At 42.0% G+C, this 68064-nt stretch overlaps 3 protein-coding genes across 3 annotated transcripts; 2 read left to right on the top strand and 1 right to left on the bottom strand.

Moving 5' to 3' along the window:
• Positions 1 to 9582: 9582 nt before the first annotated feature.
• onecut3a (one cut homeobox 3a) lies at positions 9583 to 24314 on the top strand. Its single transcript, XM_085347757.1, has 2 exons — positions 9583 to 10651; positions 24022 to 24314. The coding sequence occupies exons 1-2, from the start codon at positions 9613 to 9615 to the stop codon at positions 24312 to 24314; spliced, it is 1332 nt and encodes a 443-aa protein (XP_085203883.1). The 5' UTR covers positions 9583 to 9612.
• Positions 24315 to 31431: 7117 nt separating this feature from the next.
• Positions 31432 to 47355, bottom strand: atp8b3 (ATPase phospholipid transporting 8B3). Its single transcript, XM_085348793.1, has 27 exons — positions 47331 to 47355; positions 46870 to 46961; positions 46630 to 46743; positions 46173 to 46271; positions 45543 to 45604; positions 44930 to 45002; positions 44615 to 44685; positions 44090 to 44181; positions 43839 to 43997; positions 42921 to 43009; positions 42642 to 42835; positions 42323 to 42531; positions 41236 to 41267; positions 40957 to 41113; positions 40547 to 40735; positions 40289 to 40401; positions 39736 to 39903; positions 38372 to 38483; positions 38168 to 38243; positions 37950 to 38073; positions 36683 to 36869; positions 36346 to 36569; positions 36172 to 36255; positions 35866 to 36090; positions 32901 to 33039; positions 32562 to 32692; positions 31432 to 31587 (listed from the first exon to the last, which is right to left on the bottom strand). Exons 1-27 carry the CDS (start codon positions 47353 to 47355, stop codon positions 31447 to 31449), a joined length of 3381 nt encoding a protein of 1126 aa, XP_085204919.1. The 3' UTR covers positions 31432 to 31446.
• Positions 47356 to 60437: 13082 nt separating this feature from the next.
• Positions 60438 to 61523, top strand: LOC146607633 (uncharacterized). Its single transcript, XM_085347147.1, has one exon. It carries the CDS (start codon positions 60438 to 60440, stop codon positions 61521 to 61523), a length of 1086 nt encoding a protein of 361 aa, XP_085203273.1.
• Positions 61524 to 68064: the final 6541 nt, after the last annotated feature.

Genomic DNA, 68064 nt, shown 5'->3' with positions numbered 1-68064 from the left:
AAAATGGCTGATGTCTTGACTGGCGATGTAGCAGCGTGGTCGGCAGCCGAGCGGCTGCAAAAAGATGTGACGGCGAGATTTTTCTTAAGGATTTTTAATGTGTAAAATCAGAGCAATCTGTTCTCTTATTCTTTTATTTTGTTGTCTTGCATTTCATTCATAGTCATATGCTGTTTTCTCTGTCTTTCTCTGCTCCTCACCTCTGAAAATAAATGGTTCCTCTCCGTCTTTATTACATTTAGAAGCAAAGATAACCTTTATTACTTAGAACATCTTCTTATGCAGCCTGACTCCACCTCTGAGCATGTTTGTGCTCTCTGTGGATTGCTTTATACTCAACACAGACTACACCACAGCCCCCACTTTCACTCCTGCTGCCAGTAGCTTTCTGATGGACTCCCCTCTCCCTAACCTTTTTCCGGGCTCGCTGTCAGTCAAGATCTGGCTCTCCTCTCATTGGCTAGAGATGCTCTGTTGATCAAATGGCGGGCTGTCCAATTGGCCGAAGAGCTCAGGGGGGAAGGAAGGGATTGATTTATCTGTGGTATTAGGAGATCAATTAATCCCCATTGTGTGTGCCAGCACAGATAGTCCGATGTGTCTTATTTGGTATGGCTTGTTTCTGCTCAGCCAAGATAAGAGTCTCTCCCATCACTTCCCTCTATGAGCAACAAATCAAATCAAATCGAAAGGGATGACGGCACGGAGAGGGTTCCTCCCTAGGCTGTGGCTGGCTGATCACAATAAGGAAGGGCTATCGATATGAAAAGTAGTCTGTGCAGAATAAATGCTGCTCATCTGAGATGTCTGCCCTGTTGCTATGACAATGCAAGGGGGGGGGGGGGGGGGGATAAAAACATTTTAAATAACTTGACTTGCCTCGTGACCCCAGTTATGATTGATTAATGGCATTTAATTCAAATAACACAGCGGTAACAAGTTGCATACAGCTAGTCCTGCAATTATTAGTTAGTTAAAGACCACGTGCTTATAAGGCACATTTATCAGATAAAAAAGGTTGTCTCCAAAAGCAGTCTCTGTAGTTTCTTCAGCCTCACTGACAGCAGAAGGACCGTGCATTATCTCTGCTCGCTCATACTGTAGCATCTTTATGAGGGTCAATCTTGACATCTGTGCATACACGTGCAAGCAGCTGACCTACCCTTAACTTAGTGTTCAGCTAGCACAAATGTAATAAATACAGTTTTGATGATCAATCAATAACTTTTCTACTTGATTTTTCGTAATGATCGCATTATTAACTATTCCTTAATTAAAACAAGTCACAGGCAGATGTTGGCCCCAGCTTGTGATGGACATGTTTGACGATTTTCTGACATTTTGTGGACCAAACTCTTGATCAATGAATCGACACAGGGTTCGGCAGCTTAATCAATAGCAGAAATTAGTTGCGCTACTACATGGGGCATATCTGTATATAGCACATGTAAAGAACAGTAAGAAGCCAGGAAACAAACTACTGTTTTGCACACCTCTAAGTGGGAAGGCAGTCATAGCCAGAAGAGGAAGAGAGAAGGGTCAATGGACCGATAGTTGCCGATACTCACTCCACGATGACAATGAAAAGAAAAGGTAAGAGAGACCAGGATAGAAGTGGGTGCTAATTCCTACTTTTCAGTTTAAATAAAGATTGGAGCTGGATAAAAGCCATTAAGGGAGAAATCAGACAGGGCATGCTATGTAGGACAAGAGCTGACTGCAGGGAGGTGAGTGGTGGGATCGATACTCAGTCGATGCGCTCAACACCCAGTTCTGCACACACACAGACACACAGAGGGGCATGTGGTGTTGCCGGGCGTCTGCGTGTTTGTGTGTCCATGTGTGTGCGTGCAGCAGTGACTAATGGAGAAAGAGAGGGAGCCCGGAGAGAAAGAGTGCATGCAATATACAATTAACTCTCTTTTGAGTGAGGGAATATTAAACACAGGCTGCTTGTGCAGACTGTAATTTGTAGTGATAAAAGTATTAAAGTAAAGCACTTGGACAAAGATGGAAGGGTGGACAGCTGCAGAGATGGATTTATTTTCGGAGGCATGGTACAGTTAACAAAGATAGATGTTTCAAAAGAGTGTCTTCAGACCGAACTGGAGCCTCAATACGACTGCAATCACTCTGCATCCTGTCCTCCCCTCCTCTCCTCTAGCTTTCTTCTTCTTCTTCTTCTTCTTCTTCTTCTTCTCTCTCTTTCTTTTACCTTCTCACTCCCTCCCTTCTCTCTCTCCCCCTTGCCTCCCTTCCTCTCTCACCCTCTCTCTGTAGAATTGATTGACTATGTCTCCTCAATCCATCTCTCCCTCTGTCGCTTAGCAACGGTTGCTCGATCGGGTGTGTAGGGTGGGAGTTTCACTGAGGGAGGGGTGGGTGGTTAGGTGGAAAAGAGGTGTGGGGGGGCACGTATAGTTGTGTATATGGGTAGTTGGGGGGGGGGTTAAACCAAAAGCCAGTGGTTCACATTTCCCTTTCACACTTTGCTTCTGAGGTTTTACAACTTACAGTTTACAAGAAAACAAAATGATACTGGCAGAGAAATATTTCACCATTTACACCGTCTCATAAAAGCAGACATGAGCTGCACTCGCAGTAAACCAAAAAATGTTTGATCTCGGAGCCAGAATGACTAGTAGGTCACTGGCTCTGTTTTGTGTTTGTGAATGTTACAAATCCGACCGAGCAGTCCATCACTTTCCCTGAAGCTGTGTCACTGTTTCATACAGTGAGCCGTCTCTGAGAAAATACAAAAGCACAGCGGACTGAGCCTGCACTTTAAATTTATCAACGCCTCCTCTTCCGTGTCTCCACAAAATGAGAACGGAAGAAAAAAACAAAACACTTGCAGTGTTCAGGCTCTAAATACAGCATTTATATTACTTTTTAGGTCACATGGTTGTGCTGTGTCCAGTTCCCTCACTTTGTATCATAACCAGGATTCCTATGACAAGATTTTCATGCAAATCAAAATATTTCCACTATCTTGGGCACAGTTTTTATAAAAACACGGGGAGTGTAAAACCCCTCTGTCCATGAGAGTTAATGTGCGCGTGAGTATAAATTGAAACAAAAGGCTAAAAGGTCTATGTACAATCCCCGAATTAACATGCATGTGGGAATTAGAAAAAGTGTTGTGCGAAAAGCATTGTTCTGTTTTTAAGACCTTATCCTTTTGATCTACACTTAATGTCTGATCCCCTTTGAGGAAGATGTGTAGACTATTCTTTAAGCCTAATAAATCCAGCGTGCGCAGTACTTAAGAGGGGGAAAAGCTGTGTAGTTTAAAACCACAAGGGCAGTGGGAGAAGAACAATGTATAATGCTCTTAACTAGCTTGTGAGATAATACATACACATTACAATCTATAATCATTTTAATCTACAATCTAAAAAGCTGAATAAATGTATGGACGTATTAGCTAAGGCCTATAGGTGATGTAGGATAATACACATCGGCATTGTTGTCTGTTTTGCCTCTAATCCTGGAGTTAAACCACAAAAATAAAAATGTCTGTAGATTAGGGAAATCCAAACCTATATGTATAGAAAAATTATAAACACACCGTACTATGTACTATATACCTTACATCTATTAAACAGGTAGCCTACAGTTAACATATGCACATTTATACACACAGTTCTGCAGACACACACTGACGTGTGTATTGCTCACAACAATTATTCCACCACTTATATCGTCAATCAGATACACACAGCAAAGGACTGCAAACACTAAATAAAATAAATAAATCCAAAGGCACTTGAGTTTGGTTCAAACCGAGTCACTTTACTTGTTGTTCCGTTTATCTATCTATCTATCTATCTATCTATCTATCTATCTATCTATCTATCTATCTATCTATCTATCTATCTATCTATCTATCTATCTATCTATCTATCTATCATAGAAATACATACTAAAATTATACTGCTTCATAAACACAAATATAAAGGCAGCAAGTTTAAATTTAAATTAAGGACTATGGGTTGCAATGGACACACACACACACACACACACACACACACACACACACACACACACACACACACACACACACACACACACACACAGATAGTAGTATCACTTACAATCTTAGTCCCATAGCAGTCAGTTACAGATGCGCACACCCACGCAGCCCCCCCAGGCGCTGTGAAGTTCCCCAAATGTTCTCTCAGTTTGCAGATTAATGTGAATGAGTAAGAAGTGTAATTTAAGCGTTGTGCCTTTTCCTTAATGTATTTTATATATATATATATATAAAAATAAAAGTTTTTTGAAAAACAGTAGAGTTGTGCAGTAAGTTTCATTTAATACTGCAAAATATATATTTCCCCACTTTATATAAATGACATCCTCTCAGAAACGCTGGGAAATAATTTCACGGTGAAACATGAAAGAAATTCAATAGCTTGTCTCTTTTACTCGGTTTCGATATTTTTGATAAGACCGGAAGTGCACAGACTAATATTATATGCACAGCAAATGAAACAAACGAAGCTGTTTAACAGGTTGAATTCTCTCTTGTTTCGTGTTTGCGTGTCGTGCCGTCATCACACGCAGCATCGTGGTGTTGCCAGCAGAAGTTGGATGAATCCGAGAGAAAAAGCGAGTTAATCCGTATAACATTTAGCCCGATCAGATCGATAGTGTATTGAATGTGTTTGTGATTAATAGCTCTATTGATTGCAGTGACATCACGTGAACATACCTGAGTGATGGTTATTTCGCCAGGCTAGTTGGAATTAGAATATATCTGCAGGAGTTAAATGACCTTTAGGATTTTTTTAAACTTTAGTATAAATTCTGGATTTTTTTTTCCGGGTGCCGTTATTTCAAATTGCGTTTGTTTTAATTAAATCACGTGACAAAGACGGGCGGAAACCTTTGAACGCGCTTTTCCTGTTTTGTTGCACGCCATGTAACGTAACCGAACTTTCTGAATGACAAGAGACACACAAGGAAATTTCAGGAAAGCGTGGACTATCAAAAGCTAAACTAAAAACAGCTCTAATACAAATAATCTTTTTTTTTCTTAAAAAATCAAATGCATTTTTAAGCATTTCATCTCAGAGTCTGCTTTATATGTCTCAGTATAATTTATGATAAAACCATATGAAGACGCAGCTACCGTGCTGGTTATTGATTAGTCTTTGGGGGGCATATCAGGCCTGTTTTTGGCATCTGTTGTCCTAAATATTTTTAGAGGCGAAGCGGCCTGCTGTACGCTCCGTTTCTATACAAGTTTGTTTTCATGTCTATTGAAACCGAGAGCAGAGAAGAAACGTGCGTCCAATTCTTTCTGCCAATCGATCAGACTGCGGATAGATCAATATGGCACCAGGGCTATTGATCACTATGGTCCTCTATTGCTGGACGCTTTCAAATGCAAATGTACCTAAATAATAATCTATGGCAACACACTAATTCCTTAACAAACTGCAGGCAAACGCTTTACAAACACAGCTATTCAATGTGCAAGCCATTCTTTTTTTCAGCATTTAGGTCTTTTAAACTTGGCTGCAGAGCTCTGACTGTGAAACAAACTGTTAAACAGTGGGCTGCCGTTTAAAGATTTAACAGGACAAACATGGAACATTCAAAATGCAGGGTGACATTGATTTGGCCTGTAGCTTATTGAAACTTTACAGAAAATGTTTGAAGGCGAGGCTGTAAAAGTTAAAGGTCTGTAGAAAAAAGATCACTGGCAAACAAGATACATGTGGTAAGTTTAGTCTCCAGGAAGGCCACACCGGCGCGCGCGCGTGTGTGTGTGTACTGGGATGAGTGCAGCAGAGCCCCGTCCCGCTGACTTGCTCAGAGGCCTGATCAATGCGACATTACTAAACACTGCTACTTAACTTTTGCCAATAGCCAGTTTCAAGTAAATATACTTTAGAATACATTAAGCGTGATGCATCAGCCACGGAGTCATTCAAGAAGTCATGAAAAGATTAGTCTGTCTTTATCGAGTGATTCCTGGGAAAATAGACAAGCTTACAGAAGCGCTGGGCCGATTCAAAAAACAAAAAGTCTTTGTGTTACAATTACATAAAATGAAATTTTGTCTTGGAAATTTTCTCATGTGTGGCTTTGTTTTAAAAATAAATAAATTAATAATAATAATAATAATAATAATAATAATAATAATAATAATAATAATAATAATAATAATTTTCGAAAGAGAATTTCACGCAGCGAAAAATAAATTGTGGTGTGCAGTCTGCAGTTTCCAGCACTCAGACACATGAGTAGCAGGGCTTAAACTGCTTCCTGTAATGAAAATGCCTGTTGACACAGGTCAAACACATCACTGGACAGACGTAACTTGAGCCTTTTTCACAGGTTACATTTTTTTGGCCACTATCGATCTTTCACAAATACATTGATCGAAGCTCCGGGTTGAGGGTTCACTATTGATTAGTTGATCAGCAGAGGACAGCAGTGCTTAAAGATAAAAACAAAACGCTTTGAGGCCTCATTACAGACTCCAGCGGTGACTTTACAAACTCACACATACTTTTAGAAATGTTTAACTTTTAAAAAATATAATTTGATGTTAATAACAAGGAAATCAAAACACACAAACATTGCTGCACAATCGTTGCGGTGTGTGTGTGTGTGTGTGTGTGTGTGTGTGTGTGTGTGTGTGTGTGTGTGTGTGTGTGTGTGTGTGTAAAGTCGATGCCAACGTGGTGCTGAGGCCACCGCCTCGCCCGCTATTATTAATATGAAATAAATCACCGGGTCTGCGCGGCATCGCCCCAGTCACACCGCAGGTATTGACACAGTTAATATTTCATATTGTATTTGCCATAGGATATGCTTATTTAGGTATTCGAAAAGAGTACATTAAAATACAAATTAAAACTAAGCTCTAGGCGGATGCATGGATTTTTGAGGGGGGTCTGGGGAAATGGCTGTTTTTTTTTTTTTCAATTCAAATTTTATTTTGGCTTTCTGTGAACGAGGTTTGATGAAGTAGCGCAAAACTAAAGAACTGTCTGGAATACGCGACGTGTCCTGATCACTTCACTTCCCCACGCCCTGCTGGAGTCGTAGGCCTCACCTGAGTAAAGATGACCCGCACATGTGGCCTAATAACAGACTCAGATTTGAAAGAAGACTGACAGACGAAGGGGGAGCTTTAGCTATTGAGTTTACAAGTTCTTGGTGAAAGCATAAAACTTTTCAGCGCGTTGTTTTGGGTTGTAAACCCTGGTGAATTAGGAGCAGGGAGCCAACAATGAAAGTTAACATCCATCACCACCGCGACCAATAAGCTGCTCTGGCCGGCTGGCTGAGCACAGATGACGGATTCGCTGCTGTGCGGGCTTCGGTAATTCATTTTCGATAGCAGTGGTTGCTGGGATCAATACAGGGACATTAACCCAAGCGGACACTGCTGTTCTCCTGATGGCACAAGCCAAAAGCCACCATCCCCCGTTGGCAATCAGCAAAGACACAGTTTTTAGGGTCATCCTTTGCAGGAGAGCTGTGTGCCAAGGCCACGGTGTTGTGATATCACAATTCATCGGTGAAGTAATGGATGGCCGTGACCTAACAGTTGGTAAACACTGCTCAGGGAAATTATTTTATGCAATTTGCAAATGATTAGTGATGCCACTTTCTGGAGTGTTAGACTATTTTTTCCCCAGCTTCGGGTCGAAATCCTAATGGGCTCATTTTACATAACATCGGTGTAAATGCCATGGCTCCTCACTTGATAACTGTGTTCACAGAGTGCAGCAGCAACTAACGACTTACACGGGACTGCTGGTTACTGCACACACACACACACACACACACACACACACACACACACACACACACACACACACACACACACACACACACACACACACACACACACACACACAGTTTACAGATTTCACAGAGGTGTTTATGTTGTGATTTTAGGAGATTAATGAGCAAATTTCATTCTATGTGTCCTCACACAACTGCATATATAGACTGCACACGGCAGTTTATTATATGCACCTATTTATCTATTTATTTATATAAAATAAATTAAATGTATTACTTATTCTTATTTTATTTTATTTTATTTTTATTCATTTATTTCTTTTTTTTACTGAACTTCACGTTGCCATAGACTCATTTGGTAAATTTTGGGCATTTAGTGACGTAACGGAAAATCACCACTGTAACAGGTCATCAAGTCAAAAACACTGTGCGTGCTTTAACAAATTGATTATTGAATTATTAGTTATGTATGCGACAGATTTTACCTAGTGACAAGCAGCAGTACACAACGTACTAAATGTACTTGGTGCTTATAGTAGCTGAAAAAGTATTTAACGACCTCAGTGAAGTTTTATGCTCTCCACTACCTATTATTTCTCCCATTTCACACAATCCAATCACTCGATCTCAACAAGCTGCTATATGGTATCCATACTGCGGGCCTCTGCAATAGGCACCAACCTATCGATGGATCCCCTGATCCATACATACGCTGATATTGATAGATTGCTGAACTGGATTGACACCAGCGAGCACCAAGCAAGTTTTACGCAGAAGTTTTGAAGGGATATCATGTAGGAATTTGTGTGAGAGAGTTTGATTTTCGTGGCCTGAATTCGTGGAGCAAAGAAGCGAAAGGGGTCAAAGCCTGGAGGCAATGATGAAATAAAGCTCGACAAATTTATTCAGAAACATTTGCTAGAGGAAAAAAAAACCCAAAACTTTTCTTTAAAAAAGTTATGAGTATAAGCAAAAATTTCAGATGTGTGCTTTAGGAAAGTGGCTGTAAAGTAAGTGTCAAAGGTCAGACACGGGTCTTAAGGCTGTAATTCACACGTTTTATTGCACTGTTAAATATTTTATTGTCTATATAAACACAATCCTTTGAATATGTAGCACTAAATAGCGCATGCTTAATTTACAGTTGGAAAAACCAAGACTGTTAGGCATGACTTGCACTTCCAGATGTGCTTTTTTACCTGCCCTCGTGATCTGTTGTGACATGTTTAACCTCCAACACAGCTATCACATGTGCTGCTGGCGCCTGTGAAACACTTTTATCAGACAAAACAAGGAGCGGGTCCTTCTTATCCATCTGAGTGTAAATGTTGCGCATTCTGTCTTTTATCTAACGCGTCTAACGCAATCTTTTCGAGGATTTGAGGGTCCACGCTTTACAACGCGAGCGAGCCCTGACACGGGGGCCAGTGACGTCAGATTGGCCCCAGACAGGGTTCGCGAGTGCGAGGATAGGCCACGGGGGCGCGCACTTGCGCACAGGCTCAGGCTCGGTCTCATTTTAACAGGAGCGCGGGCACGTCAATATACACACAGCGAGCCGAGCAGCGCTTTGGGTATAGTAGAAGGTGCTCAGCGGAGAGAAACCAGGCAGGCGCAGACACCTTCACGCACCGAGCAGCGGTTTGTTTGGCGGCCGGGACCCGATCCTTTAAAACCATGCTGGATTGACTGCGGAGAGGCAACTCCAATCAATGGCTTGGCTTTGAAATCGTTTCAAATTTATTGGAAAGGAGCGCGAGATAGAGCGACAGAGGGAGTGGGAGAGAGAGGGAGAGCGAGAGAGTGGCGCGAGGGGTGGAAATAAAGATCCTTTCAACGATGGAGCTGACAATGGAAAACATCGGAAATCTGCACGGTGTATCTCACTCCCATCAAACCAGCGACTTAATGAACTCCCCGCACGCGCGCCAGTCGTCGGCGTCGCATCGGAACTTGGTGTCGCACGGGCGGTCAGCCATGGTGTCCAGCATGGCCTCGATACTGGAGGGAGCGGGGGACTATCGCCCAGACCACGCTTTGTCTGGCCCCCTGCATCCGGCTATGACCATGTCGTGCGACTCCGGGATGAGCCTGAGCAGCACCTACACAACGCTGACGCCGCTACAGCACCTGCCCCCCATATCCACGGTCTCGGAGAAATTTCACCATCCACACCCGCATGCTCACCACCATCCAGCACACCAGAGACTTGCAGCTGGGAATGTCAGCGGCAGCTTCACCCTGATGAGAGACGACCGAAGCCTCGCCTCTATGAGTAACCTCTATGGCCACTACCCCAAAGATATGTCCGGGATGGGGCAGCCCTTGTCACCCCTGTCCAACGGGCTCGGGTCTTTGCACAGCTCCCAGCAGACTCTCAGCGCCTACGGTCCCGGAGCTCACCTCTCCAACGACAAGATGCTCTCCTCGGGGGGGTTCGAGTCTCACGCAGCCATGCTGTCCAGGGGTGAAGAGCACTTGGCCCGCGGTCTCGGGGGTCACGGGGGCGGGCTAATGACATCCTTGAACGGTATACACCATCACAGCCATCCGCACTCTCAGGCAAACGGATCCATGCTCTCAGACCGAGACAGGCAGACGGTGGTGGGAGGCGGGCAAGGTGCTGGGTCAGGGCAGGTGGAAGAGATAAACACCAAGGAGGTGGCACAGCGAATAACAGCAGAGCTCAAGCGCTACAGCATCCCCCAGGCCATCTTTGCTCAGAGGATCTTGTGTCGGTCCCAGGGAACTCTGTCTGACCTGCTGCGGAATCCTAAACCTTGGAGTAAACTCAAGTCGGGCCGAGAGACGTTCAGGAGGATGTGGAAGTGGCTCCAGGAGCCCGAGTTCCAGCGGATGTCAGCGCTGAGGCTTGCAGGTGAGTGAGGAGACAGCCTGAGTGATGTGGAGGGATCAATTAGAAGTCAATGTGGCGAGACTGTCAATAGCAGCTCAAATAGACATTAGTAGAAGTTATTAGTCGATTGTATCGAGTAAAAGTTCATCATGACAGTTGAGGTGTTAAATGTTTAGAGAGATCTATATTTTGATTGATGCTACAATGCACAGTAATATAAACATACATTGTGTGATAAACAAAAGAGAAGCGCTGTCTGTCATAAACAGACAGACTCCAAACCAAACCGAGTCTGCTCAGACACTTTTGGCTTTACGCACGTTTACGCACGAGTACAGTATGCATGCGTGCATCCATCTTCCTCTGTCTCACTCTCCCCCCCCCTCTCTCTCTCTCTCTCTCTCTCTCACACACACACACACACACACACACACACACACACACACACACACACACACACACACACACACACACACACACACACATGCACGCAGAAAGAGGCGAAACAAAGGAACTCAGAGCGAGAAGTGAAATTGATTAGATCTTACTTGAAAGGTAAACGCTATACTTTGATATCATTGTGCCCCGAACACCCAGTTTTATTTATTTAACAAACCTCATCTAATTCTTTGGCTCTCTCCTTGTCAAATATGCGCGTGGTCACAAACAAGGATCGTCTGAGGCCTGGCCAAAGAGCCTGGGGAGCATGACCTCCTATGGATCAATATTCCAGGTCCAGGCGTCCCCTTTCAGAGTAGCGCAGTGATAAATGATCGATCTGGATCTGTAAGACACAAACAGATGCGTCTTTCTCTGGTCTGTGTTGTCCCCTCTTCTCTCTGGGATCTCTGTCTACTAATTTGATTTAAGGCCTATTTAGTCATTGTGCTGAGAAATTGTTTATTGCTGTTTGTGAAGTTATATGAGATCTCAGCTTAACAGGACAAATACTAAATGTGGCACAAACCCTCTCTGCCTCAGCATTTCGGTTTTCTGAATGGTTCGCCACTTTGATCCATCGTTTCGATTTTTATCGCGCAAAGATTGTCACATTAAAGGCTGTGATTTGAACCCAAATCTCTGCCTACTTTAAAGTCTTTAACACTTGCAACCTGATTAATAGGATATAAATGAAAACAAGCTCTACGGTGGAGTTAATACAAAGATGTGAGTGAAAGGTCCCCCATCATTGATGTTTCTGTAAAGGCCTTGTTTAGACGCGCTGCTCTTCCAAACGTCAATCAGCGCTTCTGCGTCGTATTTCAGTGAACAGTTCAATTAAGCAGATATAGTGGCATATTTTAGTTCCAGTCAATGCCCTATTGAAAAGCACTTAATGGCATGTAAATTGTTCCTTTGCGTATTTAGTGGGGTTCTGGTAAATAAAGATTTAAACACTCCACAATTGTCTCTTTAAGTGCCACTGCTGTTAAAGCTAATTGGGCAGTGGGGTTTTATATCTTCCACACCCGGCACCAGGATAAAACCCTCAATTCAACTAGCGTGCTGGAGTGGCACAGTCCTGTGCAGCACACGGCTGCCGCATATTTGAATGTGCTCAGGTCCAGGACAGACTAGAGGTGCTCAGTGGTGAACGAAAATAAGAGCTGCACTGTTTTACCACATTTTAGTTTACCAGAAAGTGCAAATGTTATCAACATTAAATGAATAAATGAAGTTTATTCGAAATTCCCACCACACAATTAATAAATACTTCTTTTTGGAAAAAGCTGATTCTTAAGCCTTCACTGTGCATCAACCTGCTGCCACAGCAGAAGCAAGGACACTCTAGGTGGGTTAAAATGACAAATGACTCGTATGTAAATGCAGGGAGCAACATTTTACTCATTGCATTTAAAATCACAATTATCCTCGGCTTTCATGTGGGTTGGGAGTGGGAGTTGGGGGAGGCGGGTGGGGGTTTGGATGCTGAAAGTGAGGCTGGGCCATACTCGCTCGGCCACATCAATCAATAAATTCAAATTACTATTCCAAATTCATCACAGTCACACGAATCAATGCAGCTGCCCTGCTTAGCTAATGCGAAAATACCAGTGTCCGCGCGCACACACATGACAATTCACTGCCGACAGGAAAAGCAGAGCAAAGGTGGGCACGTTTGGAGGGGGGATGTGTGTCCTTCACGCTTAACATCTCCTAATGCTTTCTCCACTTACCGTGTTCTTCATATGCAGACCTGTAACACACTGGCCACGTAAACAAAAGGCATTTCCACACTCTGAACATATATTATGCAGACGGCTGTTGTGTAAGCGGGCAGCTTTAAGAGAGACGCGGGCAGAGTGAGGTTTGGGGGGCATTTAAAGATCGCATTAACGATGAAAACAATTCGTCTTTGCATCTGTGTTGAATTCCACACTCCATCTCAATGTATTTGGTCGAGTCAATACAGCCCTGATCGATAAGGATAGCCAGTGCATCTATCAATTATCCCGCCTCAGCACTCTCTCCCATTGGTTTCTCCCCTGGAGCAGAAGGGAGGGGGGGGGGAAGGCGGGAGCCGGAAAAGGTTGGGAAAGGGGACAGCTGGTTTAAAAAAACGCCCCTGCACATATTTTTCTTTCCTGTTATCATGTTCTGTTTGTTTATGCGGTGTATAATCCCTTGTTTGTTCTTTGGGGGTTCGTGCACCCGGGTAATGTTCACGTTTTTCCAACAGATGTTGGACAACACGGAAAATATCATCAGAAAAAATACATTCCTACCTTCCAGGAATACCCGCTTCGTTTCCTTCCATTTACCAGTGATAATGTGCCATGGCATGCCAGGGTCCCCCCTTTCTCTCTCTCCCTCTCTGTCAAAAAGAAGCGGTTCATTTCCATCTAAATGGCCGGAGCACGTGCCAGGGTGTGGAGGTCAAGACCCACAGGACACAGAGGAAAAACATTGTCGAGAATGACGGTGGGAGGCCTCTATTCATGTTTCAATGGACTACATGCAGTTTACACAGGCCTAATCCTGGAGCTATACTCCAGCTCATCCACCACCATCCCCCCCATCAGCGTCACTCTGCGCCCTTTCCTCTCTGCACTAATCCATTCATTTTCCTGGGTAAATATATGTATTTATTAAGATCCCCAGCCCATTTCCATTCCTTACAACGCACGGTCTTAATTTTGGTTAGGGGTTCATCATTTTGAGATAAACTCGGGCTTTTATATCAAACTGATGAATTCTGGGTGTTTTGTATATTTTAATTAAATTGTTGCTTTTCTTTAAATTAAATCGATGTGTGTTGGTTTGTGTGTGGCACACAGAAGGTGGTTAAAGCTTTGTGTTTATGTCCACAAAGCGTTTTCCTGCTGGTCAGTTTCTGGCGCTGTCCAGAGTGCTGAAATATCCACCGCAGGTTTGAGGACAGTCGAAGGTGGTGATCTGGAGTTTTCCAAATACATACTTGATACCGTTCTTGTGGCCTCTAAACACCATTATTTCATCCAACAGCTTCCACCCAACGATCAATATTACAATCCACAATCGCGTCAATCACACCACCACGCATCCTACTTTCCAGTCCAGCACGGAGCCCATCGGGGTTTCCATTTAAATCACATCTCCAGCTTCTTTTAGCAGCTGCAGATACAAAGTGGAGGTCATCTTTATTTTGGGATTTTCACGGAAATATCCTGACGTAATAAAAATGCCTAAAAGGTGTGATGTTTTTTTTTTTAAATCTAGTATAACGGGTTTCACTGGTAGAAACATTAAGAAGTGATTGATGAGGGATAATCTCAAACAGCATTTTTTTTTACATGAAAAGATGGCTTGATGCTGGCCTGCGAAATAATCGATTGGTACGTTAATAATTGATGTATGAGGGGAAGATAGGGGAGTAAACAGTGCAGCTGTGGTTTCAGAGCTTCGTTGTTCGTTAAGCACAGCATCATGTGCTGTAAGTACTGAGACACGCGTGTACAAGCATCGCCTTTTCAATCCCCTGGTGGGAGGGCAACAGTCATTTTCTTGAGGTTATACCTCGAGGCTATTTTGTTTAAATCCCGAGTTCAGTGAAGCTCACTCCAAATGAAATGACATTATCTGTAGCCTCGTGTGGAGAGGCTGGCTGGACTCCTAAACAAACACATTTAGAGGAATCCTGATGTTCGAGTGTGAAATGAGGACTCATAATAATGCACTGCTGGAGTCATGCTGGAACTGCAAAACAGCACAAAGCAAAACCATATACGTTAATTCCCACAGGATAGTGTTTTACCACCAGCACCTCGCAATTGTCGCCTCCTCCATTTCTTCTCTCCAGTATGTGTGTGATCGGGATGCAGAGTGCGTCTGCGCCAATTGTTAAGGCCGATCTGGTGAGCCCTGAATCTGTATCGATTTCCATTCCCCGGCATCTCCTTCCCATCTCTGGAGCTGCGCCATGCGGCCATGCAACCCCCTCCATCTCCGCCATGCAACACCCTCCCTCCCATTAACAGCTCACCTTTCATAACACATAACAGGACGAATCTTACGGAGCTGTCAAGTGAAAGTCTGAGAGTTTGGCTTCCCTTTAAGGCTGTGCTATAGTGGGATTAGCAGCGAGAGACGACTCACAGTTCACAGTCGTTTAACCTCTTTTTGCTCATCACACATCCCACCCACACTGGCCGTCCCGCATAGCCGGCTCTGACCACGTCGACCTTATTATTCAAAATAATGTCATTTTAATAGAAATCAGATTAGCCTGACTGAAGCCGGAGCCCGCGTCGTCTCTCCCACGTCTTCACCCGTTCCTCTCACAGCGCGCGCACGTTCCAATTCACACGGGGTGCGTGGTTAGCAATTATAAATGCAGCAGCGCTCCGTACAGTCTCCAATACCGTCTCTTCTATTTTAGATGATCAATTCCTACGCTGCTCAGTCGCCCCCTCTCCAAACCGGATCGATAGGAGAGAATGACCTTTAAATCAAATTGCTGGCAGAGTCAACGGCATGCACGCGGCTCGCATCAGAGGGTTAATGGCACCGCGCGCGTCCCCTACTTCCAAGTAAAAACACAAAAGGTCCAAAGCAAAGACAATCCTAATTTAATCTCGCTGTTCGTGCACGCGCTTTGGAGTTCAATAGGTGCACAAAAGGATTTTAAATGTGAAATGAGCTAATTGTCAGTGGAGCTGAGGCATGATAACGGACAATATCGCCGTTATAATGTCGTTATAACAGGTGTTATTATAACAACACCTTTTATAATGACACCGCGGGCCTTTGTCTGCAGGCTGTGGTGGTTTGCATAAGAGCATCAGTAAGTGAGGACTCCAAAGAGCAGCTGGTGAGCAATTAAAATGTTGACCGGAGTTATGTAACGCCGGGGTGCCCCCGAAAAAAAACCACATGCTCTGCTAGCTCCTGTGCTCGTGCACAGTGCCGACATTTCTGCCAGGCGTCTTTTCACTCGCTCCAAATTGTTAATTTTATCGTGATCTGTTCAAGTTCGTCATCAGCCCTGATTTATTCCAGACAGTGATTCGCTGTGCTATTTTCCAAATGTCTCTGATACTTCAGGAAATAAGTAACAGATTACTTTTTTAGGGGTGATTGGGGATTTGAGTAACCAAAACCACCGCTAGTTATAAATCAGTGTCCAGCGGCGTCGAAGCAGCAGCGATTCCGCACACTCCCCTCTTATCTGGCGCTCTGACAGGCCATCGGTTATTAAAGGCCCGATAATGGCTCGTTTAATGCGCAGGATAAGAACAGAAGGCAAGGACACTGTCCGAGCAATTAAAGACGAAAAGGGCGGATATCCATTTGATCATTGTAAGACTTTAAATAATAATAATAAAATAAAAAGTAATATAGCATCGCATTAAAGGAGATCCATAAGGTAGAAAGACAGATTATGAATTTGAGTGAAAAACTCAAATAAGAAATAATCGCAAAAATTCATCTTTTGTAAATTTGTTTCTCTCGCCAAAGGGGAAAATATTTGACAGACACAAAAGAAGATTAAATGATTTAACTGACATTTAGCTCACACTGTAAAACAGTTTGTAAACAATGTTTTGGATGTAAAAATAAAAATAAAATAAAATAAAAAATAGGTAAAAATCATATCTGGGAAGAAAGAAAGAAGCCTGCAGATGGTTCGTATGTACGGAGCCTTAAGTCTTCCTAGGGTCGATCACAACCAAACCGCAACACACACACACACACACACACACACACACACACACACACACACACACACACACACACACACACACACACACACACACACACACCGCTTATCGTACCCACAGATGCAACCCGAAACTCCGGTTGGGCAACCCCACACAGATCAACAAAGGAACAAAACGACTGTGAAATCAATTGATGAATGAATCGATGTCAGCCTTTGCAGCCTTTGTGTTACATGTTATTAAATATAACGAACTGCCTTCGGGTTTAAGCTAAAATTAATAATTTGGTTAATTTGTTGCTTTGGTGAGGGACGTGAATGCGCTGACGCTGCATTTCCGTTTTTCAGGATTTCTGACTTTGAGGCGTGTGTGAGAGATTATTATAGAATATCCTTGTGTATCAAAACAAAATTATTATTATCATCATTATTATTTTTTTATTAATATTATTACTATAAATTTTATTACTGCTACTGGTATTATTATTGAACTACCGTTCAATAATAATCGCTGCTGTTTGCTGATCAAAAACTTTGCACACAAAAATAGAAAACCAGTTAAATAAAATATATTTTATATCTTACTGTACAAAAATAAAAACCTAAACATAATTGACACACTTTTTAAAGTAAAACTCAAGCGATACATCAGTGTTAAAAGGACTACATAATATAAAATTAAACATTACATTCAAAATGTGCATTTTGTAACAGATAAAGACACATCGCCTTATTTTATTATATAATATATTTTCTCCATTTTAATATCCTTTGTCTTGCATTGGAGAGAATAAATCAGATAAATGCAATTACATGGGTGCAATAACGGGCTGGGAAATAAGGGCTGGAAATATTTGTGTTGACTCTCTCTTCGCATGATTGAGTGAGGACGGTATTGAACTGAATCTGGAAAATCCTGCATATTGAAAACCTGTCTGCGTCCCCGTGGAGAGTAAACAGTATCATCCGACTGCAGATCAGTGTGATGATTCTCCTGCGACAAATAAAAAATTAGCAGAGAAGTGACAGCTCGGCGGCCAGCTGACATTTGAAGATATTTTGTTTCTGAGAAATCAAGTATATGAAACCCTCAAATGGCGCACAAATGTGCACACATCCACTCAGGAGTGCAAATATAAAAATAAGGTAATTAAAGTCCGCAGATCCTGCCAGTCCCGCGAGATTTAAAAGTTGAAAACAATGGTGTGGGATTCGAACAGAAAACAAAGTCGGTAAATATTCTTTTATAATTTTCACCCCACATCTGATTTACAGTAAATGATCGTGATGGTTCAATATTAAACTACATGGTTATTTAATTAATTAAATGCTGATTCGTTTTATGAGAATAATTTGCTGCTGGGGTGAAATTATATAAAAAAAATTAAAGAAATTAAATAGTTTATCATTTCGACTACTTAACAAGATTTAACATAAATATGAAAGTTAATTTAACAGAATTCAGTAAAAGCAAAATTTAACCAAAAAACCTCCAAAAATATTATTTTTTTTAAAGAAAAAAAAAATAAACTCCCACCTGTTGTTTGTGGGAAAGCATCCCTATGGCCACCTGTCTGTACATTCACAGTAATAATAAAAAAAGAATCATGATTACAGCTATCACACATAACTCAAGCAATTATCACTGAAATCGATGATAATCACAGATAAGATTATCACTCTAACAATGGACCCACTCATAACAATAAATGGCGCGTGCAGAACAGGGCTGCTATTAAACAAAAAAAAAGTAATGCGGGGTAAATTTCAGCTCCGTGCTCTCGGTCCAGCGCTTAAATGGCTGAGTGCTTTTAATTATCCAAAACCTCATAAGAAGCGTGATGATGATCACAGTCATCAGCCTCGGCTCATTATTGAATGTTCTTAGCGCTGCGCAGTTTCTTGGGTTCACTATAGCGAGCTGGGATGAAAACAGCACCGAAAGAGCTTTTCGAGCATCTCAGGCTGACACGGATCTTTAAAAAATGTATTTTTAAAAAATCCTCTAATTAACACGAAAATCCAAATTCCAGTGCATGCATGAGAGTGTTGTGAGAGCTAATACAGCAAATCTAAAGGTAAAGGCTAGCTTCAAACGTTTCAGGCAGCAGAGAGTCTCGCGGACTTGAAGGTGGAATGTGGGCGAAGGTGTAACTGAGTTCAGGTTGAGTGTTATTGAAGGGCTAGAACAGAAATGCCTCGCAGCTGAGTCGCAGGAGAAGGCAAACAAACAAATTGTGCCGCTTTATCAGTATATTAACACCAATTCTCACTCATTACATTAAGGAGTATTGAGCAGGAAGTGTTTTGGCCTGGCGAGAGAGAAAGAGAGAGAGAGAGAGAGTGAGAGCTTGGCACTTCCCTGCAACCGAATGCCACAGTCTGCAGAGAGGGCCGTGTGGATATATATGCACACTGCTATCAATCTTTAGAGCAATAGCCCATGCAAAGCAGCAGAGACGTCACTTAATAAACAGGCCGAAGCTTTAACGCCAAACTGCCCAATCACGCATGCTCCATGTGAAGAAGAGTACAGCTACAAGCAGCCTGCATAGATTATTAGTGAGGACAGCACTGCATTCCAACAATAAAGGGGAGGCACTGTATGTGTGTGTGTGTGTGTGTGTGTGTGTGTGTGTGTGTGTGTGTGTGTGTGTGTGTGTGTGTGTGTGTGTGTGTGCATACATATAAAGGCACCCAACCGTAACCCGTAAACATGTTTATTGGTAAATTAATTAAATCAGCATACGCTGTTGACCTCGTCTCCTTTCCAGGGATCACAAACAGGGCCAACCAGAGAAGTTTAGAAAACAAGCAGGGCTGTTTCTTTATGCAGATGTGTAATCGTGGTTTCATACAGGCACAATATTAGGCGGTTTGACTTTCTCATTATGAGCAGGAAGGGCAGCGATGATCGATAAATGATTAATGCTCCAGATGAGCTCACATCTGCAGGGATCGAGGAGGCCTCGTGAAGACAGCTGTGAGTATTCAGCCGGGCGCAGAAATCACAGCTGAAGCGGGTGATGATAATTTACTCCTTTTCCTGCTCGGGTTTCAGCAGCACAGAAAGCTGGATCATCACTCCGCTTCCTGCCCGGTGCGCTCTCACGTCTCCAGCCCCTTTCATGAATCTCCTCTCCAGGCCCACTCCCCCCTCCGAGGCATAATTAATTGGACGAAGTGAATTTCACACACGAATTATTCACGAATCTATCGATCGATATTGGACACCCAGGGCCTTTCTCTTAACCTCGCTTGGTTTGTCGTGAAGCAAAGAATATTAATGTCATCAGTGGAAAAGAAATGAGTCTAACTTATACCGTTTTCATCCGCGCATAAAGGCATTATTAAAGAATTCCATATGTCTGGAGGCACGGGTCAGTCTGCGGGGACATTCGCTGACATTCATGAGGATTAACTGGACTTCCACTGCGTGCGCATATTCATGGTCAATGATATTACACCTGTGTAGCCTGTATATGATGTACGTGCGTAAAATAGCGGCACGCGGGACAAACGTGGCTGTGAGAATCAATCTTTCTATGTTAGCGAGGAGCTCGAGGGATTCTTCCAAAGTAGGTCAGCTCCTGCTCTCAGCTCCAAAGCGAGAAATAGAAATCTCATTTCTCTTTTTATCAGCATCACGCGCACCTCGGAAAACACCCAGCGGCAAATCAGGATTTCTGCTCCTGTCCGGCTGCTCTTTGTGCATGAGTTTATGTCCGTCTCTCTGCTCGGTGCCTACTGTAGCTCTAAAAGCTGCAATGATCGATTTTTTTCTTTTCTACGCCGAGCTTGGTTCAGTAATCAGGGCCCCCTTCCTCACCGATCGATCGATATCGATTACTAAATCCAGCGCCTGTAGCAAAGGCAGCGCGCTATGGCGCCCCGTGCAGCCGGGCCACGACGAGAGCGACACCTACCGACAGAAACGGAACAAAGCAAGCGGTCGATGAGGTGGCAGAACGTGACTATCCGGTGGAGAAGATGTGGAGAGAGTCCGGGACTGTGTCAGCTTGCTGTGGAGGCACATTAAGAGAGAAACACTCGTCCTGCTGACTCTGCATCTTCCCCACGCACAGGTGCACTCACGGCGAAAACGTTTGGATGTGTGTTTCTTACCTTTTAGGCATTGGAGAGAACATTTAACCATTAGGAACTCTTTGAGATATGATGCGGTTTGATAAATCGTAATACAAATAAATGAGAAAACATTTTTGAAAGCGTTTAAAACATTAAAGCTGTTGTATTTGGCTGGATGGGATTTTTACAGGGGTCCTATTTTTGGTGTGAGGTTGTGTGTGTGTGTCTGGACAAACCACACAGGAAGAAAAAAGTTAGACAGGAGGAAGTAAAGCTGCTCATACCAGCTGGAAGCTGCATAAGATGAATGGAGAACTGAGTGTTGTAATATATATTAAATATCATCATCATTATTATTATTATTATTAACCTAAAGACAGTAATCAATCTATATTGATAAAAATGGAAGAAGCTGTACTAAAAGCAGCAAAACCCATAACAAAAATACTCCTGTATGAGATGCAGTCCATGCTCATGTGTAACGAGGAGCTACATTAATAAACACAGGTATCTTGGGAAGCGTATTTAAAAATCCAGCTTGAAAAAACTATTTTAAATGAAGCTGAATGTTATTTAGTATTTTTAGCTTTTATAAGAAAAAATGATTAACTCAGCACTCTTCACGACCATTCCAGAGGTTCTGTGTTTCGAATAGGAGCAGACATGTCACACATGTCAGCACTGCTCTGCTGCTCCTCCTCGGACTTCAAAAAAGCCCGGTGGAGCTTAGATACATGTTAGGCTCATTGTCCTGCTGGGAAACGAATCCTCTTGCACACACGTTTAATCCATACTGTCTGGCATGTCTCTGATGGGCTGTACGCTTCTCCCCGATGGCCGTGATGATCCAGTACAAGTTGTCGAGTATAGAATAAATAGAGATTTCATCACACCTGGAAATGTTTGAGCACTTAAGCTTTATCACTGGAACCTTGATGTTCAAACTCTGACGTGACTGAAAGAGTAATTCTCAGCAGAGTTTCTTTATAAAGGAAGACACAAATGATGAACTGTTCATATACATTAAAATGAAGTAAGCAGCTCCATTTATTGGGAAAAAGAAAACATCTTAAATATGAACTTTTATCGGTTTAGGAGACAAAGAAATCCGGGATATAAGCTAGCCTGTCAATATTTATCCCTGGAACTACCAGGTAGGATTTACTTTGGCATTTTTAGAGTATCTTCAAGAAAGAGAAATACAATAAATACATGATGATGTAGTAAGAATATGCTTTCTCGTTGTAGTCTTTCTGATTCTTTAGTGTCCTACTTTTTTCTTATTGTGAATCATTTCAGACACTAAAGAAATGGCATCCTCCTCCTCCCTTTTCTCACCATCATTACTACTCTTAAACCTTTAATAAATCAAAGTATTATACATGATGATACGCTCGCTGTTCGTACAAGCATGGACAAATTTGTATGTGGCATATTAGCATGTTTGCCTGATATATATAGCAGCAGTGTTGATGTGAAATATGAATATGATGGATGCGCAAGTGTGCAGGTTAGACATCTGTAGTAAACAGATTGGACTGCAATGGCTGATCAATGGGCTCTGCTCCACTGTAATTAGACACACAGCGCCACTGCTTGGCTCCAGCCACTTCAGCATAATCACAGCCTCCTCACACACACACACACACACACACACACACACACACACACACACACACACACACACACACACACACACACACACACACACACACAAGGAGAATATAAAAAAAGAAATCTGTCCTTAAATGCATCAAGACACACACACACACACACACAGCGTGAGAGTGAGACATTGCTGAAGGCGAGTATGAAAGTATCAGACAATACCAGCAGCAGCAGGTGGAGACCCCATAGGGATGGCATCTTTCCCGCTCGCTTTCTCTCTCCAATTTGCTCCCGTTTTATTGAGACAGTAAGGAAGCTGAGAGGGACACACAGTGCGTTCTGGCAGGATTCGATCCTCAGTCAGCAGGGGAACATGTGGCTGCAGAGGTGGTGCCTTAACCTCACACACACATACACACACTCCTCCTACACCATCTCTGGGCGCCATTTCTCCCTTTTACCTTCCACCTGTCTGCTGCTTTCCACCCGTGTCCTACAAATACTTACAACACACTTACCTACATCCCATTAACTATTAATTTCTGCATTTGCAGCACGCAACCCCATCACCCCCTCGGACACCCTCCCAAACGTAGAAGAGTACACTCAGCGTGTTTTCTTTTGAAAATTGCTCTGTGTATGGGAAGGGGCTCATAGCAGCCAGTGCAAGCACCTCTCCAGTGTTTGTGTTTGGGAGGGGTGGGGGTGTGCGGGGGGGGGGGGGGGTTTATAAATACCCTCTCAGAGCTCAATAGAGTGGGCTCCAGTGGGCTCTGTTTGAAGTAGCAGACTGTAGACCTGCTGGGGGGGGGGGATTCTGACCTCAGTCCCTACAGAGAACCCCCCAATTCCTACAGCAAAGTCGGTCAATATCTCGCTTTCTCCTTCACTCGCAACCCCTCCCTCTTCATCTCAGCTACTCTCTTTAGTTCTTGCACACACTCGCGCATGCACGCACATACACACACACACAAACACATACACACACACACACACGCTTTGTCTTACTCCTGCTTCTTTTCTGTTTTTCTCTCTCCAACCTATTCTTTCCCTGCATTTGCCCCTCCTCTATCTTTCATTTCCACACACGCACACTCAAACACAAAATGCTTACTTTTGTGCAACAGTCACTCAGTCCCCCATTGCGACTCAAACTGCATTAATATTGAATCAAACAGCAGTGTCTCCAGCTAGCAGGCAACAGCCAGTGCGCCCCCCACCCCCCCAATCTCTCTCTCTCTCACCGCAGGCTGGGTCCCTGTCTGCACTCTGCAGGATGGAAGGAATAGTCCCACTGGGCAGGAGGCATGGATTAGCTTTAAATCAACTTTAATATGGCAATAGAGATGGAGCCATAGCATCTCCACTGGTGTATGAACCAGTTTTATGTGTTTAAGTACAGGGTAATTATAGTTTACGCACTTTACTTCCCTCCACCTCCAGCTCTCACTTCATGAAAATGATCACTTTTGTATATTTACCTTGCGTTGTGTTTTCTTTCTCCTCTTTGCCTCCCACTCCCATTCCCATCCCTCCCACCTCTACCATCCACACCAAGCCTGCAAGCGCAAAGAACAGGAGCAACACAAGGACCGCAACACGGCGCCCAAGAAACAGCGTCTAGTCTTCACTGACCTGCAGCGCCGCACACTCATCGCCATCTTCAAGGAGAACAAGCGTCCATCCAAGGAAATGCAGATCACCATCTCCCAGCAGCTCGGCTTGGAGCTCAGCACCGTCAGCAACTTCTTCATGAATGCTCGCCGCCGCTGTGTGGACCGCTGGCACGATGACCACGGTACCAGCCCCGGGCAGCCAGGCACCTCTGCCACCACCTTCTCCAAGGCCTGAGAGAAGCAGGAGAGGGCCTTCGGCGGGCCGAGGGACCAGGCCGGAACAACAGGCGACGCTGGAAATTCCCTGCGAAGCCTGTCTGTAACAGCCCTGCCAGGCCCGGAGCGCCTGAAGGTGTCCTCTACACGATATAAAAATCCTTTGTGCCATGCAATCATCTTTTACATCAGTTAAAATTTCAAGCTCTCACCTGAAACAAGCATAATCTAAAAAGGTGAAGTGTGAAGTCAGGTCCACTCTGCATTTCTCACACACAAGGACAATCATTGATTTTGTCTTTTTTTTCCCTTTTTTTTTGAGAGAAAATAATTTTTATGGCATCTGACAAAGCAAAGCGACACCAAAGATTTGACGTTTCTGTTGGGCGGTATCTACATGATGCAGGCCTCCTCCTTCACCACCCAAGTAGCCACTGATTCTGCTTTTTCCTCTCAACTCACCTCCTTTGTGTCTGCCTCCTCGCTGTCCCCCCCCCCCCCCCCACACACACACACACACACACAGCGGCACACGGAAGCATCAAGGGCAAAAGAACGGCAATAAATCTGAAAACAGAACAGCACATAGCCTTATTATCAGAGCCCCATCCTGCACACACACAAGGCCGTCATGAAGAAAACAACGCAGCCCATGAAAAAAACAACAAGGCTTTCCAGTTCTCTGCCTCTACCTCCCCCCTCCTCCTCCTCCTCCCGCAGTCTCCTTCATTCCTCAGCCAAAGGTATTCCCTGATGGCCAGCCATTTCAGAGAGCAGCTCGGCCTGATCATACGGCAAACTAATGAATTGAAAAATGAATCGATGCAGACAGAGAGGGAGCGAGGCCTTGACCCCCTCATGAAGGTGAAACTCAAGACACTCGCCAGTAGATACTCAGGTCTTCCAGGCCCAGGTCTCGTATATTTTTTGCACAGATGTTGGGAGGCCTGCAGGGAGACGTGTCGTTGTTACTCTTAGCCTGAGCCCAGAGTCTGCGTTTCTCTGACCAACAGGAGAGGCGGGTGAGATGTCTGGACATGCTCTTTGTTCTGCTGGGAGCTTTTCCTCTAATCAATAACTGAGAACCGAACGATGACAACAACACGCTCGGGCATCCAGCCAACTACATTACAGCTGCATAGGAAAAGCAGAATGTAAGAGGAGCACATGAGACCCAGTGGAAATGGGGACACAAAGGCCTCACTACAGCAGCAGCAGCAGCAGCATTAGCAGCATCAGCAGCAAGCACACCTCGTCAGCCTTGCCTGCGCTGGCAGAGCAACAGTGCCCCCTGCTGTTGAAAGCAGAGACCGGCATCCAGCAGAGCAAGGGGGGTTCAGAGTGGAGAAGAGGGAGGGAAGAGCCACTAGATGCTGAGGAGAAGTCATGGCACAACACATTCAGGCCTCGCAGCTCTTTGAAGGCAGATCAATAGCTAACCATTATCCTATTGTTGTTCCTCATCCAACCAGCACTGGTGAAGCCGGAGGAGGGGGATGGTTAGCCTGAATGCTGAAAATGCAGGGATTTTGCAAAGGCAGGGATTTATTTGGGCAATCCAAACGGAATACAAGAAAATTACACAAAGAGAGGAAGGGGAAAGTACAACAGAGTAAAATGTAACAGAAAGGCATCCTAAGTAAGACACATCAGTGGTGCAGTGGAGGTTTCATTTAGATTAGTTTTCAGAGGTTTTATGAAATCATTGATTTTCCATTCATTCATTTCATCTGCTTGCAGAAAAAAAAAATTCAACAGATGTGATTTCTGTCAAACCTGGTTATTCCCACACAAGGGTTATCAGTAGCTAGCCCAAAGCTAAACACCACACTCAGCTGTTAAAATGCTACAACAATTAGTGCCAATGCTTACTGCCTTAATGCGAGTCAGAGAAAACGGTGCGATGGTTAACACACGGTTACAGTGCGCCCTGCAGATGATGGGCGGTGTGTGCCATAGTGCCCAACAATCAGCTTTTAACTGAATGAAATTATACTTTTTTAGTAAAAGAAAAGAAAAAAACAAGAATCTGATTTTAAAGGCAAACAATAACCAAACCTCAAATGAGAAAGACACCAAACATACAGTGCAACACAAAATGTTTCCAACGCATAACTGGACACATTTTGAAGCAGAAGAAAATCTCTCATTCTATCTTTGGTTCTCTACCTCCTCTGTCCCTCTAACCCCATTTCCCCCTCCAACCCCTCGCCCCCTTCCTCTCTATATTGATGCGGGTATTTAATTAGTACCATAGACACAAAGTTTCTATTTCTTGTTACTATTGTGCTCTGTTGTGCATAAGTATGGCACCTTGTTGATAAATCAGAAACAAAAAAAGGAAGGACTTTTTAAAAGGGAAAAAAGAAGGATGCAAGGACTGAGGCCAACGAAGGACGTGGTTTTGTTTCTTTTTCTTTTTTGCATTCTGTGTGAATATAGACCTGCAGGACATTTACCACAAGAAAGAGAAAAGACAAGAGAAACAGGGAGCTGCTGAAGAGAAGAATAAATGACAGACACTTTCTCTCCTTTGGCATTTCGTGTCGGAACTGTGGTACTCTCAGCCCCCCCGCCCCTTTAAAGCTGAGCCCTGAGGATGGGGTAAAATTAAGAGGGACAAAACATGACCTCCAAATGTCCTGGCTGACTCGCTATGTTTTATTGGAGGGTGGGGTGGTGGTGGCGCGGGGCGTTTACGCTTGGGACTCCGTAGTTATCTGTGTGGTCTTAAGATGCAACTGTAGCATTTCCAACAATGTAGTCAGATTAGCAGTGCAGATTAGATAAGAGGTGGTCATTGTAGAGGAGCTGATCAGGAGGTACTGACTAACTTCACGTTGCTGTAAGCAGTGAGTTAACGTCGCCAAAGGATGATGAGCTTAAATTGACTTGTGGTATACAGTTCAGTGAGCATAGATAAATAGCTAGATTCAGCTTTAGGAATGACACTGACAAAATGACGTTTGTAGTAGTGAGAACCAATGTGGCTACCTCACTAAGCTGAGTGGTTTGTGAAACCGCCACTAATACCAAAGATACTGCAGCCTACCAGTCACAAACTGCCTAGGGGGACACAAACCAAAAAAACGAGAGCCCCCCCTCTTTGCCCCAAACTGTTACAAACACACTTATGATATTATGCACACACGCACACACACACACATGTTCCTACTAACAGCGCAGTCAGACTGCATTGTGCCACATAGGAGGAGGTGGCTGCCTTGCAGACAGAGTTGAGTGCCTTTTCCCTTCAACCACGGGTGGGACTGCACTGGACACACACCCACACACCAACACACACACACAGATGCATGCATATAGCGGCATACCCACTTACAAGCGTGTGCTCACACAGACAATGCACCCATAATTGGATGGACAGAAAGGGGGGCCAAAGAGAGGGACACAGAGTGGGGGCTGTGTCAGCATTTTCTCCCATATTGACTTTCCATCTTGATACACTAGAATACAAGCACTTTATCATGTAGAAAGTCTATAAAACATTTTCTATACGCTATTTATTTGAAACAAAATTATATGTTACTCCTTAATCTGTCGGAGTCTTCGTTGCCGTATCGTCGATCTTCTGCTAGCTCTCAGCCTTCGTGTTTCTCTTTTGCTTTCCGCCCGGCCTGCTTACGCTCTCGGCCGCTTTACCTTCCTCACATCAGAGATATTTTTGTGTAACAGAGAAAGAGAAGGGTAAAGAGGCGGCGGCTGTAAGCACCCAGAGGGCTGTTGTTATAAAATCTTAAATGCCAAATGGCTTTCTTTCTCCCCACTGCGTGCAAGCACAGAGGCTGCACTGGAAAAGTGTGGAAGACTCGCTGACAGTTTATAGACACACACTCTCTCCTCCCTCCACCTTGTCTGTCCAGTCAACTTTCCCCCTGGCTAGTGCTAGGACTTGGTAGGCGTGTGTTGACAATTAATTCTGAAATACCTCAAAAACCTTTCATGTAAACTTTATGTAATTTAAACTGAAAATAATACTGCTAATGATAACAATGATTATGAAAGTATGATACTATGATAGTTAGTTTTGGAACTTGTGACTTGAAGCTTTATACTGTTAAATTCCTTTTATTCGTTTGCTTATTTTTCTCGTACGTTCTCTCGTTTGTTTTTTGCTACGGCATGTACTTACTGTTTTCATAAAGGAAAAGACATTGTGAATGTTTCTGTGGAGGGTCACGCGAGAAAAAGAAGAGACAGAAGAGAAGGCGAGAATAGAGGGAGATGAGCGAGAGCTGCTCGCTTCAGATGTTTAGTTCAAAGCTCTCTCACAGACGCCTACATTCAAAGAAACAACAAAAAAAAAGAAAGAAAGAGAGAAAGAAATGACAAAAATGTGATTTGGGTTGAATTATAAACCAAAAATTTGATGTTAAACCAAAGGAGGAATAACCTTATATCCATTGTTAGCTTTCTTCTGCCTTTCAGTTGTCTTTTCTCTGAAAAAACAAAAAGAAAAAAAAAACAGTTTCACAGTTACTTCTGAAGGTTCCTGGGTGTGTTCAAGTGCTCCTGATGTTCTTAGAATATTAAAGACCAGCACCTCCTGTTGAAAAGAAGGTGCACTTTTTTTTCTTTTGTGCATGGATATTGTATAACTGTATAGAAACCAACAGGAATGACCTGTGATTTTGTGGGGAGAGGAGGAGGATGGAAAGACTTGGGTGTGGGGGGAGAAGGGTGGGGGTAATAGTTTGGTTATCAAAAATAAACAAAACAGGGTGGGAGGATTTGGGTTTTAGGCGTTGGAGGGGTCTTTGTTTTAGAATTTCTGTCACTGTTGGATTCACTGGTTGTGTGCATGTGTTGTTGCAACCCTTCCCCTTTCCCCAATGTTTCTTTGATGTATATAAATCCAAACAGTAGGGGGCAGTGTGTGCTGGGGGAGGTCAAACTCCTCTCCTCCCAATCAATCGCATTCAATCTTCATTCCTCAGCTTGCGGTCCTCACTCGGGTCCTGAAACGTGTGTCTTGCTTTTCCAAAGACAGGCTGTTTACTTGGAGTTAATCACAGGGACACACTCAGACCTGAGCGGCCTTCCGATACCTGTACGTCTGTCTACATGCTTTCCTTCGGTCTGTGTACAATGTATATGTGTTCATTTCTACCTATGTGGAAGACTATTTCTATTTTCTGTTCCTTTGCTATGGGTTGCAATATTTGTCATGCAAAAATCTGAAACCATTTCTTACTGACCGACCAACCGCAGTACCATGTGGCAACCGATCATCCCGCCTGAAGTGTCGTCCGCATCTACTGTCAAACAGCATATTCGTGTCATTTCTCTGTGGGATTGAATAGGTTGCCGGTGGGACTGATGTAGACACCCCCAGTCACACTGTGCTCTCCCTCTTCTGTTACCTGTTAATCAATCAGAACCAAGTGTCTTTGTGATGGTAGAAGACAATCAGTTTCAAAACAAGAAAAAAGGTAGAGAGAGGGCAGGCCAGAGGAAGGGAAGGACGGAAGAACAAAATCACGCGGAAAAGAGGCTCTCTGAATCGTGACATGCTGTAGTGCCCGACTGCCAAACGACTGCCCCACTCACTCGTTCATCCTTCGTCCCATCTCGACCAGATCTCACAGCTCAAACCCCTCGAACCGACGATCGCATGACCAGTTCCCCGCCACCATTGTAGTCCGACGCAGCAGTGCAAAAAAGAGCTGTGGTGCAAAGACCATGTTTCCCATCACCCACCACAATGTCCTGCTAATGTAATGACGATGTAACCAGCCGCGAGGAATTAAAAAATGGCTCCGGTTGGTGGCTTTTGCACAGAGAACTATGCAAACACCTGACCCCCCCAATCCTAATTGTTGCTGCTGGGTCAGAGTGTAACCCTCAACCCCCTCTCCCTTCCATCCGCGACATTTAAACGCTCCCACTCATTTCGACCTTCACAGCCATTTACTCGGCCAATTAACCAATCCCATGAGCCCAGTGTGGGCGGAGTAACCCCAGTCACTCAGGTTATGGTGAGAGTGGCTGGGGACACAAGAGCACTACAGCATCCCATGTTTCACCACACTGAGATCACTTAACTTTACACGAACGCCCCAAACTGCCACTGACATCAAAATGGAGTCCATGCTGATGTTTGCAAGCCGATCCACCACACTCATGGCTCCATCGTTCTACAATGTTCGACTGTCTTTGTCCCCAGCGCCAAGGAAGGGCCACAATCAATGCAAAGACACTTTCATTGTACCTACTTAAGTTTACAAAGTCGTCTGGAGATGGTGGCTTATATTGCACTCGGACAGACAGACAGACACACAAACAGACACAGGCACATGCTGGAGAGGGTGAGTCTGCCTTTTGAGAGTGTTTGCTGAAACCAAAGATGAAATCAGAGGTATGACAATCTGGCTGCCAAACCTAGAAGACAATGTTCAGCTCTACGGGTCCTGTGATTTCCCGGCCGTGTGGACATTCCACTTATTGCACTTAAACACACACACGAACACACGTGTACATGCACATACCCCAGCGTAAACCCGTCACACATCTCCGCACCCACATAAACGAGGGAAAAACCCACTCGCGTCTATTCAGAAAGCCTTTTTTCCCCTCCTCCCACTGCAGAAGCCGGAGAGCCTGTGGAGGACTTTTAGTTTCATTCTAGTTGAGACTTTTGAGAAGGAGAATAATCTGAGTAATAACTGTTACAGAAAAATAAAAACTTAAAAGGATAATATGGGTAAATTGCGTGTTTTGAAATAAATTAACAAATAAAACAATTGTAAAACAAGGCTATGCTGTCAGTTTATTGTGTTTGGTTCGATCCTCAAAGGAAATCCGCTGTAACCTCAGCAGATGGAGATTTGATTTTTACCTCTGTTTGAACAGATCCAAAGTGCCAATGCGAAGATAATAAACAAGATTTATGATGCATAATATATTTTGTACATTATATCATTAACTTTATTTCGAAATAGCATCTGTACAATAGTGTAACAGAACTGCCCACAGAACCATACGCAAAACACTGAAAGACACAGAAAAGTTTGCTGCAGGAGCAGACGATAGATGTTATCTGTTACAAAAACTTTTAATGCAGCTCTCCATTACGTATGTTTCACACAGGCAGTCGCTTTTCGCCTTTGAGACAGCGCAGTTATGACTTGCAGTCACTTTCTCATGTGTGTCGCTGAGGTGATGTGGCGTCCGGACCCAGCTCCCTGAGAGACAGCATAAGAGGAACGGCGGAGAGGCGTCCCCCTTCTGAAACGAGACCTCAGTTCCACTGACTGATGGGATACACTGTGGACCTGGGTCACAGAAGGGGAGAAACATATCAGCGACTGTTTACTTTATATAAGGTTTTTGGGGGTGTTTTTTGTTTCTTTTAACCCAAGAGTAACAAGAAACTCAGTAAACTGAACCGGAGATGATGGCTGGGCATGTCAGCAGCAGCTACAACTGCAAGCATGATCTCCTTTCTGTCTCCAGTGTCTTCTTATTAAAGCTCCTTTTCTCTGGTCCTCTTTTCCCTCCTCTGTCTCTCACGCTCTCTCACCTCTGCTTTGGACTTGGGCACCAGCACAGCACCTGTAGGTAAGGTGTATCTGTGTCTCTGTGTTGTCCGGTTCCTGTCTTTTTCCTCAGGCGGCACACCTTGGGTGCATCGGCTAATCAGCATGCTGTGCTCACAACCCCTTTGCCAACCCACTTCTCAACAGACTCTCTGTCAACCTCTGTGGTCTGAGGATCCCCTCGTGCTCCATGCAGCCTTTGTTGAATCCCGTCTCTGATGATTTTCTGATCATCGCTGCAACTGCTGCATTATTCAGTAATTCTTTGAACTTCGCTCTCTGGTCTAGTGTACTGCATCTGAGTCTGCCGGTTCTTTGAAAATAAGCTCACAATAAACTGCAGCACATGACTAGAAAACGATCAGATAATAACAGAGTTTTTACGAGCTGCTGCAGGTTGTTTGGCGTGGTATGCGCTGTGATTGTTGACTGTGAGGACAAAGTTTCTGTGTGTTTCCTGTCAAGAGCTGCAGTTTATGAGTCTACAGTTTTTCTCAGTTTTTATGGCCCTTTTTACACCTTCTCTCTTTTGACAGAGAGATGGCATAAACTGAGCAAACTGTGAGATATGGAGCATGACATTCAGTGACTCGAAACCTAAATGGACATACAATTTACATTTTTAGCTTTTCCTTTTGAGAAGTATTCCTTTTCAAAAAGATACACAAGTAGATCTTCCGTTCATACTCTCCCATGCACAAAAAGATCACCTTGTGTTTGTCGTGGGCGTTGAGGATGACACTGAGGGCGTGAGCAGTCACTGAGGGCAAAACAGCTGTCCAGGCAACAAGCAGAGCTGTGAGCCACACAACTGGATCAGTGAAGGCGTAATCAGACGCACCTGATAAAAGGACAAAGATAGAGCAACTATATCTTTAGACAGAAATGGATAGAGAGCCACAATTTTCTAAAGACAAATTGAAATCAGCTCCTTGTTATTGCATGTTTTCTTTTTTGATTTTTAGTCCAACAATGGGATGTTATGTGACATCTTAAAGCAAAATCTCACAAGAGTGACAAACAAATAATAATAGGCCTGTGCTGAATACCAAGAAATATATATTCCTTGGGTGATTGCTCAAAAAGGAAGCGGTTGTGGGTGATCCTGGTACAGATGAAGAACAGCCCCACGGAGACAATTACAGCTGCTATGTTGAACTTGGTCCAGTATCTGGTCAGCAGAATAATCTGAGACGTGGAAACACATTAAAGGATAAAAGTCCAACTGGATATGCAGTACAGTGTTCATGTCAGAAAGGAGACCGAATAGTAAACATTTATATAATCATATAGTAAGTCTATACGAAATAACGGACCAGCAGATAGTTCAATTACTGTAAATAAAAATTAAATTATATAATTACGTTTTCTAAGGTCAGATCATTCCTATTTAGATCAGTGTTAGAAAAAAAGAAGAAAAAAATAATTACATTCAGATCACCAGTGTTGGGCAAGTTACTTTGAAAAAGTAATTAATTATAGTTACTAGTTAATTCTTCAAAAAAGTAACCGAGTTAGTAACTGATTTACAAGATTCTAAAAGTTATTAATTACTTGAAAAGTAACTATTGCATTACTTTAAATAAAGGTTTCACTCTCTGGGGTCCAGGGTATAATTGGCCATTTTAAACACTTTTGATTTTCCCTCTACATTTCACCTTTAGAAACTATTTACTTTCCCTTGTTTGGTATCATCCTTTTCAGCACAACCTCACGTGTCTGAATTTACAGTCATGTTTTCATTTTGACATACTGTATTAACACAATTGATCTAAAATCAGAGAAAAAAAAACATAAAATCCTAGTAGAAAATGTTACCTTTTACCCTTTTTTTCAAACCATTTCAAACTATTTACAGAACAATCAGCTGTTCTGGATTCAATAAGATGCCACACAAATTATTTGTGCCGCTCCAAAAAAATAATTTCTGTCCACTATAAAGGAGAACATCTCAGCCTGATACCTGCAGGTCTGACAGCAGGTGTATCACTCCTCCTGTTTTCTACCTGGAGACGGCAGTCGCCTCATTGTTCTGACACTCAACACAAAACTATTCACAACACTACACACTAACTACACAACACAACGTCTTGATGCATGCTCAATCATCCAGGTAAGTAATAGGGGTGCAACGATACACAAAATTCACAGTTCGGTTTGGTTAGATACTTTGGTGTCACGGTTTGATATTTTTTCAATACAAAAAAATGTTCATGCCTTTTTAATTTGTCATTTATTAAAATTATAAATATATATTTTTACTCAAAAGTACAGTTTTTAAATTTAATGTTGCTGAAACAACAAAATAATAATAAAAATAAATCTATCTGATCGAGAAATCACTCATATTTGGAAAAGAGAGTTTATTACAGAGAAATGGCTCTTTCCAAAATAAAAGCTATGCTTCTTCTGGGCTATATTCTCAGCAGCATATTAAACATATCAGGTCCCCATAAGGAGAATCATGTGCTAACGGCTGTCTAAATGACTCGGGTAAAGTTTGTAGCATGCGTGCTTGTTGTTTTTGTCTGCTTCCACTTGTCTTTGCACTAGGATGATGTCGGTGTAAATGTGCAGTCATATTCGTTGTGTTCCCACTAGTGCTGTCAGCGTTAATCTCATTAAAGTGACATTAACGCCATAACGCGGCAAATCTCCGTTAACGAGCTACCGCGGCACTCGACAGTGCAGCCTAGGCGGAGTAGTTGAGCGCAGATCCACTAAGCGCTCAACACAGATAGCATCTTCAGAAGAAAAGTTGATAAAGTAAATAAAAAAATTCGTATTGTTCGATACATATGCGTACCAAACCGAAAGCACTGTATCAAACGGTTCAATATCAATACGAGTACTGTTGCACCCCTAGTAAGTAAATCTCCAAAAGTTGATTCTGTTCATCTGAACTTAGCGTTTTCAGTGGGAGAAACGTTTTGTCACTCATCCAAGTGACTTCTTCAGTCTCAGCTGACTGCAGGTTTCCCCAATCTTATAAACAGTACATTTGCATAATTACTGAAACCAGCCCACTGAAGGAACAATGGGCTGGGAGGTCAGTCCCTTCATCATAATTATGCAATGCTCATGAGAATTTGCAGAATTCAGAATAAGAAGCCTGCAGTCAGCTGAGACTGAAGACGTCACTTGGATGAGTGACGAAACGTTTCTTCCACTGAAAATGCTACGTCCAGATGAACAGAATCAACTTTTGGAGATACACAAGACAACACATTAACTACACACTCCAAACACGCTAAACATCACAAATCTCTCACATTTTAAAACTCGCGCTCTCTCTCTCTCTTTCCCCCTCTTCCTAAACAACCAAATGTCATGGTGCCATATCATTTTTTGATTGGTCGACATGGTGCATTTTTCCACCAACACAAACGGGCTGTTTTTTGTTTTGTTTTTTTATTTTTTGGTCATAAGCAGAGAGTGCTTTCTAACGCTCTCCTTAGACAGTAAACGTGGCGAAACTATATATGTGTGTATATATGTCTGTGTATATATTGTTTATTATGACTCTGGTTTTACGTGGTATATATCACCTTGTTGCTTTGTCATCTTAAAGTGGTCGTGTGATTGTCTTACCACGACTATTTTATTCTGCCTCAACCAAACAGCAGCATTAATGTGATTGTTTTGCCCCCTTATCTCCAGGTGTTGTGCCAAAAAGTGATCGTCTGCCAGAAAGTGATTGCCTTCAGCGGGAAGGCCTTCACTTTTAATGATCGCTTTCAAATGATTAAATATGTATTCCAACAGTGGCTATAGATGAGTAGGTAATTAATTATAAAACATTTTGTAAACATTATGAAGTTTTCATAACATAACATTCACAAAAAACTTAATTAACTATCTACAAAACATTTAACCGTGGTTATTATAAATATAAATCAGTTAAAAATGTTACACTTTCTGTTTCACTGTGACAACTGCATCTATGAAAAAAAGAATAGAATAGCCCTTTATTGGCATTGCCCATGTACACACAAAACCATAAGACATCCTGACCTCAATCATGGCAGTGAACGTAACTGCCATGGAAACCGTGATCGCCATCGTCTGGTAGTCAAAGACCGTGTTGTCGAAAACGCAGAGCGGGATGAAGGCGAAAACGAGCGATGCATACACAGCATGCAGGAGTGACAAGGACAACTTGAGAGGGCTCACGAGCTCATGTCTCTGTCCACACTTGTACAACTCGGGAAAATTTAAGCTTTTTTCTGCGCTGACATCCTAAAAAAGAAAGAGGCGATTTTTATTGTTTAGACATTCACACTTATCTTCTTTTAGTTTAAAATAAACTCTCCAGCTCACCTGTTCAAAAAAGGCCAGGCAAAGAATTGGGTATGCACTGTAGAAAACCGTGTATAAAGCGATGAACCATGATTCATACAGAGACTGTGAGAGAAACGTAATTTTTTGAACCTCACTTCATGCCGTGACTATAAGGCTTTAACTGGCATAATTTAATATCTGTTTTTGTCTAACCTGAGCACTGAAGCCATTGAAGAAACCAAACCATAGATGCACAAGGGCAAAACTGCAGGTCTTAAACAGGAAATAGCGCAAGAAGAGGGAAATGCGCCAGTAGGACCAGCGGCCATGGACGAGAAGCAGCCGCTGCAGAAACCTGAACTGGGCCAATGCAAAGTCTGCATTCTGCACCGCCTGACCTCCCTCCACTCCTGCCAGACCCACACCAACATGAGCCGCTGGTGTTGAGGAAAGAGGAAGGAGGCAAATGTTAAAACATGAACACAAATGATCAGAGCACACTGATTTATTTTTACTTTTTTATATTGTAGAACTACAAATAAACCCTTACTCTTGATCATATTGACATCATTGGCACCATCACCAATGCTCATGGTCACTGAGCTGGTATGTTTTCTCACCAACGTGACGATTTCGGCCTTCTGTGCAGGTGTTACGCGGCAGCACAGCACAGACTGACAATGTTCTGCCAGGCTCATGAATGTGGCCCCCCACTCTGGCCTCTGGTCAAACTCTGTCTGGGGAAAACAACACAAATGCGTAGATGCGAGGGAGACTTAAATAACAAAGTCATTTATTATGGCTGATGCAAAGTCCAAGATACAAAATCCAAAAGGCAATAGACTCAAAGAGGACGTTAACAGATGCTCAGACAAAGAGTGAGGGGAAGGACTGGACTATTTATACACAAGAGGGTAATCAAGGAAGCAGGAACAGGAGGGTAATGAGACAAAACTGAGCTTAATTTAGACAGAGACAGAGGGGGGAGTAAAACTAAAGGTATGAAACAGGAGAGAAGTCAAAAGTAAAGCAAAACATGATTAAAAACAAGGAAACACAGAAATTTGAACTTTACAGAGGAGATAATGCAGGAAGAAAACAGAGGAACTAAGAAACTCTTTAAATACAAGCAGTAACTAACGCAAACTGAAGGCACAAGTACTAGTGAATAAATGAAGATCAACGCTAAATGATCAACAAAACTAAGAACCGAGAAACTATGAAGGAACCAATCAGAATTCTCAAAAACAACAAATCCAGGCTTAATAAAAAACAAGAACTGAAATAAAGAAATAAAGGCCTGATAGTAACAAACAGAAGACTTTCTAGAGTTTAAAAAATTACTTTAACCACCTCACTGTACATAACCCTACAACAAAACCCTCGAAGGGGACTGGCGGCAGCTCCCGGGCCTTGCAGATCCTCATGTACTAAATAGAAGTGAATGAGTTAAAGAATTGAAAAGTTGAGAGAGGGTGAGGCACGAAAACGAGAACGAACAGTTTGTAGAAGTGGGGGAACAAACATAGATGAGACCTGGAAGCAGCATGTTTGGAGTTGTGGTCCCGCTCCTGAAATTCAGATAATTTATCTCCAATTAATGTAAAACTAATGATTTCTTGTTTGATCATTCCACTGGGCGCAAGAAATTAGTCCTAAAAGAAGAAGAAACAGAAGAATCTACTGCTCAACACCTTTTAATATCGCCTCTCCATGTCTCTGCAGAATACAACTTCTCATGAAACCAAATCGTCCGCAAATCATAAGATTTACAAAACTTTACATTGTCTATGTATAGCACAGGTTGGTGTGTTTACCAGCTCAGGTCCGGTGAGGACCACGGAAGTCTTTGCTACAGCCATCTCCTTGTCTACAGCCCACAGCTCTGTCTGTCTGGGCTTAAAGAAACTGACCCGTGGATCTGGGGACTGGAGTATCTGTCTGCAGGGGCAAACAAACAAAGATCAATGGGATGGTGTGAGCGTGTGTATGTGCATGTGGTTGGATGTGTCTGTGTATTTCTAACACTGCTAACCTCAGCTCGTCCCATTCTACTATTCTGCTATCAGGATCCAGTAGTTTGCAAGAATATCCAATATTCACTGCAGTCTCTACAAACACAAGGAAAGAAGTCACAGATGGAATCAGAATAACACAGAAACCACTGTGAAACTTTATTTTTATGACACGTTCAGAATTTATGCCATGCTCCTTGTTGTGTCACAGCTTATCATAATACCTTTTTTGTCTCCAGTCAGTACCCATACTTTAATCCCGGCCTCTTGAAGTAGAGCAATGGTTTCAGGCACTCCATCCTGAAGTCGGTCCTCAATTGCCGTCACCCCCAGCAGCTAAAGCAAGACTTAATTTCAGCATCCATACAGCATATTCACATTTTTAAATATTACATACATATTTCATACCACAAAGTTCTATGACTATGCCCATAAAAATATGAAATCAGCCCTTTAAATTAGACTAAAGACTTCTTCCGGGGAAGAGTGCCTACCTGTGCATTTGTGCGTGCCCTAAAACTCCTGCAATGTGTTGGAACAGACATCCTTCAAATTGATTATCATTTTAGAGAAGCAACCAAAGTCACAGTGAGAAAGACTGTATTGCTGCAGGCAATAATGTTATCAATGTGTTGTGTGCTTGTTGCATGCACTGCAGTTCATGCAGTTTCCACAAAATAGTGATGCAGCAGAGAGCAGACTGAGAATAAACGACGCCATCACAAACTACCAGACTTTCAAACATCCCCAGTGTTTGTTATCTTAATTAACTGTCTACAAATATCTCTCAAAGGTATGTTTAAAAATGCAGTTTATTGAACAGTTTCTGATGCATAAAGTGCAAGAACACTGCAGTGTTTTGCCTCAAATCCTCATGCAGTTAACCTCTCAGCTATAGGGGAAAATACACAAAAAGCTTACGGGTCTGACCTGCGACTTTTGCCCCCTTTACTGATGCAGGCAAATTTTCTGTTTTTAGCTTGTGGTGATAATGCTGAGTGGACTGTGGTCAATCAACAGTTTCTTGCAAACCCAGTGCAGTTTGGTTAGACGTTTAATCACTTACAAACATGCTTCAAATCAGTAATCTATTTGCTGTTACTAAACCAAACAATGGGCAATAAAAATAATAAACAAATATAGATAAAAAGAAACACATTTGCATTTTAATATAGAATATTTTAAATATTATGAAACGTAAAAAGTAAATTAAAATTTTGGACGTCACAGTGGAACTCTGTTTTGATGTGCCGAGCGTGGTAGGACAACTCATGACTGACCTCAAGCTTTGCATGAGATTCATTCACTGAAAATGGTGTATGGTGAAACCAGATCTTTGTGATTGTAGTCTAAAGTTGTATGACTGCATCAGAGTCAAAAATAATGTGAGAAACTTGGTCAAGTTTAACCTTATAAAACAGGTTTTAACGAAGAAATTTTTTTTTTAAATCAGTCTGCGCTCAGCTCCACAAATGCGAAAATAAATTTTGGGGAAAATAAAGGGCTGAAATCTTTAAGCATTAACATTATTAGAACCCTTTAAATGAAGAACTGACAATATATAAAACCACACTGAGCACGAGCCCACCTGCAGGTCCATTTCCATCTCGTCATATAATTTTTCCAGCAGCGCGTCACGGTCGCAGGTGACCATGGTGGCAGACTGAGCCAGAGTTTTGTTCCACTGCTCCCATGATGCTTCAGGAACAGATCGAACCGCAACGCACAGTGTCCGCAGACAGGCCTCGGCAAACAGCTGACAGAAGATAAGTTAGATTGGTTTTTGATAGGCTGACGTTATTTACTGAGTAATCCTTCAGGCAGAACTGGAAGAAAAAAAACAAGCGATAATCAGGGATGCCTCAGCTATCTCATTAGCTAGTAACGACTGGTTGGATCCGTTCTTGAAAACCTACTAATCATTGATTAAGAGCCTTCAGTATAGTGTGTAGATGGTTTGATGATGTGACAAATGATAACTGTAGTGGAAGATAATGTAGTTTTAGTCTGTGTAGACTTGCACACATCGCAGTCACAGAAATTTGAGAGCAAATGCAGAGTACGTGATAACTGTTAACAGGACGGAAAAAACATTACGTTAATTTAGCTTAGCATAGTGATTCAAAACAGGAATGCTTTACCTCTAGAGCTCTTTCAGTCCTTTCCTGATGTGGAGAGTCCTTCTGCAGTCTCTCCAGGATCACTATATCTGCCCCTTTACAGTACAACTTTATTCCACCTTCTGGCTCCCGCACTAAAGGCAAAAACCCCCTCTTAGTATGGACTAAACAAAAGGATGTCTAAGAAATAACAAAAGGCTGTTTGACTTAGAATCAAACCTGTGTGAGCCAAATGAAAAAAGCTATTATATGCGTGTGTTTAACAAGAGCTGCTCTCACCCAATACAGACATGCGTCTCCTCTGACTGGTGAAGTCCAGCAGTGCAAGGAGCTGATACCTGCGAGTGACGCCCAGCTCTGAGACAACAATAAAATCTCTCGCCCTAGAAAGAAAGACCCAGCCCAGCTCTCTGGCAGCACCAACAAGTGCTTCCTCATCTGGGGACGCAGCCTGGTAAACTGGAGTCTCTGTGGGAACGCGGTTAGTGCACAAAGGAGGAAAACATGTTGTCTTCCAGAAAAGGACCACAGTTATTCTGCCATGCACATTCAGATTAGTGATTTACAGGTTTTCTTAGATAATAGCAGAGAAAAAAAACCTTTAATCTTTATTTAACTTTAGTTAAGTTGACAAAATTCACAACTTAGGTAAAAAACATTACGGACTCACGACATGTGCAAAGCCTTACGTTTCTTCCACTCTGTCATGACAGTATGGCATAAAGCCAGCGCTGTAAGGAACTGTCTGCTGAGCGGACACTGGTTCCCTCTAAGTCTGTCCACGAGGGCTGGGGCTGACATAAACAGGCCACCACAGGAGAAAGGATTCCAGCTTAAATCCATGGGCTGCCCAAAGGCGGGGAAAGAGGTAGAATATAAGATGATATCATTTCAAACATATACTGAAGGATCTTTAGGGAATACCTTAGAATAAGGTTAAGTACATATAAAAAAGTGTAATTGTTTACCTCTACATCCTCTGCCCCGACTGAGGCATCACCTGTAAATGTATAAAATAAGACATTTATTTATTAATATATATGTTTTAAAGAAAGAAAAAAGAAAGTGTCATCTGTGGTGAAGGTTGGTATTAATATTCTCCTGTGGTGGTGAATGTTGGGGTTACTGTTGCACTGAGCATGTTAGGAGTCTCCGCTGGCTTTTCTCGAGGGATGAGGTTTATGATGTAAGCATCTTTCTCCAGAGTCGTCTTTGTTCAACTGTAAATCTTTGCTGTCTAATTTGAACTTACCTTTACCTTGTACGAGTTTTTAATGAAGGAAATTGCTGCAAATAATAACTCAGCATGTAACCTCACACATTACTGGGCACAGGCTGTACTGTTGGACCATTAGTTGCTAACAAAGTATTCTTAGGGGAACAAACTGGGTCATTGCTGCTAAAGTTGTGTCACGCTGATGAGAAAAACTGATTTAAAGCTTTCGTGTGTGACTTTGTATCAGCGGCTGAGCAACAAAGACACGCAGTTCTTTCTGTGCTACTTCTGTGCTACTTTAAGCTGACTCCAAAAGTGAGTCGATCCCATGTTTAAATGCCAATTTTATTAATATAGCACATTTCACTACACCTAAACTCATTGTGCTTAACACAGAAGATAACAACATAAAAACCTTTGTGGGTTTACAAAGCCTTGAGGAAGTGCAAACAGCAAAAATAAAATAACAATTGCCACACTTTATGACATTAACCAAAATTGCTAATCTTAACTGACAACTTCTATCTCTCAACCAATCCAGACATGGTGGCTTCATCCAAATAAAAACTGCATAACTGGGCACTTTGCAATTACATTTTAAAACACAGATTCTAAACATCTGTGCAAAATCATCTGATGTATTCTCTGTTAATGAGTTTTGCTTTTGTAAAGCAGAGTATTTGGCTTGTCCAAACATCCACCTGCCCATGTGGCATGACCAGAACATGGTCTGGCCTGCTTTAAGCTGAAAAATTAAAATATCACATTAAATATAGTGTTTTGTTTAGTCACGACACACTTTCAGGTCAGTAATCTGTAAAAGAAGGAGCTCTTGTTACCATAGATTTCCCCAGCTATGCAGCATTGTCTGACGAGCAGGCGATTCTGGGTTAGTGTTCCAGTTTTGTCACTCAGCAGGTATCCCACTTGGCCGAGCTCCTCGTTCAGTGAGGTATGCCTAGCCTGAGCCGGTTTGTCTGCCTGCTGCCAATACATCTCCAAATCCCAGCCAATAAACAGGCTGTGGACCGTGTGGACCAGCTCAAACCTGCAGGCACACACACATGCATGCATAATAACCCAACACACGCACGCAGATGTGCATACCCACTTTTCTCCCCACCCACAAATGATTGCAGTATTGTAGATGGAACTAACGAGATGTAGAGGGCTATAGGCATGGCTGGGCTGAGAAGGATGATGTAGCTCCAGTAGATGAGGAATCCGGTGTAGACAGCATTGCTGTTAAACACCAGAGCGGACAGAACGCTATTCTGTCTCATGAGCTGAGCAGAAAACACGCCACTGCCAATGGCAAGGAACAGAGCTGCCAGCAGCACACACAGGACTATCTAGACAGAGCACAGACACACAGGGTATATAAAAACTGCAGAAAATGTCTCGTGGTTGTTATTCTCATGCCCTCCATGCACTCACCCCCATCACCACTTTGTTAAAAACTTTTTCCATCTGAGTCCTCTTCAGTTTCACTTTCCCGCTGTTCCTCAGGATCTTCGTGTCTGCGCCTGCCGTTAAAAACACCACTATTAGATGCTATTGCTGACCGGGCTGATTGAGTAGACGGTCAAGCAGCCAGAGGGTGAGAGTTCAAGCCCGCATGTCAACAAGCTTCTGCTGATGTGCCCTTGAGCGAGACGCTGAATTCCTAGCAGATCCGGGGGTTTCTGACCCCGGTGCAGGGAGGTCAGGGGAAGAGAGAGTTTTTCTTTGCAGGGATCAATAAAGTATCACATTATGTTTTCCGACGATGCTGTCTCAATCTCGCAGACTGTGGAAAGTCGCTGAACTTTGTGTGCAGAAATGACAAAACCATTCTAGGGCAGAAAACTGATTTGAACTCAGCCCTACAACAGCAACAACATGCAAGCTTTGATGGAAGCAGGTTATGTCGAATGCGAGTTTGCTTAGAGTTATTGTCAGGCTTAACTGGGGTTACACCAGTGGGCAGCTTCAGATTAATAGTATGAAACTCATCTCTGGATAAATTTGATGTACTGATCTGCTTAACCAGAACGGGAAGGGTCAAAGCTATGGAATCCGTGACACTTCTGCCTCGTCCAATAATGTCAAATCAATGATGACTCAAAAGACAGGAAGAGCCTATAATCTGCCAGACGCCCACAGCTATAAGAGTGAGGTAATCAGGACCATTATTAGCAGCAGATTGTATTCCTCATAATAACATTTGTCATTGAAGTGAGTGGAGGCAAGAGTGCAAGGTGAACATAGCAGATCTGGGAACATTGTGTAAAAGTGATATCGCTGTGCACTAAAGTAACAGTTTTCTGAACACAGATGACATAGTTCCACTCCTCTTTCCCATCTAAAGAGTACCGGTGTAGATAGCCAAGCCGTACGCAAAGGTTGTGTTGCGTAGGACTGTTCCCCTCAGCAGGATGTGCTCGCTGTCCAACAGGAGACCCTCTCCCCGCCACTGCAGCTGACCTCTGAAGGTGTACAAGCGGTTGTTGGGTTCCTCACAGCGTACAACACCTGGGGGAAAAAAAATCACATTAGATCTCACTCTTACTATTTGGTTTTTATAAATGCACATCTGTATTTTTAATAAAAATAGGTTTATTCACCATCAAAGGAACTGAGGGCCTCCTCTGAGGGATTAGAGGTCAGATCTTCATGTGTAGCGCTGAGCGCCTGTCGGTACTTGAGGTTGGTTTCTCTAAATGAAGAAAAAAACGGAAGTGTTCATTACAAAGTCAAACAAAAGAGCATCAATACACTGAAAATACTGAAAACACAAATTAATGTTTTGGTTATATGGATGAGGGCAGTCGTACGGTCTTAATTCTGTAGTTTATGAGTTCAATAAAAGACGATTTGTATGCACTGACACATACAGTCACACCTCTGCCTCCTCTATTAATAAAGATGTTACATTTATGTCATGTTTTCAAATTTTCTCCTTCACAAACATTTTTTGACGCCCATATTTGAAGCATTTTTATTGTCCTGTTCAAAGACTTAGAAAATGTATCATTACTGTTACTGTCTACTTTAAGCATCATAAACGTTTCTGCATTTACATCAGTGTGTGCGGTGCCAATACATTTTAAGAGAATTATTCAGGGACCGGACTGATTGTGTCTCTTTACCCATCTATATCAGCCGTCTCCACGTAACACAGACTGTGAGGCTCTGAGCTACATAAAAGAAGAAGATCGGCCTGGGTGGGAAAACAGAAAACATTAAAACAAAGCAGAGAGGGTGATGAGGGCGAAGGTGTGGAAACACAAACTGACACAAAGCACGCACTAAATCCAGTTGGATCCAGCTATCCTAAGAATATACTGGGGTTTTTTTTTACCGTGTACTGTATTTTCTAACAATATTATTGTTATTATATTCTCGAAACAAGGACAAATAAAAATTGCTGCACATTTCTACGTTTTATGAATCAAGAAGCTCACTGGGAAGACTTGGTCTTTGTGGATCCGCAGCACATCCCCCACACACACGTCTTTCCACTTCTTCATTTGAAAACTGAGACAGAGAACAGACGAGAACTGAACGATTGAGAAGAAAAAACCCTTTTGAATGGTTTTCTAGACAAACTCAAGCAAAATGTTTTAAAAAGCAACACATAAAAACATAATTAGTAACCAACATTCAAATTAAAGTTTTGTTCAGGGCAGGAATTTACAGATTCATACTGTTTAATTACAAAAACAATGAATCATCTTTACACTGGTTGTGTTTTTTTGTGCATTTAGTTTGTTAGTTCTTTGCAGGACAGCGATGATTACATGAAATAGTACAATTCTTCTGTAATATGTGTAATATTTGCAACATAATATTCTCAGAAACAGTAGAAGTTAAAAAACATGTGTCATTAAGAGGCTGGTCATAGTTCTTATCTTTCAATAAGTGGGGAAACTGCTCAGTGCATTTGCCCTGCTCTAATGCGAAAACGGGACTATCCAGGGATTCACTCATTCACACTTCATTAGAGGTTCATTAGAGGTCTGTTTCAAAGTGGAGATGTGTTGGCTCCTGAGAGAATAACCCCGCCTTTGTCCTCACCTTTGGGAAATGAGAATGTCACAGGGTCTGGAGTTAATCTCAGAGTCACTGCGTCTTCTTGCCTGTATCGGATGTAGGGAGAGAAGGACGGAGACAGATGGAAGGAGAGTAAAAGAGAATGAGCAATTGCTGGGAAGCATGACAAGGGTGGAGGGTAAGAGTGATGGACAAGGAGCAAGCGAGAGGGAGTGAGGGTGGCCATGAAAGGTTGAGAAGAAAAGAGGAGAAAGGAGAAATGCCATTACGAGGCTCTACAGTGACACCAGCTGGGAGATTTACACCCTCCACTAAATGATTAGTCAATAGAGAGGGGTCAAGCAAGCATTTCACCCAGAGCTGTTAACGACCGTAACTCAGCGATGCACTTAACCAGGGAATTCTCCATGCAAAACATCACACCTGCATTTAAAAGGAAAGGCTTTAATGATGGGAGAGATAAATTAATGCTACTGGGATGACTGGTTCCGTCAATGAGGAGAGGACAAGGAGTCAATGAGGACAGTGAAGGAGAGAAACAAGTAAGTGGCATGGGCATAAAAGCATGCGTGAGCCCGGTCACATACTTATATTCAAACTCCTTTATCTGTGTGAGCGGAAACATGCAGCTCAGAGAGGGACGGGAAGCCTCACCATGTCGTTGCTGAGGTCTTTCAGCCCTCTCAGTGAGAGAATGGAGATCAGCGGGATCATGGTGATGTACCATGGTACTGATGAGATGGCAGGGACACACTTGAAACCACATGCAAACACAAGCACGCGTCAGCCACATCATCCAGATAAAGTTCCTCCACCATTAATATAAACTATGCAAAATGCTTGCAAATGTCTGCTGAGTTAAGTTCATTTTGACAAGCTACATTAACCAAATACGAGCTGGTTTGTGATCACGCTCACTAGTAAAAAAAAAAAGAAAAAGTGAAATATAGAAAATTAGCAGCATGCTATATCAGGTGTAAAATGTAAAAATGTCAGCATATTAAATTATGCATTTGTTAAAGCTGAGCTGACAGAAGCACACAAAGCAGGATTTTTGGATTCATAGCATGTAAAAACAAAGCGAGACGCCACAGCAGAGCCTTCATCTGACCTGCAACACCAAGATGAGGAGATAATAGACATTGGCTGCTCGCTGGAACTGTTCAAATAGCGTCAGGGGCAGGAACGTCAAGGGGGTGTACTTGTAGCTGCGCACCACATTGTCCTGGCAACCGATGCGGAGAGCCATGGAGAGGGGCAGGTAGAAGACACACATGCAAACATCAGCGCATCAGCCTGACTCTGAATGTATCAGCAGGTGTAAGGTTTTCGTGTGGGATGGCTGACTCACAGCGGATCTCCCCCAACGGAAGCACAGAAAGGATTTCTTCTGTTTTGGTTTGTGGTAGTGGCGGCTGTTTGCTCTCACCTCCCATGTGAAGCCTGTCAGAAAAACTCTGTGATCTTAGACAACATTTACATAAAGTGATTTTTATGAGTCATTTTTAACAGTGATTACAGATGCAAAGAATTTCCTGCACTGTGCGTTTTCATGCAGGTGGATGCTGTATAGTACCTCTGTCAGTCCTCTCCTCATATCCCCCACTTAGAGTCTTAAGAAAGTTAAAAAAAAATACTCAAACAACATCTGCTAAAGAAACTTTATCTACTATAAGAAAAAAAAAATCAGCGTGGATGTGAAGGTTGCAAATCAAAACTGACATCCAACTGCATTTCTTTCTGGACAGATCTTATGAACACAGATATGAATACGGTGTCTGAAATAAAGTACAAAGATCAAAAGAGACGTACCAGATTCAGCACTTTCATTGACCATGATGTTGATGAAGACTTGGACGCTTGCAGACTCCTGTTTGCTGCTACACAAAGTAGAAATATGTTTTATCAGCAGACATGCAAACTCATCGCAGTTCAGTGACCACACAGGCAGCAATTTGATCTGAATAGGGCTGAGCTCATCAAAATAACCTATTGGAAAAGTAGATTTCACCTTCTTTCACCTTCTTTCACCATGTTTTAGTGGAAAAAACACAAAAACAGAAACATATTTACACTTGAAAAAACACCCAGTTAGAGAGGAGATGATAAATGGTACGGAATGGCCACAGCAGGAATTATGATTTATTTCATTTAATCATTTGAATATTATTGCGTATCCAATGGATACAGGAGATGTGCTGTGGAACATTCAATCCCTTCGGTAGTACATTCTTGGTTTATCAGTCGTGTACTTACACTTTGTTACTGCTGATGTGCTGATTTAAAAAGACTACCCAGTTCTCTGTAAAGCGTACTCATACTTGATTAACTACACCGTGGCATAAACAACAGGTTACTGAGGCAACCTGAGGGCAACAGCAGGCTGACACATGTATGATAAAATACTGAGACGAGTACCTGATCTTCCTGCTGAATCTGGAAGCTAACGAGCAGTCCTGGTGAAAGAGGCGCGAGGATGTTCGGATCCAACCAGCTGCATTAAATCTGCAAAGTTTTACTAAAACAAAGAAAAAACAGACTCATCAACAGAAGATTTGTATGCTAAATTTTACCTGTTTCTAAGTAACAACCATCTGGGCCATTTAAAAAATTGGAAAGCCATAAAGTTTAACTCGTTTAACTGCTCCTCACTCACAGAGTTACAGGTAACATGTCTACAAATTAAGGAGTACTTTACTGTACGTTCCATTTAGAGTATTGCTCTAATATCTTTCACAGTACTTCTACTGTAATCTCATTTATAGTATTTTTACTCTGTTTTTACTGCACTTTTATTGTATTTTCCACTGACACTGATTATAGTATTTTAACTGTGAACTCATCTATAGCATTATTACTGCAGTTTATTTTATGGTACTTTTTTCTGTATTTGTGCTAAAAAACGCTTGTGTTGTGTATTCATTTACAGTACTATATTTTCATTTACATCATTGTTGATTATTGTGAAATATTCTAAAACTCTCATTTTTAACCTGTAAAAAACATTTGAATTGCAGTCCAGCGCTTTAAACTCAAAATTGAACCCTAAAAGTGAGGTTTTCATATAGATTTGGACGTAAAATATGCTTTTAATTGTAAAATATCACTTTGAAATTATGAACAGTACTTGCTTATTTAAAAGGAACACCGACTATTTCCACTTGTGGGCCTCAGTAGTGTCTCATATTAAAGCATATCATTAAAAATCTATTAAAGCACTTTTATTGCTTATAAAAAATACTCAATTTAATAAACAGGAACCCTTTTTCAATAAACACTGTTATGCAGGGGGGGGAAAAAACACATAACAAAAAACATTAATAACTAAATTTAGTAGAATTTGCCATCTCATGACCATGATTCTTTAGCAATATTGACTTAATTTGGAGAAGATAAGAAACAACTTGTCTTTTTCATCTTTTGTGAACTCTGAAATCCTGGAAACAAACTATGAGCAGATAATTTTGTCTTTTTTTTGGACATTTGGTGGCCGCTAACCAGCTCATGTGTTCCTTACCAGCTTGCTAGGTCGTTTATGTAGCAAGATTCAGCCATCACCTGTTATTCAGGTGTTTGCGTCTCTCATCCTGCTAGAAGACAGACTCATCTTGGGCTGGATTTCATGATTATAATCTTTGTTATTCTCTGGAGGGTCACTCTAACAGAACTAACAGCAGGAACTGGTTCATTTGCCACTATCTCAGGCCGGAAAGCACAACAAGAGCAACCAATAACAGTTGGAGTTCATCCACAGGACGGAAGACTCACTGGAAATGTTATTTGTCACAACACTGCCAATCCCACAAATAAAATCGAAATCTGTGAGAAAAAAGCATAATATATGCACAACACCTGACACCATTCCACTACACTGTGTGAAAACATGTTTAATGAACCACCTTGTTACAAAACAGATGATAAACATTGTGGGATGTCTCAAGAAAAATAAGGCAAATTTTAACTCTACACCTCAGTTTTTAAGAGTAAGTCTACCTGCCCTTATTACACATAAATGACATGTTATAGAACCCAGTGAATCTCCTAAGGCAAAACATTCACACTGAGTATTTTACCACATTATTCAAGCAACTTGTCAAGATCTATGAATACTTCAGCCTTTGCTTACTTTTCTATTCTTGCGCAATGGTGCTGGAATGGCCACAGTAGGAATAGCGGTTTATTTTATGTAAAATCATTTGAATTATTAATTAAATCTCTGCAATTTCTACTGTTTACAAAGATACCAATGGGCTGGATTGGATATGGGAGATGTGCTGGACGTTCACACCCTTCGGTAGTACGTTCTTGGTTTATCAGTTGTGTACTTACACTGTGTTATGTTACTTATAAATCCCTGCTGCTGATTTAAAAAGACAGTTCTCTGTAAAACGTACTCATACTTGATTAACTACCCTCTGACATAAGCAAAACGTTACTGAGGCAACCTGAGGGCAACAGCAGGCTGACACGTGTATGATAAAATACTGAGACGAGTACCTGATCTTCCTGCTGAATCTGGAAGCTAACGAGCAGTCCTGGTGAGAGAGGCGCGAGGATGTTCGGATCCAACCAGCTGCATTAAATCTGCAAAGTTTTACTAAAACAAAGAAAAAACAGACTCATCAACAGAAGATTTGTATGCTAAATTTTACCTGTTGCTAAGAAACAACCGTCTGAGCCTTTTAAAAAATAAGAATAACAGAAAGCCTGGGAGAATATTAAACTCTTTTCACTAATCATTAATCCTGTTTGTACTGCTGTGAACAGTAACTCTGTCATTCTTAAGTAATAACATATAAACATACAGTTTTCTTTAAGTCACAAATTTACCTCCATTGTCTGCTGCACAGTCCACGAGCCTGTGTAAAAAACATTACAAACATCTGTTTAGCTTAGTCATTAATACTGACTCCACAGACCACAACCAGACATTAACACGAGTGTTTTCACAACCATTCTTCAGCTGCTTTACATAGCTCAAATCTGCGCTACCTGTCTCCCTCCTTTATCCCTGTGCAACATGACTCCACCTTTCTCGTTCTCCCATGTGAAGACTCCAGTAACAGACTGTACTCCCCGAGCACTGTACCTGAGGAAAAAGAAGGTAACGTAGGAGGGGCATCAAACCCTCACATGCATAACAGATCACTGTTTAAATCTCAAATGTGAATAAAGCACAATTAGTGATTTTAAAAGAATCTAAGCCAAATAACTTGAATGAGCCAGAACGTCCTCATGAGGATATGACAGCACGGCCATTGTGTCAGCAGTGGGAGTATCAGTTTACAGGAATGTGAACGCTGTGAAACTTTCAGATAAGGCAGGCACAGCCGACACACAGTCTTTCTTTCTATCTGCAAAATACTTTTAAATGTGCACACAAATTAAACAGGTGTCAGTCTCCGAGTGCTGAGTTTAAACAGCGGCTGAATTAACGATTTTTTGGTGAATCCTGGCCTTGAGTATTTGCTCAATGCTCTATAAGCAGATTTTCTTTTTCTTTTTTTTTTAAAGCTTTATTGCCTTTGCTGATATTTGCATATGTATGTATTTGGATCTTAAGCAATCCAGCTCAAGTATGAGCTCATCCATTTTTCTTTGATAGTTTAGAAAACCTAATGTATGTAAGTAAAGGAACGTTTTAAATTATTTGATATACACCAGTCTTCTCCTGTCTCCTCCTCTTATTTAGGGGCTTTCTAACAAGTGTTTTGAACTTCCTCATGAATCTAATGCCACCTGGTGGAGGTGAGCACCCACTGCAGATCAAGCATCAATTGAAGGTCAAAAAGGGTGAATTTATAAACAGTGGCAACCCCGAACAAAAGTCAGTTTGCTGAATTGATGCTCACTCAATGTCAGTTAAATGCACTTTTTGTGGTTTCATATCTCTTTGTCTCCATTGCTCTTTCCTAAGTGAGGTCCCCCCCACAAACGCCACACATCTACACCTGAAGGTGTGTGTGTATCTTATTTCTTATATGTGTCTCTATGTGAGTGCGTGTGCATATCTAGGGCAATCTTTCCTATCTATTTTTACAGCTGGGCTGCAACGCAGAGTGGTTAAGGTGATGTGCCAGTGGTGTGGAATGGGTGCTTCAAGGCCTCCACAAACAAATGACAATCGATAGGCCAGACTGTTCCCACCAACAGTTTAACCGTTGGCCAACACGGCTGCAAACCTCAGAGCCATTAACGAAAAGTGGATTTGTCTCTTCGAGCCTGCGGGTTTGGTCAAGGTTCAAGGCAATATGTCAAAATACGCAAATATTAGAAATTACAGCGTTTCAAAGTCATGCAACACAAAAGCTTATGTTACAAAAATCATCAAAGTAAATAATGAAACGTGGACATTTTAAGCAGAAACGTGCTCTCCTAAACTTCACATTGGTAAAAACACTGCCAGTTACGCAAAGATGAGGCCTTGATACCAGACTGGAGGTCACTTAGTGGTCACTGATAGAGCTGGACTGCTAAAAATAAAAAATAAACAAAAAGCACATTATGGGGTATTGCTCATGTATGTATGCATGCTAGCTGCCAACAAGAACCAGCCTCTGTAAACATTAGTGATCCCTTTATTTGTTTTAACACCTTTTAAATACCCAGAAGTGACCAATAGATAAAGACATCACTTAATATTAAAAAAAAAACCCTATTTAGATTGCATCTTGTTAGATTCACAGTCTTACTGCGGTAGTTAGTGAGAAAAACAGATGACAAGTTTAACTTCCTCATATCTTGCTCAATACAAAATGGAAACATGCAAACTGCTAAACCCGAAGGGGGCTAAACACTGCAATAACGACCGCAGCAATCAACACACAACTCGTTTCAGGAGATTATAATGGTTGATGTGCTGAGCTCTAAAAATGGCAGATTATGACTGAAATACTTTTAAATAAGTTAGTTACTTTGCTGCTACTTGACAAAGCAAGGGTGCAAAGTGATAGGTTGTTTTAGGCTGACTTTTATTTTAAACACATCACAGTTACAACTTTATACAAATCTTACACTGACAGTAAAAACCACAGGTGGCAAAACAGACACATTCATTATCACTGCGCTATTTATCAAATAGTCGGGGGGGGGGGGGAACGCCCAGAGCTTTTATTACATGCCTAATGAGCTTATGTGTGTTCTCATCTTCTACTGTATCTCACAGGATCTCAGCAGTGCATGATCTTCAGGCCACTCATGTATCAACAGCACAGTAAGTGTGAGAAAGCCCCATGTTGTGGGAAGCTACACAATGCCCTTATTTCTCAGGGGCCTACATTACTACTGTAAAGTTGTCATGTGACGCTGTACAAAAGTCACACTGCAGTCGAGTATGAGGAGGCGATATCCTCTTCATACTCGCTGAGGCTCAACTTCCTGTAAAAAGTGGTTAACAGCTGAGCTGTGAATTAAGGAGTAGGAATCAGGCCAGCAAACATCAACCTCAACAATCACACAAATTACCTCCTTGGAGGGGTTTGCAGAAGACATGGGGTCTGATATGACATACAAACTCACCTTAAATAGGTCAGGTTAGAACCAGAGCAAAGCAAAGGGGACAGGAGCTTGTTAAAAGCAAAACATCTGTGTGTGTCTGCGTGTGTGTGAGTGTGTGAGGGGAATGGGGGTGTGCGGGGAGTAGGGCTGACATAACAACAACAACAACATCAAAGTTTACAGGAACAAACTGATTAAACTAACCGCCCCAGTGATGACTCACCTGGTGGTATCACAGTGAAGTGAACTGTGTGGGTGCACTGAAACACGTTAGTAATGGTAAAACTGTGGTTTGGAGGGTGCTGCTTAAAGTAGGGGTACCTGGGCGAGAGCTGATTTGAAAAACAACCAAATAATATAACAAGTTTGTACTGTGACTCCCTCAAAGTAAAAACACTGTAAAAAAATCTTTCCATTCTCTCTCGCAGTACTTTTGAGACAATGGCCCACGTGTCCAACGATTTACTCAATTCATCATTATGACAAAGTTATTACAGTAGTATTGTCTAAACGAATCAGTAGTGGTAAACAGTTCCACTAGCCATATGTTTTTTCTACATCTTATCTATCTGGGCACTAGCTCTGAGTGACGTTTGAGTGACTTTGATGATAAAGATGACCATTTATTGAAATTTCCACCATTTATGCTCATTTCCACACATCATCGCTTGTGTGCCCTGGAATCCTCGAGTGTTTCAGCATTAATCACAAGTCACCCTCGATTAGCTTAGCCCCTGCCATGGAATAACAGATACAACTCGTTTTTTCTTAGGACTGCACATAAAGGGATCTCCTTGACCTCTGCATTGGCTAAAGTCTGCTGCCTGCATATTCAGACAGCCGTCCTGACAGACACTAACGAAGGAATATGAGTTGTGCCTGAGTTAAAGTGGAATTATTATACTCATATCAATCTCCATATTATTATTCCTGTACAATAATAACAACAACAACAACAACAACAACAAGAGAAAAACCCCACTTAGCTTACTTTAACCTAGCTGATAAACACCCTCACAAGCAGATGAAAAAACCCAGCATTACATCACAGGTCACTTTCCTTTTTTCTAGCTTCTGCCTGTCTATTGCAAACCACCAATAAACACATCGATATATAAGCGAGACCATTTATGCTCATTTCCAACACCAAATTTTACTCGCTGGCCACACAAAACTAGCCTTCCACGAGTTACAGTTAAAAACACTCCTCATGTCATCCTGGACACATGTATTTGATATCTTATCACACGTTATCACACGCATATCACACATGTCCAAAAGCACCCGAGAGACTCAGAGTGGTGATCTGAAAAGTAATGATGTCAGTTTCACTGGAAGACGCTTTGAGTTCAAACTAAGAGACACAATGCTGAAACAATACTTTTAAACAAGCGTGACTTCAATAGATATTTATTTATATACACTGTACAAATTTCTATAATTAATTCAATATCAGAAGCAGTATGCTTTAAGTAATTACAAATATTAAAAATAGCTTGACTAAATTCTCCTTATCTTTCATGCTAATTTACCCATGAGGTAACTGAGCTCCTAATATTAATGCACAAAAAACACACACACACACATACACACTGGTGAAGACTACAGTCTACAACAAACTTGCAGTTCTGGTAAAGTTTTCTTTTCAACACAGGAAGGATGGCCACTCCGTCTCTGATTCCTCACCTCCTACAGGTATCGCTTGAATAATGCTTAAAAATATTAACTAAACTCAATCGCAAACAATAAATGTGTAGATTTTTCTTTAGCTTATGCTATGAATCGTATTGGGAACGGACTGATTTCTACAACCCTCACGCACCCGGTCACCTCCATCCACACAAGAACCTTTTCCGATCTTTAAGTGTTTCTTTGTAACATGGGGCTCTTGCCCAACCCAGCCAACCTTTTGATTAGTGGTTGACCTGCTCTACTCCTGAGCCACTGCATTTATATAGATATAGGAGTAGGGTAATGGAACCCCTAACCTCCATTATAGAAAACAATACAGAAGTGCTTTAAACTGGCATTCTTTCTAGCCGGTAAACTGTGTAAGTCTACAGAAAAACAGCGCCAGACTCAGTAAATCTTTTTCCTGATGGGTTAATGACCTCAGTGAACCAGCTTACAGATTTGGTAACTACAGCACAATGTTCATTTCTGTAAATAGTGTAAAAAACAAAGGACAATGAGGCAGAGTATGCTTTCAGATGAGGCAACGCTGTGATTAAGGAGCTGGTTCTGTAGGAGTGAGGATTTTGACGCAAGTTTAAAGTGCCCTGAGTGCTTAGGTCAAGTAGAAAAGTGCTATATAAGAGTCAGTTCATTTACCATGAAGATGAAAACACAACTCAAGCTCTCCCAACAAAACTAATGTCTATGTACAACTGTCTGAGGCATTTAGAAAGGTCATGGTAACACTTAAAGTGGGTATGAGGAAGAAAGAATATATACATATATACACTTTTAATGCACAAGGTAAAGACAAAGACAAAAACAAGCAGAATAACTTTCTCTTTGTGGCGTAATGTGCCAAAAACAACAAAAGAGACATCAGTTATCACACTTCCTTTTTTGCTGTGCGCATGGCCAGTGTAGTAAAGCTCAAATTCACTGATTCTTTTATTTAGACAGTAGGTCACTTGTCTTTGTGTTTTTCACAACCTCATTTAGACATATGACGAGGAGAGTGATGGGGAGGCACGTATGTGCAAAACACTTGTTGCACTTGTGGAAAGATGCATTTGGCACCTGGTGAACACTAGCAAAGTGTAAACACACTTTTAGAACATTTACTTCTCTTTCTTTCTTAGTCACTAAGATCATAATCTCTATCTGTCCACAGTGCATTTGTGATTTACAGGGCTTTGTAGTGAGTGGTACCCCAAAATTCTAATCTACAAGGCATTAAAAACAGATTTGGTAAGACTGGAATTCTCTAGTGAGCTGAACAACTCACAAAGTTGAACGCAGACTGGGCTGTCATATTCTTGTGCATGCATATTAACATTAGCGCATGTGTTCAGATTTGTGCCATGATGAAAACGAAACATATGCGTGCAGATAGCACTTTGAGGAGCTGATAGATGGAGAACATGAGAAAGTAGGATGGATGAATAGAGGACAGTTAGTGAATCAAGAAGTGCAGAGGATTAGTAGTGAGGAAGTGAGGACAGCTATGAGGAGATGGAAGAGTGGAAAGGCAGTTGGTGCAGATGACATACCTCTGCAGGTATGGTGGTGTTTTGGAGAGAGGGCAGTGGACATTTTAACCAGACTGCTTAACACAATCTTAGAGAGTGAGCACAGATTTTCGAGAACAAAGGTGATGTGCAGAGCTGGACAGATGGATAAAGCTGATGCGTCACACCATGTTATAGGAAAGAAGGAGCCCTACAGATTCTTGTTTTGGGAATGTTGGCGGAGGTCAACCATCCAAAGCAACAGAGAGAGTATGAGAGAGATCAAGAAAGGAGTGCCGGCAGGGTTGAATAGGAAAGGGAAGGTTTAGGAGATAGTAGTGAGACCTGCAGTGATGTATGGTTTGGAGATGGTGACGGTGACACAAAGACAGGAGGCTGAGCTGGAGGTGGCAGAGCTGAAGATTTTTGTTGGAAGCGATCAGGAGAGATAGCTCAGGCTGAGCAGTTTGGAGACAAAATAAGAAAAGCTGAGCAAGGCTGAGATGTTTTGTACATGTGCAGAAGAGGGAGAGTGGATATATTGGACAAAGGATGATAAAGATTGAGCTGCCACGCAGGAGGAAAAAAGAAAGACCTCAGAGAAGATTCATGGATGTAGTAAAGGAGGACGTGCAGAGGGTGGGTGTGATTGAGGAGGATGCTGGGACAGGAGGAAATGGAGGCAGATGATCTGCTTTGGTAAACCCTAAAGCGAGCAGCTGAAAGAAGAAGAATAAGGAATAGAGGTCAACTGGTGTTCTTTGTCACAATCATCGGATGTGATCAACATCTGTTTGAGAATCCTTCTTTCTTAGCCTGCAGCCAGCTGTCTAAACAATTCATGAATCCTTTACGAAATTAATTAGAAATCCTGTCTGTGAGGATAAATGTACTAGTGGTGCACAGGCTGGGTAATTAAAACCTGGAAATGACTAAATCATTAGCTTTTTCAAAAGATTTATTGGTAAAAGGAATACAGCCTTTAACAAATGTTTGAAGGCCCTCCGCATCCATATTTTCAATAAAAATCAAAGCTGCCGGCAGCATGATGTCAGTCGAGCAATCACTGGTACGAAAGAAATACAGATAATGGTCAAACGTTCAGAAGTGTTCTCTCAATTAGACACTGAAGCATTATAAAGCCAACAGGACTTATACTGCTGGCGCTGAGTAATCCACATAAAAGAATCATCTGCAACATGCAGTCAGGATGTGGGTGTTGCCACACACAAACGTGGGAGTGCAACAAATTATGCAGGCCCTTCATATCACAATGTTTTCTAAGCATGCATTTTTTTTTTAACAGTGATAATAAACTATCCTCGAAAAGGTCCAGATTCACACAGTGCTGAGAGACACAGTCGAGTAAATTGGATCGCTGTCTGTCTAAAAAGAAATCAGCCCTGTATTTATTAATAATTTGGATGCTATCATATTTATAACACCTGCTTCCTGTTACTGCTACAAGTTGAGGCTACACTGTAGTCTTCACCTGCATATATGTATATGTGTGTGCGCATGTTTGTTTCTGTGTTTTCTGTGCATGATAGTTTGTCTCTTTTCAAAGCCATCAAACTAATATCCGGGAACCAATACAACCTGACAGGTACTATGTCTTTAAAAATCTGGAGACAACGTTCTTACTAAAAGAAGACTGTTGGAACATGAGCGACTGTGGCTGATGCGGTTATGATGAGTCAGACAGAAAACTCTACTGGAGTTTTTAACAAACACACATCTGATAGGACACCCCCTGTGATATGGACAGCCCCCTCACTCTGCACGCTACAAAGAAGTCTTCAGCACCAACTGCAGAAGAGTGATGTTGTACAGTGTGGTTTTCCATTCTGGTTGCTGTTCGGCTTCTGTGTCTTCTCGCGAGAAGCTGCTCTTTTGCAGCCTTTCAAAAGAATACCCAGACTACAATTAGAATGTGAACAGAAAAGGAGAGGTGGATCATTAGGTTTCACCTGTGCTTCTCAAACTTTTTAATGCTTAGGCAGCTGCCAGGCTGGAGATTTCAGTGCTCTCCGCAGACAACCTAATGTACCCTGGTGCACTTTGCCCCTGTCCCCTGCAGACAGTGATTCATCTCTGGCAGCTCGGGTGAGGCAGGATTCAAACAACAGCCTTCTTGGTTGTGTTATGAAACATTTTGTTTTTTTCACCAATAGACGGACAGGTGGATTTGCCACTCTTAAATGGAAAAATACAACACAAACGAACAACTGGAGAAGAATGAGAGATGTGGGGAATCACGTCTGTCTGCACCAGTGAAGATTAGTGACATTGAAAAAGCTAGAATAAAAATCAGGCGCATAACTAAATGGAATTCCACACCATGTGACTAAATTAAATATGGATAGATGAATACTGGGGAGAGACTCGCCAAAGGCACAAAAAAGGGTTTAACGAATCACATTTATTAAAGTAGATTTGTATGTGTAAAATACTCACTGTACAGCTACCTATTTTTGTAGACACGTGTGGAAGTGAACAAGAGTTGTGTGTGTATTGTGGTCATGTTAACATGACCACAACGTCCTGACATTTTAGAATAAAACATTAACACTGCAAGGCACAGATGGTGCTTACAGATTCTAAAGTCCTGCTTTATCAGATGGCTGGAATGAGCAAATCCAGCAATGGGAAAAGAAATTCCCACAATCTGAAGCATTCAGCAGGAATTGCCTCTTGAAATTTTCCTTTTAATATAGCAAAAAGGAATTTAAACTGACCGGCAATTTATCCTTCAATGTGATTTGTCTAATTAAAAAAAAAAAAATACAGGGAACGCTAAATTACAAATCTGGACTTTAGTGATTCCCTGCATCCTTCCTGAGGCTGGACTAGTGGATGACTGGACCCATTCAAAGTCCGTCCTGAAATTTAACTGTGAGCACGTGATTAGCAGTTATGTGCGCCATAACCTTCATTTAAGGAGGAGTTACAGGTGCAAAATCCATGAGAAGTTAAAGCTTTTGTTACAGTTCCCGCAGTCTCCATTTGAGAAGATGCGCCACATGCTGAGCAACACCGTGATGTGGAGCGAACTTTTTAATGGAAAAAAAAAAAAAAGAAAAAAAAATCTCTAAATCTCTCTAAATATAGCTCGTGCTTTCTGGGATTTGTTTCAGTGTTTTATTTCATTTCATCACGTCATTCAAAACAAATAGATAAATACATGTCAAACAAATCTCAAAGTCAAACATAATCATGTCGTAAACCAAACCATGTTTTCTACTAATAAGTAAAGCTTACTGAACAGTGGTGTCACAGTGCGACTGTTCTAGACACGTCGACCGATGTGCTGTAATTTTACAAAAGTAATAAGTAGGACGGTTGATCCAAATCGACTCATTTCAGTAACACCTGTTGGTTAGATCGTGGCCACACACAGCTCTCTTGGACTTCCGCACTCCAAGTTAAAGTTGCCAGATCGGTTTCCACAGAATGAAACAGACAGCACAGTGTGATTGGCTATCCGTGTGGCCTATATGTGCGCACCGCCCAGCAGCTCTGCTCTCCACATCACCGCTGATTGTGAGTGAATGGTAAGTTCAGCCCTTTCTCTGTTTCACCCCATGTAACACCCACAAACTTAAAAAAGATTAAGTCACTTTTCCAAGTGCTGCGCGTAAAACTGTATGTCGCTCTTCTTGTGTGTGTGTGTTTGCAGAGCTGCAAGAGACGCTCAAAGTCCCGGCTTCTAACAGTCCCACAGGTGTCATCCTTCCAATCAGGTCAGTGTCAGTTCAACTTTACGACGCTGTCTAATTCTAAGGCTTTAAAACGTGAACGCTCACATTCAGTATGCTCGCGTAAAGTTCCCTCGAGGCTAACTTTTAATGTATCTGTCTTAATCTTAAGAAGGTTAGAAACTGTTTTAAATGAAAAGGCACCGACACTGTCGTATGTGCCGACATCATTTAACGTTGTGGTGGAGTAAGGCTGTTTAGATTAATGCACATTGAATTTACAGATTATTAACTCGCTTTTCAACGTCAGTAAACTACGCGTTTCGTCAAATGTCTGAAGTACATTCAACTCAAAAATGCTCAAAATAAACGTAAACGAGTTTCATTCACGCAGATTTTTCTCAGCATTAGTTATGAATCGAAACTTGTGCAGCAATCATTGCTTTAGGTGATTCAGGTGCAGCTAACGGGGTCAGATTTATGCTTGATGCATGGATGTATGCATGCTGCTTGACTGACACTTGTTTCCCTCCACTAGTGTCATGAGCTCCCCGAAAAGCCCTGACGGTGCCGGGACAGATGCTCCTTGCCAGCCCTCCTCCTCAGTTGAGAGCAGTGGGTACACGGACACGGAGCCTCGGCTCCTGGCTGGGACTCGGTCCTCCCTCCTGGCTCGACGTCTCATGCGCTTACAGGCCTACAGTAGCCACTTCACCCCCGTTACGCGCCGGAAGAGGGAGATGATCCCAGACGATAAGAAAGATGCCAGCTACTGGGACAAGCGACGCAGGAACAATGAGGCGGCCAAGCGGTCCAGGGAGAAGAGGAGGCTGAATGACCTGATGATAGAGGGCCAGCTACTGGCTCTGAGCGAGGAGAACGCCCAGCTGCGGGCTCAAGTCCTTAACCTGCAGTACATCAGTACCCTGAGCATAGAAAAAACCAAAGCACCCTCTCCCTCTGCGACATCAACTGCGCCTGTCCTAGCGCCCACTCTGCCCTTGTCGCCCATACCTCCCCACACCCCTTCTCTCTTCCAGGCAGGGATCAGGGCTGTGCGACAACAGGAAACTGCACTGAACCAGTATGAGTCCAAGCTCCCTTGTTTTGGCTCAACTAGAGGTCTTTTTAATCCACTAAGCCATCGCAATTGTGGGACACAGCCAGGCATCCTTCCTCTCACCGGCTCCGGTGTCCTTTCGCTCCGAGATAGTTTAGGGAGCGGAAGGTCAGGGGAGGTAGGAGTGGATGCCCAGCGCCAGGTCTCCTCCGTCGATGTAATCCCCATCTCTCCCAGTGTATCTTCCCCACCCGTCTCTTCCTTCTCAGCAATCATGTCCTCTCCTGACACTCTCCACCATGCCTCTGCGCTCTCGTACCCACCCCAAAACTGGCTGGTGCCCCAGCTGAACCACTCGGCTGTGTGTAATAATCTTCTTCTGCCCTGGAGGTCCTCCTACCTGGCTCCGTCGGCCGTCTACTCCGGCCTGCCTCTCCACTTACAAGAAAGGCAAAGCCAGGGTGTCGGTGTGGAGGCGCACATTCAGAGGGGGCTGAAGAGTCGGTTCAGCAGTGCAACGCCTGGTTTGTCTCAGCTCGGGATGCATCTCAGTTCTGGGGGACGCTGACTGGACAGTTTAACTGTTAAGGTGTAACTTACAAGAAGTTTTTAAAAAATCCCCAAACTTAACGTGATTCCATATGCGTCCAAATGAGATGTGAGGTGAAGGCTTTTTCAGCTGTTTTTTTTTTTTTTGTTTGCCAGTAAATATGCAGTCCAAAAAGAATGAAACGTGTGCAGTGGGTCATAATGAAAATACGAACAATTAAAAAACGAAATAAACAGCCTTCACGTGGCCTATGTTCCCCGAAAGATCAGCCATGAACAATGTATTTTACCACGAGCTACACGGCACGATTTTCTGTGGTTTTATTCTGTTTGAATGAAGCTTTTGCGCTCCCGCTCTTTGTCTGAATTTGTTTCATACAATGAAATATTAATGTATAATGTAATAAACACACAAGCTGTTTTTTCGTTTTTGTTTTTTAATGTTATTCCGGACTTTTCTTTTTCATTCAGATTATTTAATTTCATTGCAGTACAGGTATTTCTTGTACATTTTTACCCTTTGCCAGTGATGAAAAACAAACAAACAAAAAGAAAAACACAGCGACTGCACCAGTGAAACTGTGCGTGCTGACTCGGTATTCCCCTTTATCCCCACTGCGTGATTTCCCAGCACAATTCGACTCGATGGAAAACTGAACGTTGAACCGTTTATTTGTGGGTCAGCAGCTCAGTGAGACACAATCCACCACATTTCAGTGAGACACCACATCTGGGTAATGTTTAAATCTTTAAATGCTATGCTTTTGTTAGAATAGGGTCTTTAATATATGAATGTATATCCATGCATTCGAATAGTCCTGTTAGTCATTTTACAATCAAGTATAAAAGTAATGCTTTAAGTCGAAAAGTAAGTATAAAACTCTAAGAATATACTTAGAATATACTCTAAGTATAAAAAGTATTACTTTTATACTTGTCTAAGTATAAAGTACAAAATATACTTAGTGTGTATATATATATATATATATATATATATATATATATATATATATATTCTTATTTTTTAATCCCTTTTTATGCCCTTCTTGATGTAATCCCCCCCCACCAAAAAAAAAAGAAAGATCCGGGTATCCTCTCGCAACAGGATCTTTCACTTGTTAGGCGAATGGAGCATCATGTCATCTCTGACCTGCTACGCAGTGCCATCGCAATCGGCTCTTAAATACCCATGCACGATCCCGAAGCCTCCAGCAGAGGGCGCTACAACACAAACGGTGTGGCAGATGGATTTCGTTTTGTGGAATAATTTCTGCCTCTCCAGTAGTATGTATGCATTTTTCACACATACACCGGTTTTAGAGTAAATAACTAAATAAAGTAAACGTAAACTAATATTAATGCTACCAATATATTCACATCGCATATTTTTATTCAGACTTCAAAGAAAGAATATTATTTTAAATTAAGGAGACCGGATGTTCTATTTTACGTGAGCTTATGTGACATTTGTATGCCTTCTCCTGAAACTCAACACACTCAGACACTGTTCCACATTTTGAGTGGTTTTAGTTTACAAAAGTCAGTACACATAAGTCTTTGAAGAAACTTGTGGTTAAAAAAGAGACGTGCCGATGCATCCCTATTAAAACCCAAAGATTAGTATCAGGCACAGCAGCAGCTGAAATAGCAATAAGGTTTTTTATTGTTAGTCACATCTAAAAAAAAATGTAAGAAGACAAGCTCATCATTAAAACAAACTTTTAACCTTCCTGTGACCAGTGCCCAAACTGTGACCTGTATAGTTTGTGCGTTTGTGTGTCATGGGTTAAATTCTTTTCATGGGATATGTCATAAATGACAAACTGGTGACATGACCTATATTGTCAGACAAAATCATATCCTTTGACCCAGATTTAATTTGTTTGGATCTGGTCAACCCAATTCAATCATGGATTTGAACTTTACTCTCCTCTGAATAAATGCTTGACCTCCTTTCTTGAAAAAGGACGGCCTAAATTAAGGCATCCCAGGTGTTAAAGTTAAAAACAGAAAAAAAACGATGACTGAATGTCCTGTTTAACGTACTGGAACTCGTCCGTCATGGCTCGTGATGTCAAATTCATGTCTTTGTGTAAGACACGTTCCAGCTTTGACAAACTGAGTGCGTCTCAGTGTTCGTCCATCCGACACAGAGAGATGGACTGAAAATAAGTTTACGTGCGAGTTTAGAAAATAACATTTTAGCATAAAAGGAACTCTCTTTCAGCCCTTTGAAAAAGAAAGCATTTTTGCCTCCACGTGGACCTCTCGTGCTTATTTTTCTAACATTAAGGACTTACACGCATCACAACAGGAAGCCAAAAATCTGTCTACATGTGACACTGGCTATACATAGAAATGGGCGTTGAAGTAAAATTTCCAGTCACGACAAAAGCATGCATTTTAATTCCTGTGTCAAAGTCATTTTGACACAGGAATTATTATATTATAACAAAAGATTCTAAATTTGGACAAGAAGAAGATTAACTGAGCAGAGGCTTGAAATACACTCTCATAAGTCACAAACACTTCTGCATTTTCTGCGAATCTGAGGTGCCAAAGATTTATTTAAAAGTCACACATAAAGTTTTAGTCACGTCTCCTCACACTTATGCTTTACGCTAAATATCTGAACAACACAGAACTGATGGTCATATCATTACCTGGCTGTTGTGGCTTTTATCTCTAAAACGTCTCATATTACTAAGACTGCCGCAACTACTGCTGCGCCCAAGCTTTTCTGGAACGAGACATCAGGTATGTGACTGAATTTTAACATGTGGTTAAAACATTTCACTGAGCAAAGTATCATAGTACAGCTGCAGTACGAACAAAATGCTGTAAAGACGCTAACAATGCATTTACTCTAGAGATTTAAAAAAAAAAAATCATATAGCTTTACTAAACTCTAGGGCATTAGATGCATGTTTTCATTTAGTTTTGGCATGCTATCGACCAAATATGCCTAAAATTGAAAGCAGCATCATACAGGGGAGACCCCTGTGTGGGCAAGCCACTACCACCACAATATGATCGACATCAAGGAAAGCAGTCAGACACTTTTCATGCGACAACAGAGGTGGACAGCCAGAGTTAAAGACAGGAAAACAGCGCGTTAAAAAAGGCTGAGAGCAAAGCAAAAAAGAGAGAGGTGAGTGGGTAGGACTGAAAGCAACAAAGTATTATGATCCCCACTCGACTCATCTGTGCATTAATTGCTTGACAGTGTCTAACAGAAGAGTTCGGCACTCTAAGTTGTACATTAGGGCAAGAGCGAGACCTCTCTGAAACAGTTCACTGGCAGCTCGACGGCAGCAGATCTTGTGGATACGCTTGCAGAAGGTAAGGCCTGAAGCACATTTTCTCACATATACTGGCACTGACCATGTATGTTAAAAGTAAAAAGACCGAATGAAGGAAATGGTTGAGGTGTTAGTGACTAAGGGACGGACATTTATCAACGCGTGCACAACTGGTCTTGCTGTGATCACAGCAAAACATAACTGTGTATTCTGTGAAATTGTCAGCTCAGCAAACCTTTGAATCGTTTCACTTCACTCGCGACCAAAAGCAGAATTAAGCAGCCAGACTTGTAAAGTGTCATTTTCTTAATTCAAAATGAAATCAGGTATTTATTCTATATTCTATTATCTGGTGACAGTTGTTTGAGGAAGAGGAAGTGTTTGCACTGTGTAACTATGCGCAAGAGGAGCACAGTTGTGTACATGGAGCTTCTCTACAGCAAACGACGTATTTCTGTTAGCTGTATTTTTTTAAATAATCTACCAAGGTTAGGAATAAAAAATACTTTTTGATGTTCTGCAATGACCTCACAGTTATATCAGAATACGAACGCTCTGGAGGTTATTTAGCTATCTCAGAAAAAACGAACGTTTGTTTCATGAAAGGTGAAAAGATATACAAAGTTAGAATAGAGCACAGAACAACAGTAAGATATGATGTTGGATGATCTATAGCTCATGTGAATTGTTGTATGTCATCCCTGCAGTTGTGTTTACGTGAGTAATTCAGTTTGTATCTGTATGTTTCTCTATTTGCTAGTGGAATTATTCAAAAAGTCCGGGATGGATTTGCATGAAAATGACCAAACGTGGGGCTCGGCCCAACTCAGAGATCGTTGACTTTTGAAGCCGAGCTAGCCCCGCATGCAGATCCCCATTTTTGGAGGGATTCTTTACCATTGCGAGGGAAGGCGAAACTGGATACTTCGTGCAATTTTAGCAAATCCGTATCAAACTGAAGTCTTAAAAAATGGGACAACTAATCGTGATGTTCTCAAAAACAATGTCACGAATGAATCGCTTCTGATCCAATCAATTCGACCATGATGTGGAGGAAAATGTCTTGGCCCGCTCTTAGATGCTGCGCTGTGCTGTAGATATGAGAAAGTGGGAGTTTTTAAACATTTATTAATTCATAAGTTACCAATCCATCATCGTGCATACTTCTCAGACTAAGAAGTGGTCTCACCCAAAGCTGAACATTTTTAATAAAATTCTACTTACTGCAATGACGATACCCGCGTCTTGGTCACTTAGTAATATTTTACACGTGATATAGTTGGGACATTTTGCCCGTATGAAGCCTGAGTTTGATCGGAGCTGCAAACATCACAAGTTTGCAGAAAGTGAAAGTGTGTTTTATGAAAGCATAAAATGATTTTACTAGTAAGTGAAGGTTCACTGTCCACTCAGAAGTAAATAAAGGTCAAGCACTTTGGTAGCAGCGGTTGCTAGTAACGCTCGCTATGAGCGACCGGAAGACTTCAAGTATAAATCCAAAAGGTTTCAAAAAGTAGTGCGATCACAAGTCTAGCACATTTATGCAAATGTTATAGCCAGTCATGAAGCTAAATGTTTATTTTGTGATACGAATCATAATTTGTGACACTTGAATAATAAAATGTTTATGTCGGTATGGCTGACTAAACAATGAGGAAAAAATATTTTTCACGTAAAGTCAGGAAAATTACAAAAAAGGCAGAACGCCTGATGTTTCGGAACATATTTACTGCATGCAAAGCATTGTGAGGATGGTAGTTTGTATTTTATCTGCTCATCAAGAAATGCATTGCATTACAAGACGGTTAAAAGCAAGAACGGAGGCGAGTTCTTTATCCACCCAACAGGGAATTCTCTCATACTAATGGCAGTTTCAAGGTGATGTGAATAGAGTACATTGAGGTGGAAAGCCACAGAATATGGACTGACCAACTTTTCCTATGAGCACTTATTTTAACAAAGCTTGGCAGGGTACAGAGCAACACAACAACAGATGTTAGAGTGTGAGAAAACGGATAGACACCAAAAGAAGAAGTCTGAGAGTTCCTTACTAAAAAGCAGGCGGGCTATAATTAGTCGATAAGAAACAGGTGCAAATGTGCAGCAGAGTAGAGAGCGGGGTTGGCCTCAAGAGAGATTTCACTCAGGAACCCTCTCTTTTTTTATTTTCTCTTTGTCTGTGTCTTCCTTTGTGATTATTGTTTTCTCTCTTCCTGCTGTTGCTTTTCTTTTTTTTTTTAATGTACAACAAGTAGTTTTTGTGTCAGACACCAGTTTGCAGGTGTGCACGTTCTCACACAGAAACACACGGGGTTTCTCTGGGCAAAGGTTTGAATATTTTTAACCAATGTGTACTCTCACCACTACACACACGGTACATGGCCTCTTTGAAACTACAGTTTTGTTGCCTCTGGCAAAGTCTGACTGTACGGTCACTCGACATGCTAAGAAAGTACTTTCATTTTGTACAACTGAAATAAAAAAAAGGCCATTCTACAGCCTTGCAGGGCATTGCACGGTAAGTAATAAGCTGTGAAGTTATTGTTTGCATTTAAGAGCATGCTATATGTGTGACATCCTGAGTGACAGCTTTTTTTGCAGCTCTTCTATGAGGTGTCACAATTGACTACTATCATAAAGTACTGTGCAGTGTATGATTTAAAAAAAACACTTATCAGGTATTATATTGTGAGCAAGAATAAGGTGTGAATGAAACATCAATGAGTTAAAAGAGATAAGTGTAAGCCTAGCCTGTATGAGTCTATGTGTGTTTCTGATTGCACGTACAGGAGGCTGGCTGTGGTTTTTAACACATTGTTCACCCATCTTGCACAGCTTCCCATAAAAACCACCCACAAACCCACGTGAATAAAAGATAATTCATTAGCAGCAGTCAGTATTCCTCCTATTCTATTCATTTAAAGAAGGATTCGAGGTAGATGTACAGCAAAATGGACAAACTCTTACTGGCTGCACGTTTGTTCACGCAACAAAGTGACGCACAAAGATGAAAGTGCTGGAGAGGGGAAGCAGTGACTAGAAGGACAAGGCGATCAAAGAGGAAGATGAGGGGGAGACAAAGTGAGAAACATGAAGCATTGTTTGACTTCACGTTAACTAAAGATACCTATGCGTAATTTGCATACGCCGAGCTTAGGTCACCTCAGCTGAACTAAAAGCCGCTTGGTGCGACAGCATCTTCTCGGTCGCGTAAAACCTCGCGTGAAAAGTTTCCGTTAAGAAGCGTTTTATTTGGTT

The sequence above is a fragment of the Diplotaxodon limnothrissa genome, linkage group LG23, assembly GCF_057381915.1.
Source record: "Diplotaxodon limnothrissa isolate DT_005_m linkage group LG23, D_limnothrissa_male_GT1.1, whole genome shotgun sequence".
NCBI lineage: Eukaryota > Metazoa > Chordata > Actinopteri > Cichliformes > Cichlidae > Diplotaxodon > Diplotaxodon limnothrissa.
Note: the sequence above shows the minus strand (reverse complement) of the source record. Positions and strands in the feature narration are given on the sequence as shown.

What these genes read in the sequence shown, in the direction of transcription:
- onecut3a (XM_085347757.1), top strand. Translation starts at nt 9,613, where the DNA reads ATGGAGCTGACAATGGAAAACATCGGAAATCTGCACGGTGTATCTCAC. An exon ending in GTCAGCGCTGAGGCTTGCAG is followed by an intron (nt 10,652 to 24,021) that starts GTGAGTGAGGAG and finishes ATCCACACCAAG; the next exon opens with CCTGCAAGCGCAAAGAACAG.
- atp8b3 (XM_085348793.1), bottom strand. Translation starts at nt 47,355, where the DNA reads ATGGTCAATGAAAGTGCTGAATCTG. An exon ending in CCTATAGCCCTCTACATCTC is followed by an intron (nt 42,532 to 42,641) that starts GTTAGTTCCATC and finishes GTGTGCCTGCAG; the next exon opens with GTTTGAGCTGGTCCACACGG. An exon ending in GCCTGGCCTTTTTTGAACAG is followed by an intron (nt 36,091 to 36,171) that starts GTGAGCTGGAGA and finishes TTTCTTTTTTAG; the next exon opens with GATGTCAGCGCAGAAAAAAG.
- LOC146607633 (XM_085347147.1), top strand. Translation starts at nt 60,438, where the DNA reads ATGAGCTCCCCGAAAAGCCCTGACGGTGCCGGGACAGATGCTCCTTGC.